This window comes from Nicotiana sylvestris, chromosome 4, assembly GCF_000393655.2.
Source record: "Nicotiana sylvestris chromosome 4, ASM39365v2, whole genome shotgun sequence".
NCBI classification, from domain to species: domain Eukaryota; kingdom Viridiplantae; phylum Streptophyta; class Magnoliopsida; order Solanales; family Solanaceae; genus Nicotiana; species Nicotiana sylvestris.
Genome location: NC_091060.1, coordinates 178,578,248 through 178,650,336, shown reverse-complemented (window position 1 = coordinate 178,650,336; position 72,089 = coordinate 178,578,248). Strand labels below are relative to the sequence as shown.

The 72,089-nt window shown below is 35.8% G+C and overlaps 5 protein-coding genes across 7 annotated transcripts; 3 read left to right on the top strand and 2 right to left on the bottom strand.

Annotated features, from left to right (window-relative positions):
• Window positions 1-20,241: 20,241 nt before the first annotated feature.
• Window positions 20,242-26,484, bottom strand: LOC104227526 (probable alpha-amylase 2). 3 transcript variants are annotated; one of them, XM_070172424.1, is made up of 13 exons: window positions 26,265-26,484; window positions 25,729-25,786; window positions 24,713-24,791; window positions 24,380-24,417; window positions 24,097-24,223; window positions 23,764-23,990; window positions 22,996-23,141; window positions 22,744-22,856; window positions 21,816-21,904; window positions 21,485-21,607; window positions 21,139-21,174; window positions 20,803-20,901; window positions 20,242-20,713 (listed from the first exon to the last, which is right to left on the bottom strand). In XM_070172424.1, the coding sequence occupies exons 3-13, from the start codon at window positions 24,744-24,746 to the stop codon at window positions 20,522-20,524; spliced, it is 1,224 nt and encodes a 407-aa protein (XP_070028525.1). In that variant the 5' UTR covers window positions 24,747-24,791; window positions 25,729-25,786; window positions 26,265-26,484; the 3' UTR covers window positions 20,242-20,521. The 3 variants fall into 3 exon arrangements, with proteins under 3 accessions (XP_070028525.1, XP_009778085.1, XP_009778086.1); XM_009779783.2 differs by lacking the exon at window positions 26,265-26,484 and having other exon boundaries at window positions 25,729-25,815; XM_009779784.2 differs by lacking the exon at window positions 26,265-26,484 and having other exon boundaries at window positions 24,713-24,788; window positions 25,729-25,789.
• A 6,352-nt stretch (window positions 26,485-32,836) lies between these two features.
• Window positions 32,837-35,139, top strand: LOC104227527 (uncharacterized). The gene is made up of 2 exons (XM_009779785.2): window positions 32,837-34,145; window positions 34,233-35,139. Exons 1-2 carry the CDS (start codon window positions 32,944-32,946, stop codon window positions 34,819-34,821), a joined length of 1,791 nt encoding a protein of 596 aa, XP_009778087.1. The 5' UTR covers window positions 32,837-32,943; the 3' UTR covers window positions 34,822-35,139.
• Window positions 35,140-36,146: 1,007 nt separating this feature from the next.
• Window positions 36,147-38,541, top strand: LOC104227528 (F-box protein SKIP23-like). The gene is made up of 2 exons (XM_009779786.2): window positions 36,147-37,395; window positions 38,209-38,541. The coding sequence occupies exon 1, from the start codon at window positions 36,207-36,209 to the stop codon at window positions 37,389-37,391; it is 1,185 nt and encodes a 394-aa protein (XP_009778088.1). The 5' UTR covers window positions 36,147-36,206; the 3' UTR covers window positions 37,392-37,395; window positions 38,209-38,541.
• Window positions 38,542-39,953: 1,412 nt separating this feature from the next.
• On the bottom strand, window positions 39,954-41,718 carry LOC104227529 (uncharacterized). The gene is made up of 3 exons (XM_009779788.2): window positions 41,487-41,718; window positions 40,470-40,734; window positions 39,954-40,359 (listed from the first exon to the last, which is right to left on the bottom strand). Exons 1-3 carry the CDS (start codon window positions 41,626-41,628, stop codon window positions 40,137-40,139), a joined length of 630 nt encoding a protein of 209 aa, XP_009778090.1. The 5' UTR covers window positions 41,629-41,718; the 3' UTR covers window positions 39,954-40,136.
• Window positions 41,719-63,886: 22,168 nt separating this feature from the next.
• Window positions 63,887-64,702, top strand: LOC138890594 (uncharacterized). Its single transcript, XM_070173991.1, has one exon. The coding sequence runs from the start codon at window positions 63,887-63,889 to the stop codon at window positions 64,700-64,702; it is 816 nt and encodes a 271-aa protein (XP_070030092.1).
• The last annotated feature ends 7,387 nt before the right edge of the window (window positions 64,703-72,089 follow it).

Genomic DNA, 72,089 nt, shown 5'->3' with positions numbered 1-72,089 from the left:
TTATGTCTTTATTATATATTAGTCTATAATTTTTTATAACTATTTTCCTAAATATTATTTTTTCACATTTACGAGATACAATACTTATTAATTTAATAGCTCAGTATTAGCTAGCGCAACTATTTACAAATAATTAGTTATCATGGTATAATATGGTGAATTATGTGTCACTCTATTAACTTAGTGAATTAAAAATAAATGATGCTAGATAATTATAATTAAATTGTGAATTATGTTTTTATATAAATTCTCTTCCAAATAGCAAGCATATTAAATAAGTGGAGTATTTTAAAAAAAATATCAAATTATAATATCGAAATTCTTTCAAGATTCATTACACATTAAAAAATACATATAAGATTTCGTATCGAATACATTACTTTTGATGTTTGAATTGTCACGACGTTACAACTAATTTACATATTATGATATATGTCATACTTTTTATATTATTCATAGTAGAATATATATATTAAATAGATTAGTTGCTATAATTTTGTGATTTTAACATAATTTTTAGAATTATTTTTTATTTTATATTATCTTAAAATTAGTAAATTTAAAGATTCATAATACTTACGCCCATATCTCAGGGCTTACGCCTCGCCTCGTCGGTGGTAAAACGTCTACCCCTCATTTAAAACATTGCATAGAATTAAGAAGGTTTACAGCTATGTGCATAGCAAAAAGTAGGTTCGATTCCTATTCCAAAATTAAATTCATATACAGAGAGTATTAATTCATTTGGTCCGCTTTAATAGGAGCGTAGGAAAAGGAACTTTTGCCATAATTTAATGGCAAAATGTCAGAAATCAATCATGAGCCTATTCTCTGCCCTTTACAATCTTCAATTTACCCTTCTTCTCGTGTATCCAGGATTTAAATTTAAAGAATTTATATCATAAAAGTTTTAACATAAAACTTATTGTACTATTAAAAATATGAGTTCAAACATAATATTGGTTGAAATTTAAATCTATACTAAAAATTATAAATTCAGTTAAACCTGTAGCCGAAATCCTATATCCGCCCCTTGTCAAGGGTTATCCAATAATCAAAAAAATTCAAGGCTAGTAATAATAATACAAGCAGAATCAGACCTGATGGGTTTAACATTTAAAATTCTTTGCACTGAACGCTGTAATATTGTAAGTTCAAAATTTAATACTATTAATTAAAATTTTATAATTTTTCATATATACATTTATAATTCTTGTTAAAAATACTGAATCTAGTTAAACTCCGTAGTGCAGAGGAAACTGTTAGTTCTTCACTAAAAGATCAGAAACCCTGGAAGGAATTCCAATGTCTCTTCATCCTTATCTATACTTAGTACTGTTTCTATACATATTTACACTAAGCAAATAAGTTTTCTATACTATTTACACAATAAAAAATATCTTTGCTGTCACGTCGGCATTACAAATTACCTGAATGAATAACAATAATCATAACTCCAAAACTGACACTTACTAGCTAGCAAGATATAACAACTACGATCTAGTAAAATTTTACAAGTTGGGTCTAGGAAGGATAGTGTGTACGTAGACCTTACCCCTACCTCGAATAAATAGGAAGACTGTTTCCGAAAGACCATCGGCTCAAGAAAACGAAAACACAAAGACACAATATCAATACCTCCAATAGCAAACATAGGAAAAATAACATCATGAAAATGAGAAAGTAGATGCAAAGGAAAAACGACAGTGTATAAACCAAGCGCTATGAAAAACGAAATAGTAGTAAATAGTAGTAAGACACAACATTGCCGACTAGAAAAACTACCAGACTAGCTAGCAAGATAATTAAACATTAGTTAAAGAGGAATGATTACAAAGATCGACGGACAAAAACATAAACAAACAAAATGATACAACAAAACAGTCATCCATTTGGAAACATAAATATAAATCTTTTCACTTGAATGTTTGATTCAAATGGTAATAAAATAAGCGAAAACATATAGTAGTACTTTGGTTTATAATTATAAATATTCTCAGAATCTATCCTACTTTCTAAGTTCTAACCACATGGAGTACCTCCTCTATCTTTCTGGATCCTTTTACCATGAAACTTTCTTTTCATGGGTAAGCAATAAGCATAGTCAAAACAAGAGCTAAAATTCATTTATTTATTTTTCAAAAATGAAATCTTACATAGGAAAGTGGAATTAGTATACCAAAAGTTCAAGGTATAGGGATTAATAACAAAGTAAGGGGTCGCTTAGTACGAGGTATAAGAAGGTATAGTATCGGTATACAAATGTAATACTACTTTAGTACTTCGTTTGGTTAGCAAACCACGTATAAGTTATCCCAGGATTAAAATTAATTAATACTGAGATAACTTATACCTTATAGAGGTAAGGTGGGGGTAATTAGCATCGGTATAACTTATACATTTTTCTTACAAATTATGCAATCGTCATATTTAATATGACATACCAAATAATGGATAAAAAACAATCCCAACATAACTTATACTAGTATAATTTATTCCAGCATAAGCCGTATTCAAACCAAACGACCCCTGAAGAAACCGGAGATGAAAATTAGGGTTTTTGAGTTCCAAGTTGCATTTGAGGAGTAAAATTGCATAAGATAGATGATACAATAACAAGAAATATTCTTCAATTTAGAATAAGTTGAGATCAACTACTCCTATAAATGCTCACTTCTCTATTTTAGCTCAATCTATGAACTGAAAACTGACCACAAAAATAGAAAAAGAAAAAGAAAAGAGAGCTAAAACTGAATCCAAATCCAAATAATGAAAATTTGTCTTTTTGTTACCTTTAGAATTCCAAAACCCTACTTATCATCAGCGCAAAATCTGGGGGAAAACAAAGCAACAACATGAAGAACGTGTTATATAGATAAATCACGAGGGTTTCACAAAGAGAAACCAACAGAAATCTGTTGGCAGTATGCCCACCTCCATAATTCTACACTTAACTCTTGTCGTTTCAAACTACGTCACATAAATTAAAACGAAGAAAATATATTTTTTCCTATAATTAATCTTTCTTTTTTTTCTTCCTAAAAGGAGATCGGGGAGGTGGACAGAATGCCAAAGAACTCTGTAAGGAACCCTTTGAAAAACCTCCATGAAAAATATGAAGATAATTACTTCATCATATCCTCTTTTCATTTACTAATTTGTAGTAGTAAGATGATATATGTATATACAGAAGCTGCTTACACAAAGTGGGATAGTTGTGAGAGTATTTTCAAAAAAAGAGGGCAGTTGAGCACTATTTAATATGGTGTTTGGCTGTAAAAATAATTAATAAGAGTACTGGTGGTGGAGACTTGAAACTGTAGAGAGAGAGTATATTTTCTAGAGAGAGAGATCATAAATCAGATTGGATGTTTCATTCTTCCCTTTCAGGAGATTCATCATACTTATAGCTAGTGGCGTACGCCGGATTTTACATAAGTGGTGTCACTATTTCTAATAAAAGATCGTAACAGTCAAAAAATATTTTGTGGAGCCAAGGTAGATTGAACCCAAGACCTCTCACATAATACTTGAAGCTAACAGAGGGAGAGATCATAAATATTTTGTGGAGATGTTTTGTTGCAAGTGGCGTCACTTTTAATAGTTTTATCTTGTATTTCTGTTTTACTTATTATTTTAATATATATAAATAGTAAAAAAATTCGACCAAGCGATGCCCTGTGACACCGCTTGCCACCATGTAAATACGCCCCTGCTTATAGCCCGTTTGGCTTAGCTGATTTATAGCCTGTTTGGCCAAGCTGGAGAAATCAACTTATTTTGGGAAGTGCTTTTGAAAAAAGTACTTTTGGAGAGAAGCAGTTTGTGTTTGGCTAATGAGTCTGAAAAGCACTTTTGAGAAATAATTTGTGTTTGGCCAAGTTTTTTAGAAAGTGTTTTTAAATGTCAAATTACGAATAAGGACATGAATAGATTTACTTAATAATTAACACTATAAGTAAATAAATAATATCAAAATTTTGTTAATACATGCAATAATTAAAAAAATATTTTATTTAAGTAAAATATGAAAATAAAATTAAAAAGTACTTAATTCTTTTAATATAAGTTAAATATATTAAAATTCCTTCAATAAATATAAAAGCATTCACCCCTAAAGTCACTATATATTAGAAAGTTTTCCTAAAAATAAGAAGAAATATTTATAAATTAATATCCTAAGTATTAGGTTTAAGGGTTATTTTGGTATATACTATATTTTGTTAAGGGTATTTTAGGTAAGAAGAAAAGTCAAAACTGCTTCTGCTTTTGGAAAGAAGCTACTTTTTTCTCCTTCTCTGAAACTGCTTCTGCTTCTTCCCAAAAGCACTTTTCCTAAATAAGCTTGGCCAAACACATCAAATTAGGGGGAAAAAGTGCTTTTGGGAAAAAATTGCTTTTGAAAAAAAAAACACTTTTGGGAGAAAAAGAAGCTTGGCCAAACAGACTATTAGAGTAGCTGATAAACATTAGGTGCTGAAAAAGCACTTTTAAGTGCTGAAGTTGATTTAAAAAATAAGCAGTTACGTGTTTGGATAAAAATGCTGAAATTAATAATAAGCAGATGAAGAACTGGGTATACGAAGAGTTTTGTTTTAAAAAGAAGAATTTTAGGGATAAAATAGTAAATATTTTGGTCAAATCTAAAGTGCTTATAAGCTGAAATTTGATAAGTTGGGAGAGACCAACTTATGGCTTTTGGCTTATTTTTGGCTTATAAGCACTTAAATTATAAGCACTTTTAATTTTATCAAACGCGTAAATAAGCCAAAAAATGCTTACAAGCCAATTTGAACAGCTTATAAGCTTAGCCAAACACCCTCTTATTCTTCTATCCCTCGTTTCTCCCGAACAATAGGGTCATTTGGTACAAGTGATAAGGATAATACTTTCAGGATAAAGTTTGAAATTATATTTATTTTTATAAGTAGTAGTTAATCTCGAAATAAAATTTTACACTAAAATATTGAAAATTAGCTATGCCATGAGATATTCTTATTTATCTCACCTTTATGTCGAACAACTCTTAAAGAGGACACAATCAAGTCACCCCACCTTTGAATTTTAGGCACGGATGGTATAAACATTATTTGATAACAATTAGATGATATAAAAATAACTATAATTGAAGGTAATGTTATTTAATTTCGTTTATTAATACATTATAATAAGTGGTAAATAGATATATTAGTTATAACAGATTAAATTATATTAATATAAAAAATAGTATATTTTATTATCGATGTATATAAATTTAAAAACATAGAGTACGTTTGGCATGAGGTATAAGAAAATGTCATTTTTGTATAAAGTTTTGTATTACTATTACATATTTAGTGGTTTTCAAGGTAAAATCTCGCATAACTATAATTTTTGTAACGTGCAATATTTAGTTTTTGACATTAAATTTTGCATAAGTTATACGAAGTTTAATGCGGAAACCAATTAGTTACATAATTTTATGATGAAAGTATCATACCATTTTATACTAGATAATATATGTCATAATAAGAAGATAATGTATAAGTAACATGTCGATAAGAGAGTATAAAGAATATTCTTAAATTAGAAAATTCCTAAATAACAACCCATGTATTATTATTCATGATATATAATAATCTTTGCATAATTAATACTCACTGCATAACAACTTGCACTGCATAATAATATTTATTAATTATTATTCACAATTCTTACATTATAATCTCTGCGTATTTAGACCGTAAACCAACGATCCCTAGTGTTTTCCTTTTCACCGATGATTTTTGACTTAGAGGGTGTTTGGCTAAGCTTATAAGCTGGTCAAACTGGTTTATAAGTATTTTTTGGCTTATTTACGCGTTTGGTAAATTAAAAGTGCTTATAAGATAAAAATAAGTCATAAGTTGGTCTCCCCCAACTTATCAAATTTCAGCTTATAAACATTTTAGGTTTGACCAAAATATTTACTATTCTATCCCTAAAATGCTTCTTTTTAAAGCAAAACTCTTCGTATGCCCAGTTCTTCAGCTGCTTATAATTAATTTTAGCACTTTTATCCAAATACGTAACTGCTTATTTTTTAAACCAGTTTCAGCACTTAAAATTGCTTTTCAGCACCTAATGTTTATCAGCTACTCTAAATCAGCTAAGTCAAACGGCTCTTACAAATAAAGAAAAATTTTAATTCTAAAACCCAAGAATTATAGTACAACTACAAGAACCTGAGTTTGTGTTTGAAGTGAAAAAAGCAGCTTTATATTATCAAAGAAAGTCTGGTTTTTCTCTGGCTCCATCTTTTATGCTTTTCCACTATCTTTCCTCTTTAATTATACACGTAGGAATTAATGCACCAAAAAAAAAAGGGTTAATATACCTAAATGTGGAAAAAGAAATGAAATAAGTGAGAGATGGGAAAATAAGTACTGAAAGAAGATCAACTCTCACTAATAGCCCGTGTAGCCAAGCCGGAGAAATTAGCTTATTTTGAGAAGTGCCTTTAAAAAAAGTACTTTTAAAGAAAAGCAGTTTGTGTTTCGCTAATCAATCTGAAGAATATTTTTGAGCAATAATTTGTGTTTGACCAAACTTTTCAGAAAGTGTTTTTGAGTATCAAATTACTAATAAGGACATGAATAAATTTACTTAATAGTTAATATTATAATCTCAAAAATTTGTTATTACAGGCAATAATTAAATCTTTTCATTTTATTTAAGTAAAATATGAAAATAAAATTAAAAAGTACTTAATTCTTTTAATATAAGTTAAATATATTAAAAAAAAATCAACAAATATAAAAGCATTCACCCCTAAAGTCATTATATATTAGAAAGTTATCTTAAAAATAAGAAGAAATACTTATATATTAATATCCCAAGTATTAGGTTTAACGGTTATTTTGGTACATATTCTATTTTGTTAAGGGTATTTTCGGTAAGAAGAAAAGTCAAAACTGCTTCTGCTTTTGGAAAGAAGTTATTTTTTTCTGCTTCTCAAAAACTGCTTCTGTTTCTTCCCAAAAGTACTTTTTCCCCAAAAAAAGCTTGGCCAAACACCTCAAGTTAGGAAAAAAAAAAGTGATTTTGGGAAAGAAAAAAAAAAACACTTTTGGCCTCTCGAGAAGCTTGGCCAAACAGGCTATAAGTCAAAGAAGAGCAACTCTTTTCTCTTTCACGCCGAGATGGATTCACGATTTTAAGCTATGATTTTAAAGTTATATCAGAATGTAATTTACTTGGTCCGAGATAAATAATTTATACATATTAAAAAAAATTAACACAAATATAAAATTTGAACTAAATTTATTTATTTTGCTGAACCCGTAACTTGTTTTGTAATTCTATAACCAACGACTCTTCTTGAAATATAGGACTAAAAAGGAGTCCGGTGTTAATGCTACAAAAAACATCAATGATTTAAGAGACGAAATTATCATAATCCAAAACTTATTAGTTACGAACCTAAATTTGCTCCCATAATGACCAGACATAATTAGAGATTATTGTGTCCCAAAATTTGCTATAATACCAAAAGCTCGATATATGACTCATCAAAGGATCTATGATCAAGTTTACAGCACGAGTTCTCATTTTGTTAATTGTATTAGAATAATTTATTTCAGCATAAAATACGAAAGTTAATTAATTGGTCGTATAAGAAAAAAATAATTTACATGGCTAATTCAATGTTTTTGACCGTAATGTATACGATAATTCACCTACTTAAATACAAAAAAAAAAAAAACTTAAAGTATATATTACCCTTAAACCCTTAGGTATATATTACTTTGATGTGTGAGAGAGGTAGAGTGTGTATACGGGGGATGTAGTACTTTAGTCACGGATTCGACTGAACTCATAATATTCGATGCGTGATATAAATTTATGTTTAAAAGTTCACTATTATTTAAATACTATTACTATATATGAATCCATAACTTTAAAAGTATAATGAATTTAATGTTAAAAACTTAAAAATTAAACAAATAAAATTAAGATAAAATAATGTGAAATGGTAGTTGTGGTGCTGGTCGTTGGCCTCCAGAGGTGGCATCCTAGGTACGTTACTTAAGGCAAATAGGTCATGGAATGGGAAGAAGCTTCAAAATCAAATGATAAAGTTTTGACCTACTTTCTTAACAAGGGTAAAAAGGGTGAAAATATATAAAGGTGAAAAGTTGAAAAGTTGGACAAAGAAGCAATTATTACACAAGTAGAATAGAAGCTGATGAGAGAACCACACAAGGATATAGTGCGGCAGATGAGACTGCTCTTCCCTTAACTAGAGGTTTCGAGTTCGAGCTTTGGGTATGAAAAAATTCTTGGTAGGAAACGTTTCCCCCTGAATGGGGCATTCGCACCATAGTGCAGCGGATGAGACTGTTCTTTTCTTAACTAGAGGTTTCGAGTTCGAGCCTTTGGTATGGAAAAATTCTTGGTAGGGAACGTTTTCCCCTGAATGGGGCATTCGCACCAAAGTGCAGCGGATGAGACTGCTCTTTCCTTAACTAGAGGTTTCGAGTTCGAGTCTTGGGTATGGAAAAATTCTTGGTAGGGAACGTTTCTCCCCTGAATGGGGCATTCGCACCATAGTGCAGCGGATGAAACTGTTCTTCCCTTAACTAGAGGTTTCGAGTTTGAGCCTTGGGTATGTAAAAATTCTTGGTAGGGAACACTTCCTCCTGAATGGGGCCCTACGCGGTGCGAATCCAAATATAGTCGAACTCCAATACAGATACCGGATACCGAATGGGACGATGAGAGAGAAACAAATATGGTCAATGGCTTCAATTATATTTCTTCACACCTCACATGCAGCAGTGTTCTCTCATGTCAAACCCTTTTCCAAGACCAAATTTTCTTACTATTAAATTACAAGCTCAGTGTAAATTTTTAAAAATTACGAGCAAAGAGTAAAATCCCTTTCCACCCTTTTGTCTAGTGATATGTCGCACTCATGATGCCCACAACCCACTACTATTCTCTCTGTGTGTAGTCTCCCCCCACCCCACCCCCACCCCCACCCCCACCCCAAAAATTAATTTTCCTTTTCTATTTTTAAGATATTGAGTGACTACTATACAGTTTAACAAGCACTTACCAAAAAGATTATGGCGGAGTGATACTTTATCCCTTATCTTAGAGGTTTCGGGCTCGAGGTCTAAATATAAAATCGTCTTTATTAGAAAATATTTTATTTTTATTGTGCAATTTTAATTTTTAATATAAAATTAAATCTAATTGGACTTCAATACCGATACCGAAATGAGTGAGAAACAAAATGACTAGCTAACATGACCATCAAACTTGCTGTTCAAATATCATGCATGTAAGGAATCTAATTAAATACAATGATAGTGTACATGTTGTTGCAAGTTATTTGCATTATTTTTAATTAAAATTAATAATTTCACTTAATTATGTGGCTACTTGTTGTATTATATTTTAGACTATTTGATAGTGTTAAAAAAATTAAACTAATTTTGAAACATATTCTATCCTTTCATTTTTACTTGTCTATTATACTAAAAATACGTTTTCTCATTTAGTTGACCACTATACTAAATTAAGAGAAAAAATAATTTTTTTTTCTTGTTTTACTTTGTCAATAATTATTTATTCTCCAAATAATTTTATAAGACTTTTGAAAATGCTATCATTATTAAAGTTGTAAAATACTTATTTTATTTATTTTTTTCTTAAAGAAAATTTAAAGTTCAAAGTGGACAACGTTTGGTACGAGGTATAAGAAGGTATAAGGGTGATATAAAAATTTAATACCACCTTAATATTCTGTTTGGTTAGCGAATCAGGTATAAGTTATCCTATTGTTAATTTTAACACTAGAATAACTTATACCTTATAGAATGTGGGATAATTAGCACCGGCATAACTTATACCTTTTTTTTTAGACATTATGCAATTGTCATTCTTAATACAACATATCAAACGACCTAGCATAACTTATCTTAATATAATTTATACCGACATAAATCGTATTCCAACTAAACGACCCCTAAAAGTGTACATAACTTTGGTCATTTTACCCCTTTGACCAACAGTGTAAACAGCTAGCCATCGCTATTTCAGCATATTTATTGCTTGAAAACTGCAGCCCACCAAACGCCATTTGGTTTGGGTGAAATATTTATTACAAAACATGAAAACAGAAAGAGGGAAAATCAGACTAGCAGTTGTAGGATAGTAGTAAGTATTATACTGTGATTGACATTTGTTCTTTCTCCTTCTCTTTTGTTTCTCTTTCTGTAATAACCCATTAATTAGTGTTTCTTGGAGGTATACACAGACCAGTTGGCATACCTCAGTTCTTGTCAGAGTGCCATGATTGAATCATTGGGACACTCATAAAATATCTCCTTTTTTTTGAGTAAATTTTACTAATACCACCACTTATTTGTATTGTTGTGTAGTTAGAGTCACTTTGCGTGCATCTTCACCATACAACAATAACAACAATAACCCAGTATAATCTCATTAGTGGGGTCTGGGGAGGGGTCTGGGGATGGTAGTGTGTACGCAGACCTTACCCCTGCCCTGGGATATAGAGACTGTTTCCAAATAGACCCTCGACATCCTTCCCTTCAAGAACTCTCCACCTTGCTCTTGGGGTGACTCGAACTCACAACCTCTTAGTTAGAAGTGGAGGTTGCTTACCATCAGAGCAGCCCCTCCATCTTCACCATATTATCGAGTATTTGTTATCTTTCATTGGTACAAGTATTAGATACTTTTGCATACCAAAACTGGACAAATAAGAAGAATCACCTAATATTTTTATTTTCGTCGGAACTTGAACATGAGACTATAATTTTTCTCGATACCATTGTATTGATCACTAAACCATTCCAAAAGGTAGAGGCAGACACACAATATAATCTTCGGCAAAATCTTAATATGTACTTGCAAATGTCTTCAAGAAATAATAGATATTAATATAGATCACCGTATCAATATTTTATGAGTATTGATAAATTTATATTAAATGTCATGGTGCTCCTCGATCGCCGAATCCTGAGTCAGCCCTGCTAGCGACTATTTTTTTTCCTTTCCGTTACTAGGATTAATAACTAATGGTGTCCGGCCTTTTAACAGTATATACGCAAGAGCTTCATAATCTAATATATTATGCTAGAACTTTCTGTATTCAACTAAAGTGGTTGATATTTTTCTATAATTTTACAAATGCTGGCTATTTTTTCGCAAACTGACTAGTTCATGCTATTTTCAATACATTGTAGTACTTTTAAACGCAAAATAAAAAATCCAAAAGGATGTACAACTGTCTTCTTTCTTTTTTTAACTTGCTTTCCTTTTGTAACCCTAGCTTAGGGACGTTTTGCCTTTAATATGCCAAACAATTGATCCCAAAAATATACAGATCTCAATTTACTGGTAAAATAATTAATTATCTTCAAATCCATTGTAAGATTGAAGTTCAACAACAACAACGATAACCCAGTGTAATCCCACAAGTGGGGTCTGGGGAAGGTAAGATTGAAGTTCAAGTTGTTAAATTGCGCTTTACTTTTTCCCGCAAGATTGATCAATGGACATTAGTTATTGTAAAATTTTCATTAGAAGTTCATTCGTAGTCCCTGATAATTAGAATTTTAGAAAAAATATTAACTTTTTTACGTTACTAATTTTGAGCCGAGGGACTTTCGGAAACAGCCTCTCTACTCTTTCGGCGTAGGGATAAGGTCTGCGTACACACTACTCTCCCCAGACCCCACTAGTGGGATTTCACTGAGTCGTCGTCGTCGTCATCGTCGTTGTTGTTATACGTCACTAATCTGTTGCTAATTTTACAAAAAAATAAATGGCGATTGATAAAAACCCATTGGTGATAATTATTTTTCTTGCAGTGTTGAGGCTATCCTAGCATCATGCTTAGCACAATTGGAAAAAGGAAAATGCTCAAAAAAATATATAAAAGGCATCCATTTGGAGAAAATAAATTGACCTTTTGGAAATAATCGAGTAGTTGTAATTTGGGCAGGCAATTTTGGTGACAAGAGAATTAAACTTTTCAACTTTTTAGACATGGTTTTTTTTCTTCCTAGTACTCCATAATTTATGGTTGTTGTCCATTAATTCTCCACTCTATGAAATTATGACTTTAGTGTAGCATACATTGCCTTTTGCCTGTCTTATAGCCATTAATATTAAAGATTTTTCACTGTTAATTGATGCTAATATAATGTGCTAGAGATGGTGATGCCAGTTCATCACATTGAGATTAAGGAGAATTTGAAATTTAATTGATGGGTTATTCGACCTTTAATGTTGTTAGCATTGAATTTTTTTTACATTTAAAATGTTACGTTGCGATTTAATATTTTTTGAAATATTTGTGGGTTTTATGCTGAAAATACTGGGTTAAGATGAATTTTTTGACGAATTTGCCCCTGACCTCTGGCCTTTAATTGTAGTGGTCGTTCGGACATAAGAATTGTAAAATGCCGAAAAAAGTGAAAAAAAAATTCAAGTGAAAATGGTATTCGAAAACTAGAGTTGTACTTGGATATGAATATAATTTTGGGTTGTCTTTGAAGTTTTATGAGTGATCTGAGTGAAAATTTTGAAAAAATAGCTTTTTGGAGTTTTTAAAATTTTCGAAAAATTCCAAAATTCATCTTCAAGTGAAAATTCAAAATTTTATGGTCAAACATTGATTTCGGGAAGAAAAAAAAAAGAGAGAAAAAATTTCAAAAAAAAAGTAAAAAAATTCTTATGTCCAAACGGGCTCGTAGTATTTGATATCAGAGTAACTTGGACATCAAAATTTCAAAGCACCAACATAACTTAATTCTTGTAATTCTTATGGTGAATTCGCATTATAATTTGCTCGTATATGATCTATTCCTTTCAACAATTCTTTTCATTTTAACCTTTTTCAGGTAATGATTTGTAAAGAAATTAAATGCCTCGACCCACTAATAAAAGACCCCTTTCCTTTTTTTCCTAGGTTTACTTGGCTCCAAATTTCTACTTTTGATATTCTTGTCGAAAGGTTAATTTAGTTTGAATAACTCTATAGTTTTGACTCAAATCCTATAAAAGCGTTAAAAACAAACGAGTTAATTTATATAAAAATCCACTATATAAATAAGTGCAAACAATATATTTTGAACTAAATATTTTAAATGGAGGGAACTAGACTGAGTTTTCTCGCATTACATCACATAAGATGCCACAAAGCTACCACCAAAGGATATGGTTCAGTGGATGGAACTGCTCCTCCCTTAAATAGAGTTCTCGAGTTCGAGCCCTGGGTATGGAAAAGTTCTTGGTAGGGAGCGCTTCCCCTCGAATAGGGTCCTACGAGGCACGAATCCCGATATAATCGAGCTCCAATAAAAGTATGAACATCGGGTGAGAAACAAAAAAAAAATGCCACAAAGCTTTTCATGATTATGAACTATCCCCACTCTACTGTCTACACTCTACTGGGGTTCCCAGCAGGTGCGTCTAATGCATCGAAAAGCTTGTAAGCAATTGCTTTTGCTTAATTTTCTTCCGGTCAATTTTAATTGATTTTTTTTTACTTTTTTTATAGTCCACGATATTTGATTTTTTTAAATATAAAAAATATTAACTTTTTTCTAAAGTTGTCCCCGAAGTAAAAGTCTAGGAGTATTTGTTATATTATCAATGAATAAATAAATGTTAATATAGTCAATTTTATTGTTAATTAATGTTAAAAAAATATTTATTTTAATATGTGTGGAAAAAAATTAAAAATAATTAAAGTGGACCGGGGAGAGTAAGGTACTTTCACTCAAGGTTCTACAAGTTAAAAATTAAAGTAATATTGTTTTTACATTATTATTACCCAGCGAAGGAAGATTTGAAGTAACGATAAGTTGTTCCACATATGATTTATAGGTCACAATTTCGAACCATAAAATCAATCTATGATACTTGTACTACGATATGTTGCTTATATCATACCCCTTAAAATTTGGTCCTTCCCAGATCTAATGCGAAATATTTGATGCATCGGGATGCCTTTTTATTATACTTACTAGCTAGTCAAGTGTCCTTGAAAAGATGAGCTACATTAGATTTGAATTTTAATTTGAGCCGCCGTGTATATTGAATTTACTTGTATTTTAGACTGTAGAGAGCTAATAATATTGCTTTAATAAAAAAGTCTTCTCAATTACTCTTATAGTTGTTTTTATTATTGATTAAAACAAGTCTTACATTCTAATTGCACCAGAATTTATCCCTTCACATCTTAATTAGTTTCATTAGTTTAATTAATGAAATTTTTACATACTTATACACTATTGGAAACTTATTTATCAAAATTATTCTAGTTTTGTATACTACCCACCCTAAACAAGGATTACTTTCAAATTATATACAATCTATTATTAGTGCCTTGAATTAGAGAATTTAGTTACATTATTTTCCTTTTTTCTCTCCACTCTTCTTTCGATAAGCATCTTCCCTTCCAAGTTTTGTTTTTTGAAAGTTATAACTTAATTGTACCCAATTTAAAAAATTTGAACACTTACTTTTTATTTGGCCACGTCAGATTAAATTATATGTTATGAAAAAAATTAATAGAAGACCTTAAGCTAAGTGCAGGATTCAAGTTTACGTACATCTTTTCCCAGAAACATTTACTCCATGATGGTAACAAAAAGTGAAAACCAAAAAATAAAAATAAAAAATCATACTTAAATTTGAATTTACTGGTATGGGTTTGGAATTAGGGATAACTCTCTGGGGCAAAGTGCACAAATAGCCTTTTTGGGATCCTATTTAAAAAATATCAAAATAAGGAATTATCGAAATTTATATAATATTTCGAGTTTAGTTACCTTAAAAATAACATTAGACTCGTGGGTCTAAATTTGAACTTTGGCTTTCAAAATTCAGACTCAAAAAGTTGAAGAATAAGAAGCAACATTAACGACATGTTTAGTCCAAAGTTAACTAAACTTGATTTCAAATATTTTTAAATAAATACTGATATACATCCAAGTTATCATGTAAATTCTGACCTTAATTTACTACAATTTCATAAGTATAATATATGTCATGTCATCATCGTCGTCTTCTTCTTCTTCTTCGAATTTCAAACTGAAATTCAGCCAAAATCAAGTCTAATCTTCACCAAAACACCCTCAAAATTGAGATATAAACTCCAAACCACATTTTCAATTGTTTGCAACAACACCCAATCCAAGCAAATAATGATTTTTGAAAACCCAAATTCGAATTCAAAGCTTCAAAACTTTTTAATGACCGTCAATGGTGGAATTGCTGCTCTCTTTTCCTTTGCTCTACATTTCTGGAATTAGGGATTGAGAGATAGAGAGAGACGTAGAGAGAGAGAGAGAGCGCATGAGGGAGAGAGAATAAGAATGAGAAATAATTGATTCCTAATATAAAGGGGTACTCATTTAATTTCTAAAGTGTGTATAATTTGTAAATTTGTATATAAGAGGTAACTAAATTGAAACTTGAGTAAAGAGGGTAATAAAATTTTCAATAGTCTATAAGTATGTAAAAATTCCTTAATTGTAATCGGTATATGCCTATGTGACATTGTTTTGTGTAGGGTTGTACATAGGTTGAGTTGGTTCGGATTTTACAATTACCAAACCAAACTAATTGTGTCGGATTATTAAATCTAAAGACCAAACCAAACCAATAAAACTCGGATTTTTCAATCTCGGTTTTTCTCGGATTTTCGGGTTATTCGGGTTTTTTTCCAGTAAAATTTTAGTAGAACAAAACATATAACTTGTGTGCTCAAATATTTCTTTAATCCTAGTAAGATACAACTATATAAAGTATTTTCCAAGAAAATAATACAAAATATGATATTTGTCATGACATTATTCTAAAATATTCAACAATAAAAACAATAAAATTATGTAATATAAATATTGTTAATTAAAAAGTTATAATAAAAATAACATAATCTAAAAGTACTAAGTCATGCTAAAATAAGTGGACTAATAAGGAAGTATTAATTACATGACTAAACGCTAAAGAAAAAATAAAAATATATAGGTTATGCATTTTTATCTAAATTATTGCAAAACAAAAAAATAGATATTCAATACATTCCGGTTCGTAGTATTGAATTGAATGTCTTTTATTAGCATTAATATTGATTTGATTTTGGTTTGGGCTTTTGTTAGCATTATTTAATTTCCTAATATTAATGGCTATAAAACTTATTGAAACATTCAAAAAGTTCTAAGTCCAACCTTGAAATAATACCTTAAAAGATAAAATTATGAAATTTTTTAAGAAATATTTATAAATTACATCACAAGAAGTATATTTATATATTAAATACATCTAAAATTTCTATATACGTGATGTCGAGTTGGTTTAGTTTCGGTTTGACTTTCTTTAGCTAAAACCAAACCAAACCAATTATGATAAGGTTCTTTTTCCAACACCAAACCAAATCATAATCGGATTTTTTCTCTTGGTTTTGACTCGAATTATTGGGTTAGTACAGTTTGTCGGTTTTTCTTCGTACACCCCTAATTTTTTGAATCCGAAAAAGGTTGTTGACCGACAAAGAGAATTAGGTTACCAGCTCTTACTTTTTTATTCGTTTACTCTATTTTTTCTCATAAATAAATTAAATAATATATGACAAAGAACTGGTACTTGAAATTATCCTCCCAATTTAGTGCAGATAATGATTAGGAGTTGCCCAAAAAGTGGTGCCATTAATTTAAAGAAGCCATGCATGCAGTGCAGATAAATTATATTTTAATATTCTACTTGAGTATAGATTTAGGAGCATCTTCAACTTCGAGATAAAACATGATGTAACTCTGCATGTAATTTTATTTCTTAAAAACAATTAAGAACAAGATTTGCTGGCTTCAGTAAAATGGATTTTATATTGATTCGAGATTTAAAGGCCGACAATGTTTCGCTTTGTTTATGCATGTGTGTGAGTACGTGATTTTTGCCCTATATGAGAATTACTCCCAAAAAATTCAAAATAAAACAATATAAATTACTAATTTACCATAAACAATAAGTTCTCACGTACATGAATTGTCATTATTTTTTTAATCTTTCCCTTAATATCGGCCTTTTTGATTATCAAAGATCTATGGCATTTGAGTTGTCTAAGTATCTAGGGCTTCCTGTATCGAAACTCATTAATTTGATTAATTTAGGTTTGTGCCGTATAGTCCTATTGAGGAATAAAAAATACTCCTTACCAAGAAATAATTCGTTTTCGAAATTTAAATTAAACTTTTGATTAAAGTTAGAGTGATCTCAAGCATTTATTTCGCTGCTGCACGCCTTAATGGTATAGCGCGAAGAGTTAAGCCACTAATGTCGTGACAAAAGTTATACCTCATAAAGTTAGCGAAACTAAAAAGACCTTCATTGAGTTAATTGTTGAAAAAACTTGAGTTATGTTACTTTTTGCTTTTGGAAAATATTGTGGATATTAAATTAAACGGAAAAGGTTTAAAATGCTCTTAAACTATTGGAAAAGGTTTAAAAAGACCCTACATTTACCTATTGGACTAAAAATACTCATCCATCCATCTTTTTAGTTCACTTATGCCCTTTGACCGTTAGGTCAATGCTGAATTAAAAATAATTACTTAAAAAAAAATTATAAAATATTTTTATTTTTTAAATAATGTAACAGTAGTCCACTAATTTAGTAAAGTCTTTTTTTTTTCCAGTTTTTACGAAAACATATTTTGTTTTCATTTTTTCAGTTTTTTTAAAGCATTTTTTGTAAAAACAGAAAAAAACTGTTTTTAACAAAAATATTTTCGTTTTTTAAAAACTGAAAAAAATATTTTCAACAAAATATTTTTGTTTAGAAAAATATTTTTTTTCATTTTTTAAAGATTTTTTTTTTTGTAAAAACTGGAAAAATAAATTTGTAAAAACTGAAAAAAAAAATCGTTTTTTAACAAAATATTTTTGTTTTTAAAAACTGTTTTTTAAAAAAAAATGAAAAAAAATATATTTCAAAAACGAAAATATTTTGTTGAAAATATTTTGCAAAATATTTTTTTTAAGTAATTATTTTTAATTCAGCATTGACCTAACGGTCAAAGAGCATAAGTGAACCAAAAAGGTGGATGGAGGGGTATTTTTAGCCCAATAAGTGGATAAAGGTTATTTTAAAACCTTTTCAATCATTTTGAACCCTTTTCCGTAAATTAAAATGTTTTTTTAAGATCAACAAGTTGTGTTTGATTTTTGGCAAAATGTTTGCAGTATTTTCCTTAACCAAAAGGGCACAAAATTTTCAACCCTATATGTTCCATATCTTGACATTTTACCCTAGGTAAATTATGATTAAGGAGAATAAACTTCTTTGATAGTGTACCGTGATAAAGTTGAGTTATAGACAGGGGCGGATTTAGGGGGCGCAAAGGGTTACCCGAACCCCCTTCGCCGAAAAAATACACTGTATATATAAGGCAAAATCTGTTTTTTACCTCTATATATTAAATTTTGAACCCCTTAACACAATTCAAAAGTGTAATTTAGTGGTCAAGGAGGTTTAAAATCTACATAAGGTCATGAGTTCAATTCCCACTAGATACAATTTTTTTTTTGAACCCCCTTCGTGGAGATCCTGCCTCCGCCACTGGTTATAGACTATAGATATATGATAAGGTAAAAATGACGTTGGGAATAGAAACTAGGGGAGAAATAATCAAATGACTAAAATAGACTACTTTACTCAAATGATCATGGATAATAGTATTTCAAATAGTGTGCATCACGTGATAGAGAGACGGTGAGAAATGGAAAATAATTACTATAATTATGCTGTTTTGGGTCTGTTGTTTGGTAAAAAGAGAAGAAAAGGCAAAAAAAAAAAAAAAAAAAAAGAGAGAAGTTTGGTACGGTGAGAAGAAAAAGGTCGCTCTCAAAATAATAGCCGTAAAAATATATAATTTTTATGTATTTTTTTTGTGTATATATATATATATATATTATATGTTATATACAAAGTTTATATAAATTTTATACTCTATTTTTTCGGCTACCAAATACAAATATTTTTTGGCTCAGGCTAAAAGTGATAATACCCAAAAAGAATGCGAGGTGATTTCTATGTTTTGGTAATAGTACTTAAGTTTTGATAGATTATTTGTTGTTTGCGACGTTGGTAAAAAGTAGTAACAGATACAACAACACAACAGCATAGTCAGTATAATCTTATAAGTGGGGTCTGGGAAAGGTATAGTGTGCGCATACCTTATCCTTGCCTGTAAAAAGACAGAGAGACATTTTCCGATAGACTCTCGACTTAGAAAGGGGAGAGGGAAAGGGCAATAACAAGTAAACCTATCTGACGACCGAAGCAAAAAATACAAAAGCTGTCGTAGGTTTTAAAAAAAAAATAGTAACAAATATTTAATAGAATAATAAAATCACGAGTTAACTCAAACACAACTGTTATATTAAAAATTAAAAGTAATAAAAAGTGAGAAGGAGGAGTATTGCAAATGGAGATGGAGATGTTGATGGGGTCTTTGAGTTTCAAGACATAAATCATGAGAAGTATGACTATTGCTATGATAGTGATGTGAGGAATCTCTATCTTTTTTGACACAACGCCATGTGATCCCTTCTCGTCCACTTTTTGGATAATTTTACTTCATTTCAGTTAATCACTGTCATTAAAAATTCTAAATATTTTTGTTGGAGATAGGAATAACGAAAGATTTTCTATTAGGAATAGTACAATATGGAAAACTTCAATTATTTAAAGCCTTATAACTTACAATTATAGAAGACAGTAGATTCATATCTAACCCAAAAGCAGAGAAATTCACTTCTTATGAATCTCATCTGCAACAAAGTAATGAGTACAGAGCTTGTAGAATGTCACAATTTTTTGCTTTCAAAGATCCAAACCATGTAACTTTTGATTATTAAATGTGTTCTTTTATCGTAAAAGGCAGTTCGGTGTACTAAGCTCTCGCTACGTGCGGAGTTTGGAGAAGAATTGGACCACATTGAATCTTATCTATGCGGTCTTTGTATTTCTGCAAGAGGTTGTTCGTGACTTGAACCATGAGCTTCTGATCACATGGCGGCGACTTTTATCGTCTCGCCAAGGTTGGCTTTCAAAAGAGCAACCCGGTGCATAAAGCATCTCGTGTTCATACAGGATCCAAGCAGCACGTGTATTTTATCTTGTGATACGAGAAAAAATACAACTATAATTTCTTATTATCCTAACATAAAAGCAGAGAGCCAAAAAAAACCCTTTAATATCGTTACATGAAATGAGACTATTCCCTCGTACAAAACAATAATTGAATTGATAAACTCCCTTATTCCATTGTATTCAAGAACTCTTATTAGTAATGCTACATCCCATGCTAAAATTTCTAATGAATGGGAAAAACACTCTTATCTCTCCATCCTAGCCCTTAGAGGCGGATCTAGTATTAGCAGTAGGTGACGGGTTCGAGACATGTATATTTAGTCTAATATTTTTGAGAAAGGGAATAGCTCCATGCTCTACTTATTACTTCTGCCAGACTGCATAGCGATAGCCACTGGTTGCAAGCTTCCACTCCTTGCCTGCAGGACACCATGATCCGTCCCCGATCTTCATGCTAACCTTTTCTCCAATGGTTGCAGCGTATAAGTTTGGTTGTGACTCAAGAATCTGTACAGATGAACGGCTGTGTATGCCTTGATGCCTTCGGATATCAATCTACAGGGTACATTTCAAGCATTAGAATCAACCAGCTTCGACTGTTTACTGACTTCGTGTCTATATAGTTATAATTAGATTTGACATACCAGCTTAACAATTTGGTCATGCGTGGAATTACCCCAATCGTAGAAATGGTCATAGAAAACTGATGGTATCCCTGGATGTGTTAGAATGTACGTATATCCCTGGAATGAGGCGCAGTGATGAGACCAAATGCCACAATAGATGATCAGGAAAATAAGATCTAAACACTTGTATAGTACTGCTGAAGACGATATTGATGGCAAAAAATATAGTAGCTTACAGCCTAGAAAGAGGAGTAAATATCTAAACTATAACAAGTGAAGGAAATACAACCAATGGAAAAGAAATAAAGCTCGCAAGTCAAGCATTTAAAGGTAATGAATTAGATGTCGAAATACCTCCATAATGTGATTTGAAGGGAAAGGCCAGTGTGCCTGCAAGTTGAGATCATTAAGTTAGTCAAGTAATGAGGGAACATAAGTTCAGTTTCCGTGATTAGAAAAACATCAAAGACAGTAAATGATCCAAGATGATAACTTTAACACAGATCAAAAGAGTGAATCATTTCATAATCTAGCATATGGTATTCCTACCAGCAGAGAGAAGCATCAATGGTAAATTCATTAACCTATGTTACTGCAATAATGAAATTATACAGTAGAATAGTCGTGTAGCATAGGAAGTCAAGCGTCCAAAACCAAAGCAACACTAATAATCAGCTATAGATCAGAAAACATCAAGAACCTGAGTGGATCCAGTGTCGTGATTATCAATAAAAGTCACAGCCCTTGAAGGCCACCATCCTAGAACTCCTGGTGGCTTCCCCTTAGAGTCACGCAAACGCCAGAGTTCTCCTTTGACTGCTTCCTGCAAATGCATATACATAATATAATGGTTAGCACTAATTTATGGTATATACTCGTTGAATCACAGACAAATCTTTGAATAAGTTCCTTTAACAAGAAATATAAACATGTCATTAATAATTCATTTGGATTTACTTATACATGTTGTCTTAGATACTAAATATGGGGAGAAGAGGGGCCACTGTTTGTTTTAGGATCTTAAGGGATACCTGAAGGATTGCTTTGGTTGTAAAATCAAATGCAGATGAAAGTTGCCCCGTTTGATCAATCCAATTGATGATTCTTTGCCTGTGACTATCTGCACGTAACAAAGATAGCTATCTTAGTACATAGACAAAACAAAGACACCCTAGAACAGGAGAAGCAAGGTACGTATATGCTCTGCCTCCACACATGCTTCATGTTACTGGATAAATGGCACTTGGCAACCAAAATTCAAGAAAAGACATAGCAGTAAAGGTAAAAAATTAAGCCCAATTTTCTAATTAGCCATCACTTATGCACTATGGCAAAACAAGTGCAGCCTCCATTACCACATAAATTCAACAATGATGATTTAAGAAAATTGTGAAACATGGATCATGATACCACTTAAACTCAACAGTGATGATTTAAGAAGATTGTGAAACATGTATCACGATATTAGCTTTCTGTCAGTAAAGTGACTTTGTTGAGGCACTTCATAAGCATTGTCTATAACGTTTTATAGTCCTTTTCTTTATTGCCCTTTTCACTTCTCCTTTTCTCTTTTTTTTTTTTCTTTTCTTGTGGTGGAGCTTAACAGGTTTTAAGAGTTTGAGACCTTTAATTATGACACTGCATGAACCCAGTTTCATATAATTAAGTTCTCTTGCTGCCGTGGTTAAAAGCTTGTTGTCTTTCCTTGCCAAAAGAAATTGCACATCAGTGTAGCCAAATGTTAGAAAGATGAATATATTTCATTTCACTGTGAGTTGAACTAATCAAACATTTACTCCTATATACTTTGGGTCTATGTAAACTGAGTTAATGCCAATCTCCCTCGCCAGAGAGCAAACAAGGTACGGGAACGACTACAGGTACCAGCTAAATGGAGAGATATCTTTATAAGTTGCAGGGGAAAGTCGGTTGTAAAAATTCACTAGAGAAGCATAATACCTTGGTTGCAATCCAAATAGCTGCCCTTGTAGTTGCAAGTGTCCCAATATTCCCCAACTGAAAATATTGGCTTAGCTCCCTCGATATATTCCTTTACATACTTCGGAGAATAACTAAAGTTGAGAGAAGGAAAATTCAGCTGTTGTTACAAATGGATAGACGGTACTCGGAAAAAAAAAATGAAAATCCAGCCATTTTGGGGGGGGGGTGTGTGTTTGCATGGAGAACTTCAGAAAGAAAGTGCAAATTTACCCTTTAGCAAAATCAAAACGAAAATCTTGGAAGCCAACAGAGGATCTTAGCCACCGCATCCAGTCAGTGAGATCTCTTCGGACAAAGGATTGTGTATGATCTATATTTGGAACTCCATTAAAGTTGTCTCCAGTGCTTTTGTTACCCTGGAATACATCCTTAAAAGTTATGAGTACACCCTGATGGTTGAGAAACCTCTGGTCGCAGAGAGCCTTATAGATAAAGTTTCACCTTAAATGACTATTTGGAAGGCAAGCATGTCATTTGAGCAATAACACTGACTCTCTAACGGTTAGAGATATGAAGAGTCAATAACAATATATAATGGAATTAAAGAGGAGTTTTAAGTTTTAGTTGAGGATCTCAAACTATCTTTATTTCGTCATTGAGAAATGATTATATAGCAAAGCTACTCAAAGGTTCAGCTAATTCAGCAAGTTCGGTTCCTATAATTTATAAATTACTGATGAAATGCTGATTTTAGTAAGGCTAATGCATAAATGAACATGAATCAAGCTTAATATGTTTATATACAGTTCATGCTTTTGATAATGTAGACATCACAGCTTCAAGATCCTTCCCAGGAAAGGGGTCTGTCCATGCCACTCTAGCTAAAATCAAAGAGTTCATGAAAAACCTATACATCCTATACTAGAGAAAAATAAATAAATTAATTAATTTTTTGATCAAGTTGAGGCAGACGAAAGGATAAATAAAAGTCTAAAGCTGCATATCCTAGAAACAAGATTTTGGTTACAGTATCCTTACCCGTCCACCAGTGCAAGATGTAACAGCATGTTCATCCCAAGACAAAGGAATTCCATCATAGCGGTTGTACATTCCACCGTGCCCTTGGGTAGTCCCAACACGATGGTTAATGACTATGTCCGCCATTGCTCTAACTTTGTACTGCTTCATCTTATTAAGTAAAGCTTTTAAGAGATGCTCAGAACCATATGAAGAATTGAGAGAATAAAGGTTCTGTGGAAGGTAACCTATCATGAAAGAACACAAAGAGAAAGAATTAATGACTATCAAAAGAGGAGCTGAAAGAGAGGAGAGACATTAATTCAAATGACTAAAATTATATCACTTCCAAACCTTCAGGAGACAACGACTGACTTGCTGGAGGCAACCATGCTGTTGTGAAGCCAGATTTTGCAATATCAGGAACTTTTCTATCTAAATTTCTCCACCAGTCATGTTTATGAGATTCCCAGTTGAAGGCCTGCAGAGGAAATGATTGGACCATTTCATTAGGTTTGAGATGATCTTTTCTAGGAAGAAATGCATCAGCATTCCGATTTCAACAAATCGTTATATATGAACTACAAACTCTTTAAAATTTCTTCCTAGCCAACTGGTAAAGGGAAAATAATATCACCTGCAATATGATTTCTTTTCCATTGCGTATCACAACCACTACAAGCACATGAAAACAATAAATCAGTTAGCATTCATCAGTATAATCTCATTTCAAAAAGCTAAGTCTTATAAAATACTGTGATTGCTAGAACTCCTGATAAGAACGAAACTATCAACAAAACTAATTTGACAGAAAATAAGGCATGCAAATTCCACTTATTTACTCTCATAACTGCTAAAATTAAAATGAAAATAAGAAATGATTTAGCTAAAATATCCACAGTTCTTCAATTTAAATCTCCGTCTTTCTTTTTTAGTTTGAAGTATATATATAAAGGAAAGAGAGTCTTACGTGGATCAGTCTGCTGACTTTCATCAAATCCCATTATGAATCGAAGCTAAGATTACAAAGTAAGCCCCAAGAGGTCCTGCTGAAAAAAATAAAGGTAAACAAAAAGGAGATTTGAGTCGACAACAATCTGAAGCCATTCAGGTATAACACTATATCTGCATAATTGAGTCATATGTGCAGTTCATTAAAGAATCTAGATGCAGTAATTATCCAGTTTTTTCAACCCAAAGCAATCATTAGCTGATCATAAGTGATCACGTCCTGTGTCGACCTGATATCATTTACGTACTAGCAGAAATGTAGCGGATAATTATATCACACAAAGCAGAGTTCAAGAAAAACTATAGCTGATTATCAGAAAAATAAACTAAGATTCAAAATAGAATAAAAATGAATATTACCATTCACAATGATCACAAAGACAATATGACTACCACTTTATGTTACATATGCTGGTTCACATGTATCTATCCATTACGGTGTGTAAATAACCTATTCGGCTGGTGTAGTTTTTCGACAAATCTTCATATCAAAATCATTTAGCACGGATACTTCGACAAATCTTCATATCAAACTCATTTAACACGGATACTAGAAGCGGTGGCGGAGGCAGGATCTCCACGAAGGGGGTTCAAAAAAAAAATTGTAGCTAGTGGGAATTGAACACATGACGTTATGTAGATTTTGAACCCCTTGACCACTAAACTACACTTTTGGATTGTGTTAAGCGGATTCAAAACTTAATATATAGAGGTAAAAAATAAATTTTACCTTTTTCGGCGAAAATCCGCCCAGACTAGAAGGATCCATAAAACACAGCTGCCACTAATAGTTCAAAGAATGACATGCATGTGTATACGGCATATCGGATCATGTACTTATACAATAAAATGAAAATAAAAATAAAAACTACAAACTTGCATGCCTAATAGTAGAATTTCATATTCAACTTAAATCATAATGATCAAGAATTTAACCAGCTAAGAAACTGAGTAGTAAAAGACAGAGAAACAAACCTCGTTTACTTGCTTAGAAAAAGAGTCGATCTCAGCTTGATAATCTCATCAACTTATTCTGGTATTTATACAGAGACGAAATGGGCAAAAGCGGAAAATTAGTCAAAATTATATTGATTCTTCGATATGGAATATGAATTCTCAACCGTGAAATTGCAAAAAAAGAGAATATCAATTGAAGAAAGTGCGCCAGCAAAAAAAGATGTAAAATTCGATAACCACATAAACCAGGAATAAAATAAAAGAACAAATCCTTTTTTGCGAAATGGAGTACGAACTGGAGGATTTTATAAAAGGTAGTCCATTTTTTCGGATTCGATTCGCTCCGAAATCATTCTGTCATAGGAGGAAACAGCGAGCGACACGTGGCGCTTCGTGATTGGGAATTTGGTAATTGACGGCTGCAAATGGCGGATGTGACGAGAATGGTAAGGTGGCGGTAATGGTGGTGTTCGTCCATTGAAAACAACAACGACAACAACCCAGTATAATTCTACTTAGTGGGTCTGGGAGGGTAATGTGTACGCATAACTTACCCTGACCCAGGGTAGAGAGACTGTTTCCAAATAGAACCCGGCATGCTTGCCTCCAAGAACTTCCCACCTTGCTCTTGGGGAGACTCGAACTCACAACGTCTAGGTTGTTCGTCCATTGACGTAGTGACATTTCATGCGAATTGCAGACGAAGCGACGGAGCAAAGACGGAAGTGCGTGTGTGAAGTGTGAACACTGGAAAATAACGACAATTTGAGATCATAACAAATGATCAATTAAACAACCAATTATCTACGTTGATAATTTCATTTCAGTGCTAAATAAACAAATTGAGGTGATAATGATAAAAAAATACATTGCCTCTCCCTTACCCCCTAAAATTTAAGCAGGCGTTTGGACATAAATTTTTTAATTTTTGAAAAAAAAATAGTATTTGGAGTTAGTTGAAAAATAATATTTAGAATTTAAATTTGTGTTTGGATATGCATTTTACTTCAGAGAATGTTGTAGTTTTGTGAGCGGAGAAAACAAAAATTCTGAAAGTTTTGAAGAAGTGATCAAAATCACTTTTTGATTTTTGAAAAAAAAATTAATTTTTTTTAAAAACTTACAAAATTTCATAAATAAACACATTTAAAAAAAAAAAACAGAAAAAGAATTTTGTTGTAATGGACCCTTATAAATTAGCTCTAGGGGTGTTAATAGATATTTAAAAATCGACTAAACCGACCGAACCATACTATACCGAACCGATTTTTAGGTTTCTTTTAATAAAACTGTAGGTTTTTATATAAATATATAACTGAACCGATAATTAGGGTAAAAATACCGAACCGAACCGAATAAATTTACAATGTGAAAAATATATTTATATATTATGTTTAAAAATGATAAAGCATAAAAAAATTTCGAGACCTTGGAATTATGAAATAGTTACTAGCCAACAAGTAATTAAACTTAAAATCCTAATTCCCAAATCTATTATGCTACTCTTATTGAAATCAGCGGCGGATCCGGGATTTGAGGCTTATGAGTTCCTACCGTAATTTCAAATTAATATGCAATAATAACCAGGTTCATAGTTAGATATTTATAATTATTTAGTAAACTTTTTAATATAATACAGGGTTTACGCAAGAGTTACTGGGTTCCTGGGAACCCGTATTCCATGCTCTAGGTCCGCCCCTGATTGAAACTAAATTATTTCCAGCATGTTCACTAGCAAAACACAAGGTATTGTAGCGATTATGAGTAAAAAAACTACAATGTATTGAATATGTTTCCTTTAGTATGATTTAGATTTATCTTTTTGAATATTTAATCTTCTATAGACTTTATTCTTGAGACCTAGCTTGGTTAATATCTTTCCACTCGCGTAATTTATATTTTTTTGTATTTGCTTAGTTTCTTTTACACTGATGTAGAATAGTTGATGAATCTATACTCTAGCCATCTTTGATATTTTCTTAATTTATCACCTTTTAAACTGTAAAAATATCTAGAGAGTTTTGCTAAGTCCTATTAAAGTACGTATGTTATTGCATTCTACTTCTAGCAGTGATTTTTGCATGACATTTAAAAAAATTACCGAATATTTACCGAACCGAACCGATACCGAAGAGAAACCGACATGATTGGAACGGTTTCGAAAAGTCTAATTTTGGTTATACATAATAGAATAACCGAAAAATTAGTATGATAAAAAATTTATAAAATAACTGGCCGAACCGAACCATTAAGACCCCTAATTAGCTCAACACCTTCCTGCAACAATTGTTAACAGAAAGTAAATTTAATTTCTTTTGAACTCAAATAAAATCTTTATGTCATTTTTAAAAAGTTTATACGCATTAATAGGAAAATACCTGGCTTTGCGCTTCAACCTTTATTGAAGCTATTTTTTCTACCGTGAGAACACTCTATAGCAGCATCTCTATATAACAGTCATTCATTATAAAAGTTTAGTTTTTCCCAGAACTGATTTTTTATGTTATATTTTGCCTCTCTATAATAGCATTTTGCCTATAATAGCAACAATCATCCTTATGACAGTACGCTCTTTGAAAAATTACCCCTCTATAACAGCCACGCAAATTTTCTAAGATAATTACTAAGGATAATTCTAAATATTTAAGCAAATATTTTATAACTTTAATGTACAATTTATAACTAAAGATCTACAAATTACATATCTTGCATTAGAAAAATGTGAAAAAATACTTAAAAGATCCATTTATACTTTTTGAAGATATGCACATCATTTTTTTTTATTTGAAGATGTACACATGATATATCTTATATTGGACAGTTATCAATAGTATGTAAATGCAATCTATTCATATTTTTTAATTGTGTGCCTTAGAGATTAAATTTTGGTGCGTTTAGTTAAGAATTTTTTTAATGATGTATTAGATTTCTTTAGCATTTAATTCGTGAAATATTTATATCTTTTGAGATTTTGAATTTAAATATTTTATTAATCTTTTATATATAATATTAAAAAAATAGTTTTTGGTTAATTTTTGTCTATAACAACCAAAATATATTTAAATATTAAATGTTGTTATAGATGTATAACAACCATTCACTATAAAAGCCAAAAAAATTTGGAAACGATGTTGTTATAGAGAGGTATGACTGTATAATTTTTCCGTGCTTTTTTCCACGCTTGCGTTTGATGCGACACACACGTCTAACATATGTACATTAAAAATAGGCGTAATGGCTTTCTGGCCACTTAAACTTGTACCGATTTGTAAAGCCGATACGTGAACTTATATTTTTCCCATTTGAACACTTCACCTTGACGAAATGAATATTAATAAACACATTTGACCATTGACCAAGACTATGTGGAAGTGGCACAACTAACATAGCTAAATTGTGCGCAAATCACGCTGTCAAGGCGCGTGAATAGTTTTATTTTTATTAAAAAGATATTAGAAATAAAATAAAATATAAATAAGAAAGAAAAAAGCAAAAGAAAAAAAGACCTTTCTCTTTTCCCCTCCCCTCCCACCTCTCTCATCTTCCCAAGCGAACTCCCATCTAATTTTTTTTCATTTTCTATCCTATCTTCCCTCCCCTTTCCCATTTCTTTTCCCCCTTTCTCTTCCCCATTCAATAATTTTTTCTTTTATTTGCTAGTCTCTACCCACCTTTCTCGTCCCAACCTCCCTCAATTCCTTTTTACCAGTACCTCTATTCATTATTCGTTGCCATCAACCCCCCCCCCCTTCTCTTCTTCTTTCTTTTCCATTTCTATTCTTTCTTCTATAGTACACCTAGTTAGTAGATTGCAGCTGATAGATGAATTGAGAAGAAATTAGGTTGCTTTAATACCAAAGGCATTTATGTGAAATACTTTGAAATAAATGTTTGTTGACTTTTTGGATGATTTAGGTTGGTGGAACAACAATAGATTTTACTGGAAAAAGGTGGGTGAAGGGGGGGGGTGATTCAGTGGTAGGTGATTATGAAGCTTTCATATAGGAGGAAAAAGATGATGGTGGTTGAAAATGGTTGAGGGTTGGAGTTGTTGGTGGACTATTGGTCGTGTATGGTGGAGAAAAAAGAGAAAGAAAAAAATTATAAAATTTTAAAGATTAATTTTTTTTTAATAATATAGACCCACAAATCCATATGTCATGTAATAAAGATCAAACATGTGACATGGCATTCATGTCACAGCGATTGGCGATCACGCTAAACAGAAAGTGTTTATTAGTATTCATTCTGTCAAGTTGAAGTGTTCAATTGGAAAAAATATAAGTTCAGGAATCGACTTTACAAATCGGTACAAGCTTAAGTGACCAGGAAGATATTACGTCTTAAAAATCTATATATGTATATAAAGCGAGGCACAAAAGAAGTGACGTGGCACCCTCCTTTGGCCAGCTTTACCATTTATCTTTTTTCTCAATTATTTGAGATTTTTCTCACATTTTCGGCCAAATGTAACCTATTTATCACTCATTGTTATTGCTATCCCATTATTCCTTCCGTTATTACTGTGCCATTTCTTCTTCGTAACTTCTCCTCACATCTCTCTAATTTTACGTTTTGTTTTTTCATAACGGAATTGTAATTAGGAATTCGGGGCTGCATATTCGATGGTGAATTTGCTGACAAAAAGAAAGAAAAAAAGATGGAAAGCGTAGAAAAATGAGTTGGGATATTTATTTTCACCGTCATGCAAAGGGCAACAAATAAGTATACTAAATTAGAAACTAAATATTATTAGGCACCGTGATGATATCCAGTAATTCACATTATTATCTTTCGTCAATTCGGGTCATTTGCATCTATACCCACTTTTTGAGTCACGTTTTAACTTGTGCTCGCTTTGCAAAAAAAAATTGCAAACGTACCCACTTTTTCGCGTAACTTCAGCATACGGGGCTGAAGTAGCAAAGGTAATTACGCAAAACTTCAGCATTATAGTAGACGGGCCTGAACTAGCAAGTGTGCTGAAATTTTTGTTTGTAATTGCTGAACTTAAGCACAGTAGCTGAAGTTTTGTTCTCTATTTGCTGAAATTTTTGTTCGTAATTGCACTAAATAAGATGAAGTTTTTTTGTCCTGGATTATTAGTTTTGTCATTGAGTTTTTTCAAAAACTTCAGCAGAAGATGCTGAAGTTATTTAGTTCATTTATAAAAACTTCAGCACTAAATAAACTTAAGTTTTTTTTGTCCTGGATAAGCTTTTTCAAAAACTTCAGCTTTAGTTCATTTGTAAAAACTTAAGCACTAAAAGCTGAAGTTTTTTTTTTGTCCCGGATTCATTAGTTTTGTCATAAAGCCTTTTCAAAAACTTTAGCAGAAGATGTTGAAGTTATTTAGTTCAATTGTAAAAAATTCAGCACTACATAAGCTGAAGTTTTTGAAAAAACTTTCTAACATAGTAGATACATAATCAGATTGCCAACAGTATCTAAATCATAAATTTGGAAATGAAAAGAACAGAATTATCATTATCTACTAACTTACGTACGTGGAAATATTCACAAATTATTGTCTACTAACTTACGTAATTATTTATAATTTATTTTTAAATAATCTGATAAACATACTTATGACAATCGTCCCATGAATTGAAGTTTCATAACAACACCAACAACAGAAGAAGAAGAAGAAGAAGAAGAAGAAGAAGAAGAAGAAGAAGAAGAAGAAGAAGAAGAAGAAGAAAACGAAGGAGGAGAAGGGGGAGGAGAAAGGGGACTGAAGTTGTTTAAAAAGTGGGTACAAATTAAAACTTTTTAAAAAAATAGGTATAAGTTAAATGAAGACGACCAAATAAGACGCCCGTGCAATTTTTACAATTCTTTATCTTTTGTTTTTCAAATTCGGATATCCTTATTTAAATGGGTTATTCCTCTTTTGGTTTTCTAATTCAGATATGCTTATTCAAATGGGTTATTCCATTTAAACTGAATGTTTCACAAATCCTTTTAGCCAAAGAACTTGATATAAGATGTTTGGTTAGTGTTTTCTTTTGTTGAAAATATGATACTAATTACTTAGCTATAAACAATGTATCTCTATGTCTTTATTTATAGGCTGTTTTTTTTTTTTTTTTTTGGCCAAAATCACTTTTGGATAAAAATTGAGGTGTTTGGCTAAGCTTCTGGAAGGAAAAAAAGTGCTTTTGAGGAGAAGTAGAAACAGTTTGGAGAAGCAGAAAAAAGTAGTTTCTCTCCAAAAGCACTTTTTTGAGAAACACTTTTGAGAAAAATACACTTAGAAACAGTTGTTTAAAGCTTGACCAAACACTAATTACTGCTCAGAAATGTTTTTTAAACTAATTAGCTAAACACAAACTGCTTCTCACCAAAAGTACTTTTGAAAAAAACACTTTTCAAAATAAGCTAATTTTTGCAGCTTGGCCAAACGAACTATAAGTCTTGCCTGGTTGATTAAATGGAATCTTGGGAGGAAAAATGGATAGGAAGAAACAGAAAAGGGGAAAAAGATAATAAAAGTTCAGCCTACCAATATAAATATTTAACCTGAAATAGTTTTGCACATATTCTTTACGTCATAGAATTTTATATAAAATGTTAAAAAAATCATAATAAAATCTTGAAAAAATGCTTGATATTAGTACATACTAATCTTCTTTATATAAATTATATATTAATATTTAATTATATTTTTAAGACTGCGCGAAGCACGGTAAGCACACTAGTAATCAAGTAAAATTCAAACTCATAATACTACTTGATGAAAGTGTGACTTCTTGACTACTAATACTAAAAAGTGACAAACTAAGTAATTAAATGGAGTTCTTGGAGGGAAGTTCTTGGAGTTGTGAGTTCGAGTCTCCCCAAGAGTAAGGTGAGAAGTTCTTGGAGGGAAGAATGCCGGGGGTCTATTTGGAAACAGCCTCTCTACCTCAGGGTAGGGGTAAGGTCTGCGTACACACTACCCTCCCCAGACCCCACTAAGTGGGATTATACTGAGTTGTTGTTGTTGTATTACATTATTCGCAACTTTTTTTTTTGGTTACCAAAGCCTCCGAGGTACTATGACTCATTCACATGGTACAAGTAGGAGCAGCATAGCATTTCCATCCCTTGCCAGCGTGGCGCCGGGGCAGTTGATCCTAGGGTTTTATCAGGGTTTGATACAAGTTCCCATTTTCGATCAACAAACCGCTCTGTAATGGCCACCTCTATCATTCTCATAATTCACAATTCCCCCCAAAATTGACGTCAAACATGGAGAACAAAACCGCCCCTTTATCAACTATCGAAGAACCAGAACCCAAAAAGCAAAAAATGTCCACCACCACCTCCGACGACGAAGAAGCTGCAACCGCTGCCGTCGCCGGAGATGGTCCAGCACCTGAGAGGAAACCGAGATACAAGCGTCGAAAAATCGCAATATTCTTCGCGTACTGCGGCGTAGGTTATCAGGGTATGCAGAAGAATCCTGGAGCTAAAACAATCGAAGGCGATTTAGAAGAAGCACTATATCAAGCAGGTGGTGTGCCTGAGCATGACAAGTGTCAACCCCGAAGGTATGATTGGGCTCGTTCTGCTCGTACTGATAAGGGTGTCAGCGCCGTGGGTCAGGTCGTTTCGGGTCGGTTTTACGTCGACCCGCCTGGTTTTATTGATCGGCTTAACTCGATCCTCTCTCCTCAAATCCGGATCTTTGGGTTTAAACGGGTAACAAATGCGTTTAATGCTAAGAAGTTCTGTGACCGGCGTAGGTATGTGTATTTTGTTCCTGTTTTTGCTCTTGACCCATCCTCACATCGTGACAGAGAGACTGTATTAGCTAGTGTAGGATCTGGGAAAGAGCTTGTTAAGTGTTTGGAGTGTTCGGAAAGGGGTCGTAAAGTATTTGGAGTAATGGGTAAGCGCGTTTACGATCCGATAACTAAGTCAGTAATTGTTGTTGCTGAACCAGGCAATATGCCGAACAATGGAGATGCACAAGTAACTTTGCAAAATATAGAGAGTAATGTGAATGTTAATGCAAATGATGTGATCACTGAGTCAAATATGGTAATTGAAAATGGAGCTTCTTTAAGTGAGAAGGGTGAAGAAACGAAGGAGGAAGTTGAGAAAGGCGACGAAAATGCTAAAGCAATAGAAGAACAAGTAGAAGAGAGTGTGTTTTCCTATGGAGAGAAAGAGAAAGAAAGATTTAACAGAATTTTGAAGTACTACGAGGGAACTCACAATTTTCACAATTTCACAACGAGAACAAAAGCTGATGATCCTGCTGCCAAGCGATATATCATTTCATTTACTGCAAACACTATAGTGAACGTCGAAGGCATTGAATTTGTGAAGTGCGAGGTTGTGGGTCAGAGCTTTATGCTTCATCAAATCCGTAAAATGATTGGTCTTGCTGTTGCGATCATGAGAAACTGTGCTCCTGAATCCTTAATTCAAACTGCCTTCCGAAGGTACATGTTACTCTTAGTTAGTTATTCTCTTTTAAGTTGTGAATAGGTAAGCATGTTTTAATCTGGTACCATTTTGGATCAAATCAGGGATGTCAACATCAATGTTCCTATGGCGCCTGAGGTTGGATTGTATTTGGATGAATGCTTTTTCACCTCATATAACAGTAAGTGGAAGGACACTCATGAAGAAGTGTCTCTGAAAGCTTATACAGAGGCGGCAGAAGAATTTAAAATGAAGTATATCTATAGTCATATTGCATCGACGGAACACAAGGATGGAACAATGGCTCTATGGCTGCATTCCCTTAACTATCGTAATTACCCTGATTTGCGTGGTGTGGATAATGATAATTCTGCTGGTGCTAGTGATGGTTCAAAAGCCATTGAAGCTGTTGTTGAGGCTGGTATAGGTGCTGTCAAGAATGGTGAGAGCACCGATAATGTTAATTCTGCTGGTGCTGTTGATGATTCAAAAGCTGGTGAAGCTGTTGTTGAGGCTGGTTTAGGTGCTGTCAACGATGGTGAGAGCACCGATAATGTTAATATTGCTGGTGCTGGTGATGGTTCAGAAGTTGAAACTGTTATTGAGGTTGGTTTAAGTGCTGTCGACAATGGTGAGAGTGCCGATGCCAAAGATGCTGACTCAGGGGGTGATGCTGATTTAGTCACCTCATAGGCTATGCTCTGTCGAACAACTCTCGGTATCTATTGGCATGAATATCATGTAAACTTTTCCCTCTGTATTTCTATAATTTATGGTGTTCTATTCTTTGAAGGGAACTCCATATAGCAAAGACAGAGAAAGCTCTTGATCCTATTTATATGACATGTCAAATTTAGTCTTGAAACTTTGTTAATTTTGTTGAAGCGCTTCAAATGATGTTGAAGTGAAGCAGATGGTTTAACTGTTGTTGAAGTGAACAAACTGTAATTTGATAAATTACATGTTTTATTTAATTCTTACCAATCTAATAGTTTATAGTTAGTTCTTCTCTGTGCTAGTTTTATGGAGGCTTTGACCTACTCTCTATGCTGTATCAGCTAAGCATTTAAAGCTAAATTTTTACTGGTTATGGAAATATATTGAAGCCGCAAAGGTGGTGATTCCTAACAAGCCAATTTGCTAAGGCATCACTAGTAACACAACAACCGCCCAGTATAATCCCACAAGTGGGGTCTGGGGAGGGTAGTGTGTACGCAAACCTTACCCATACCTTAGGGGTAGAGAGGCTGTTTCCGATAAGGCATTACTAGTGATAGGAGTAAAGATTCTTTGGCTGCCAACTCGAAGTGACTCTGAATGCAAACTCTAGTATGTCGCACAACAAAAGTTAAGATTTGTGGTTGATGAGATTCAGTTGATTTGGTCTTGGCAAAATGCAGCTCTTAAATTTTTTCCATAGTTAAGCATATTTTTTTCACCAATTAGCTTATTTCACTTATAAATGATTAAAGTGTGATGCAATTTTCTTTGTAATGGATAAAACAAAGTCTTCTCTTTGACATTCTATGCGCACCAAAGGCAAATGGTTTGCTTATATCATTTCTCTTCCTTTTTTTTTTCTTCCCTTTTTTGTCCTTATCAAATAGGAGTAGTACTGTCTCCGGTCCAAAATAAGTGATTTTTTTGGATGTTTTCACACAGATTAAGAAATTTACCTTTTAGCATTAATTAGCAATGGAATTGACCATATTAACTTTTACTATCTCACATAAATACTCCTAACACATATTCCAACACTATTTACTCCAAGGACAATATAGGAAAAAATAATTAATTCATTCTTGAAATCTGGAAAAATCATTTATTTTGGACCATAAGAAAAAGGCCAAAAAATCACTTTTTTGGACCGGAGGAATAGTATTTAGATAATAATTCTCTGATTAAGTTGACATGGATTGCCGGCATTTTCGGGATTAGAATTAATAAGTCTTAAATCAGAATTGAGCTTACTTTTTTTTTTTTTTTTTCCCGGCATTTACTATCAAGTCTATAAGTGGGAAATTTGTATGGTCGCGGGAAAGAGCAGCTAAAATATCCTAGAGGCCATTCTCTGAGCCATGTCGGTTGACCATGACTGGTCGGAACTTCCACCGGAGCTTCTCGATACGATTGTGAATAAGCTAATTAACCTCCGCGATTACCTCAGTTTCCGAGCCGTTTGCTCCAACTGGCGATCCTCAACGCCGGCGACTCCCAAAAACTTACCTTGTCAATTCCCATGGTTAATGCTCCCAAAAAACCGGTCGAACCGGCGCGGTTTTTTCAACCTCCTTGATAACAAGCTCCACTTCCTCAACCTGCCCGAGGCTTCGAATCGCCGCCGACGTTGTGGCTCTTCTCATGGCTGGCTCATCATCGTCGACGAATCGCCGTCAATTTTCATAATTAATCCGCTTACGAAAGTAACTTTTAATCTTCCGCCGCTGTCTCAGCTTCCTAATGTGGTAAATTTCGATTTTTACAGCGTAGGTCGAGAATTTACCATCCAATCTCCCGACGGCGAGGTTTACACTCGTAATTTAAAAGAAATACGTGACTTGTTTATTAAAAAAGTTGTCCTTTCGCATAGTCCTTCACGTGATCCGAATTTTATTGCGGTAATGATCCTTAATGAAACAGGCGAGCTTGCTTACTGCAAAAATGGAGAAAATTCGTGGAAATTGATTGATGAAGCGCGGTTTTTTGCTGAGGATGTTATATATTTTGATGGATTATTTTATGCTGTTCATAAACTTGGATCGATTGCAGTTTGTGATGTTAGTGGTGATTTGCCTAAGGTTTCGTTTATTGAAACGCCTAGGCAAATTGGCGGTGATATACAGTATTTGGTTAAAACGGATGATGAACTTTTACTGGTAACTAGGTCTTTGGAGCTTGATACTGATGCTGCGTATCATCAGCTTGATGTTGTGTATAAGACGGTTGAATTTCGTGTGTTTAGGTTGGTTTTAGAAGGGCCGAGGTGGGAGAAGGTGGATAGTTTGGGTGAGAAGATGTTGTTTTTAGGAGAGAATTCTTCATTGGCGCTGTTGGCTTCTGATTATCCTGGATGTGAAGGAAATAGGATTTACTTTACGGATGATTATTGTGAGGCTAATTATGATGGTGTCAATGGGAATCATGATCTAGGGTATTACAATTTAGAGGACGGTAGGATTAAAGCATTATCATGCTATCCTCGCAATTCACATTCTATGCTTCGTTGGCCTCCTCCAATTTGGTTCACTCCGAATCCATGTTGATAATGTAAGTCTGCCTCTCTTTTACATTTTCTTGTGTACAAATTAGCTTAGATCTTTGGTTTCATGTAATATAAGTGTTGATAGGATTGTACTGTCCAACTTGAATTTCACCAAAAGCTAGTCTGATGCTATTGTAAGATATTTATAGTTATAGATGAAGCACAACTCAACCATTACAGTGGAAGTAGAGATTGTTCACTGCCGACTCTCTAAAACTTAGTTTGAGGTAATTATACCTGTAATACAACGGAAGTGCGATCCTATAGTGCCAATATAGGATTGTAGTCAGGAGAGATTTTAGGGTCTTGACATTGGGGAGCATTAATTATTTTCCTATGAAACCCCCCATTCTGACTATTTCGGGGCAATGAAATTGCTTCCTCTCGCCTAGATTATAAGCTTGTGTTGATGTTGTAAATATGCAACATATAAGGACTCTTCTGTTAAGATGAAGTAATGCCAAATGTAGTAGTCCTGTATTTACTCATCTATCTGAATGAAGTTAATTTCCACATGAAATGGACGGAGATTTGAGTTTCTCCACCATCTCCTGATGCTTCCTATGATAGATTCTTTTTGAATAGGCAATTCAAGTGCTTTCCAAAAATTTCTTCCACCAATTACTGGGTTAACTTAATGGGAAATTATGGTTTTTAGCTCTGCCATGACCATGTAATTTTGAGATTTGCATAAATGTATATGATTATTGTTTATTGCTAGTGAGAAAGGTTCTTTATGCATCTGTTCATCTGTCCCTATTTTGATTTCTCCTTGCAGTGTATACTACCTCTTGATTCATGCTATTATCTTGTTGCAGTGTATTTGGTAAATCCCCGGTAAGGGTTTGTGAATATGTCTCTGGCCAGAGTTCACTTTGATGGAATTACTTTGTATATGAGTTGCAAATAATCAAATTGTGGTGTGCTGTAAGTAAACCTGTACCTATATTATCTTGATGCAATCTGTGTGACCGCAACATTCCTCGTAATCAAATATCTCTGTACTGTAAATAAATCTGTACCAACATATTTATGCCAGCAGCTTTCCCATGTAATTGCCATCTTTCTGCATCTGTTATGTCTCTATGAATACCTTCACTTTTATTCTGAACAACTAATTAGCTGGACTGAAATATTTTGCACTTTTGGAATTATGGATCTGAATTAATATTTGTCGAAATTTTAGTAATTTTTACATAAATAAATATACTTTGTGTTGAGAATACTCTGTTGGTTGAACTCGTCACAAACATGCTACATCCGTCTCTAACTATCTCACCCTCCAATTCTATCCCTCATGTCTCATGGCATCCAAGCGAATGATGCCTTTTAGTGGGAGCTCTCTAACCTAACTTGCTAAGTTTCCAATGTTCAGTTTATGCGTAATCACTTCTGTCAAGTTCATATTTACAGAAATTTTTGTCAGACGTGCTGCTATTTGAAGAAAACACGGTACAACATATATGGGCAGCACAAGAGTCGCTAGAGGGAAAAATCGTCCGACTTTATTTGAAAACAACAACAACAACAACAACAACAACAACAACAACAACAACGATCCAGTATAATCCCACAAGTGGGGTCTGGGGAGGATAATATGTACGCAGACCTTACCCCTACCCCGAAGGGTAGAGAGGCTGTTTCCAGGAGACCCTCGGCTCAAAAAAGCAACAGGAGCCGATATATTAGTACCATAAAAATGCATAATAAAATAACAGCAATATAAGAGATATGAAATACAGAATACGAAATACGAAATAGATGGCTGGTATAGTAAAACTAGCAGGTAAAGCCCTGCATCAATAGACGACCAATGACATTCTTAGTCTAACTCCTAACTGGCTAGTCTCACTCTATTGTGCTGTAGAAATATTCACAACTTTCCCTAACCTACAACCTTAATGCTCGACCTCCATAATTCCCTGTCAAGGGCCATGTCCTCAGTAATCCTAAGTCGCGCCATGTCCTGTCTGATCACCTCTCCCCAATACTTCTTAGGTCGCCCTCTACCTCTCCGCGTGCCCACTACAGCCAGTCGCTCACACCTCCTCACCGGTGCATCAGTGCTCCTCCTCTGAATGTGCCCGAACCATCTGAGTCTTACTTCCCGCATCTTGTCCTCCATGGGGGCCACGCCCACCTTCTCTCGAATATCTTCATTCCTAATCTTATCCATCCTTGTATGCCCGCACATCCACCTCAACATCCTCATCTCTGCTACTTTCATCTTCTGGATGTGTGAGTTCTTTACCGGCCAACATTCAGTTCCATATAACATGGCAGGCCTAACCACTGCTCTATAAAACTTACCTTTTAGTAACGGTGGCACTTTCTTGTCACACAAGACTCCCGCTGAGTTGGTGGCACTTTATTGCTGTTCCTAGAGAAGAAATGAGGAAACAAAACTTCGTCCGTTTGGTAAGTGATGCGAAGAGTTGCTGAGTTGGTTGCGGATTGGAATATTAAATCTCTTGCTGTTATTAGCGATGAGAAAAATCTAATGCTGCTCATTTGGTCTTTAGTTTTACAGTCTAAACAAAACTAAAATTTGTAATGCCACAGATAATCACTAAGCAGCATTTTGAAATTAAATTTGGAACGCCACAGATACCAACTAAGCATTTTGCAGACATTCTATAAGTAATAACACTTGAAGATAAAACAAAGTGACCTAAGAGGCCGGCACACATATCAGTTCAGCCCATCTAAGACCACCTAAAACAGTTTTTCCCCTCTTTCTTTTTTACTAAGCAATACACCTCATTGAGTACATTGAAACTGCAGGTTCAGCAGTAGAATCAATATAAACCCTTGGATGATCTCCCTCCATTCCATAATCCGTCATCGGACGGTAGTCATCCAGCTCTTCTTCAAATTCATACACAAACTCTGGCATTTCTATCTCCTTTCTCTTTACGTGTTCCCACAGGAACTCTAACCTAGTTACATAATTCAGCTTCCAATAAATCCTGCAATCAAATTCCACCATAGAGTAAATTACATCCTGTACTATAATCTTTTAAAATACCAAAAAAAAGTACTTATTTGAAAGTTAAGTGTCGTAGGAAAAGTTAATTACCCTCCTGTGAAGATGAGACGGCCAAAAATGGCAAGAAAGAGTCGAGACTGTAGGCTTGGGTGAAGGAAATAAACAGCTTTCAGATGATCTTTCACGTTTTCCGGCATAGCATCACAGATTGATCGGAGAGCTGCTATTCCTGGGAAATTTTCACTTCTGTTAACTCCTGTATGTACGTACACTATTGAGAATTGTCTCTGCTCTAAACTTGGATAAATCTTCTCTTGTACATACTTGTTTACTGCCTCCACACTTACAATCCTTGCTGAAAATCATTGAATCAACCAGTAAAACAAAATATCATAATTAGGATACAGAAACAGGGAGAAGAAAAAAGTTGAACAACAAAAAAGTCCTAAACCTTAAAGGACAAGTCGATGCATGAAGCATCCGCATTCACGCAAGATCCGGAAAAGGGCCGCAGCCAAGGGGTGTGATGTATACAGCCTACCCTAATGCAAGGGTCAGTAGTTGGTTGATTCTACTGTTTGAACTTGTGACCTATAGGTTATATGGGAGATAATTTACCGTAACTCCAAGGCTCCCTCTCAAAAGAGGGAAACTTTGACACTGTAAAATTAATGTGTTGGCTTAGGCTTTAATTAAAAGGAGCCTTGTGACTTTTAAAATTAATATCTAGGCGTGGAGTTAGGGTTTTTCACTAAAAGGACTCAAAACAACACTTGAGAGCTCTTGAGTTGGGTCAAGGAGATTCAATATCTATTATATATTTTTAAAATATAATTTTGCTTTGTATATACAACATAACTTTTTGACGAAAAAGACTTAGATGAACCACTTATTCTTACGCCGCTATCTCCGCCCCAGTCTAGTCTAGACTAACAAGAAAAAAGATTAAAAAAACTGTAGCAATCTGTTCAAATATACTGATTTCTACTCTTCCTCTTATATAACTAAGACAACAAACTTAGTGAGAGATTGTTTCCGAAAGACCCTCAACTCGATCTTATATAACTAACGGAAGTAGAATTAAACTTGAAGAAAGAAAGAACTAACCAGGGAAAAGCTTGCCGATGATGCGAAGGATGGTGCAGCCACGTTTATCTTTACCTTGAATCTTGAAGATTTGGAGTTTGTCTATGAGTTTTTCTTGTTCTGGTTGGGAGATTGTCATCATCAAAGAAGATGGAGAATTCATGGTGTTCTTTTGCAGACCAGAGCTAAAGAGAGTTGATAATAAACTGTTTTTGTACTACGAGTTCCTTTTTAAAAAGAGAGTATGGGGCCTATGTAACATAATTGTGGTTTAAAGAAAAGACTTTGGGTAGTTGAAAATAGATTTCATTCGGGTTTGGGTCTTTTCTTACAAGTTTATACTGGAACAGGTAGAATTGGTAAATGTTTCGATTGAATCAAATAACGAGTCACAACTTTAATCAACAACAACAACAACCCAGTATAATCCCACAAGTGGGGTCTGGGGAGGGTAATATGTACGCAGACCTTACCCCTACCCCGAAGGGTAGAGAGGCTGTTTCCAGGAGACCCTCGGCTCAAAAAGCAACAGAAGCCGCTATATTAGTACCATATAAATGCATAATAAAATAACAGCAATACGATAGATATGAAATACAGAATACAAAATACGAAAAAGATGGCTGGTATAGTAAAACTAGCAAGTAAAGCCCTGCATCAATAGACAACCAATGACATTCTTAGTCTAACTCCTAACTGGCGAGTCACAACTTTAATCAGTCTAACATAATTCAATCTCCCTTCTCCTTTTTTTTTTTTAAATGTGGGATTATACTGGATGATTGTTGTAATATATTTTTTTAAAGAAGTTATTAGGTTAAACTTTTTCAAATTTAAATAATTCACAATTTTCAAATCTGATTTTGTGCATTTGAGTTCAGATTGCATTTTGACAGTTAAGTTATACCGTGTGATTCTTTCTAACCCCATTACCCCATAATTTGATGAGTCATTTTGAATTTCAATTCGTTGACTCAAGTCAATAAATAAGTTATAATTCAAATCATTTGAAAATAAACAAGCCAGTTACTATGCTATCTCATAAAATTAATCGAGATAATACACGCTGGACACGACAGTTATCAAAAGAGGTGAATTACTAAGAATTGAGTTGATTTTTGGGCAAAATATAAAATTGACTTGTCAGCAAAACTAATAGTCAAAAATATATATAAAATATACTCCCTCCGTTCCAATTTATGTGAACATGTTTGACTGGGCACGGAGTTTAAGAAAAAAATGAAGACTTTAGGAATTTGTGGTCCTAAACAAGTTCATTAAGGGTAAAATTGTAACTTTAAACTAAATTGTTACCAAATTTAGAAAGGGTTCATTCTTTTTGGAACGAACCAAAAAGAAAATAGATTCACATAAACTGGAACAGAGGGAGTATATATTATCGACTACTCCTATTATTTTTTGAAACAGTTAAAAATATACATTTTTCTTGATTTTGTCACAATTAGAAACAAGGGCAGGGAACGAGGGGGTGGTTGGTCTAATAATATGAGTGCATGGGGCCTTATCTGTTTTTGTGGTAGAGCCAAACAGATTGATGAGAGACTGAAGGTATATTCTAAGGCATCTTCCTTTTTCTGGGACTGAGGGAAGGGCAATATAGGTGAGTCTCCCTTAAATGGCTCACTATAATTGCCACGTTTCTCTCTGGATTTTGGATGATCTAAGAATAGATTAGTTGGATTTTTCCTATAATATTATGAATAGTATAATGATAGGAGCTGAAAAGATCCTGTGTTTCTGAATTCTGTCTCTTTGCCCATTCCTCTATAGCTTTGTAAATTTTAAGCATTGAATTTAAGTCGTAGACCGAAATAATCAGGTGTCATATGGAAACTAGTAAAATAAATTTTGAGCGACGATAAATTATACAACAAAGGAGAAATATATCAAAAGAGACATAAATATTTAACGTGGTTCGGTCAACTGACCTACGTTCACCGCGGAGATGAGCAATCCACTATATAAAAAGGGAGTACAAAATATCGAGAGAACAACCTCACGAAAAGACAAACACAAGTGACACACTAACACTTGTCCTGTAAAGTTCTCCCCCTAAATACGACTCTCAACCCCCATGTGGCTACATTGTGGTTGCTGGAGAAGGAATAATCCTCAATTTATAGAAGTCCAAACCTTTTCCTACAAGAAAAAATACTAGCCAAGTATAGGAGAATTATATTTCCTTCTACAAAAAGGAAAATCCAATTAAGGTAATTATATTGTCATTTCTTTCAACAAATAGAAAAATCAAATATGATAAGAAAATTATGGCAAAAATCTAACAAGTTTTTCTACAAATTTTAGCAAGTGGTTATGTATAATACTTGTTAGTTATCGGGCTGTGTTAGGTGTGTACCAAATTAAGCATGAGATACAAAAATAATATAAATAAATAAATAAATGGTTAAGTAACAAAAAGATCATATACGTGACATATATCATACATTCAGTGATTTTGCCACAAAGACCAATAGACTCACAAGTCGAATTATGATAATAGGCCGTCATGGGTAATTTTTTTCAAGAAGTAACCTTAGTAGCCGCTCTTTTCAATCGCTTAAGTGAAAACTAGCCATAAGGCGTATAATATATGTACAATTCATATATAAGATGTGTATAAATAGATATAGTCAGCGTATAATCAATGTATATCGATTAGAAAAAGAATAAATAGGAAATCCAACGGCTATTTGCGTAAACATCTCATAAAAGGGCCATATTCATCCGATATCTGGCACTTACTAGCCCAACTAATTCAAATTTCGGCTACGTAACGTTTATTAATAGGAAAGCACTTACTATTAGAAATTTCTCTATTACTAAAGTTCCTACCCGACATCTCTGATTAAGGATAGAGAGATTATATTTATCCCATCGACAGTGATATTACCGGTTCTGCTTAAAGGGAAAAGGGGGATTTGCATCTATGCCCGCTTTTTGGATCACGTTTTAACTTATACCCTCTTTGCAAAAAAAACTGCAAGCGTACCCACTTTTCGCGTAAACTTCAGGCATACGGGCCTGAAGTAGCAAAGACAATCACGCAAACTTCAGCATTCTAGTAGACGGGCCTGAAGTTGTTTGTAATTGCTGAACTTTAGCATGTTTTAGGTGAAGTTTTTGCCTGAAGTAGCAAAAATTACTAAACCAAGTGTTGGCTGAAGTTTTTGTTTGTAATTGCTGAACTTAAACATTCTACAAATTGAAGTTTTGTTCTCTATTTGCTGAATTTCAGCATGTTAGCTGAAGTTTTTGTTTGTAATTACTGAACTTAAGCATTCTACTAGCTGGAGTTTTGTTCTCTATTTGCTGAACTTCAGCATGTTTTAGCTGAAGTTTATTCTATATTTGCTTAACTTCAACATGTTTAACTCTTATCTAAACCTAAAGATCTCCCCAAATTTTCAGTGCTTGCAGATTGTTTGTCATGACCCGGGTTTCCCACCCTCGGGGGTCGTGATAGCGCATACTCGTAGAAGCTAGGCAAGCCGCGAAACATGGAAATTACTAACTCTTTCATTTTAATCCTTTTTAACATTCTGTATTAATAGGTAATCAACATTTAGATATTAACGATAAATGAAATCAAGCTGAAGACTTAATCTAATATAATAACCAAAACCACTACGACAATGACAACACACGTCTCTACCCGGGACCCGGTGTCACAATATCATGGACGGACTAAGATTACAACAACAAATGTCTGAAAGAAATACACTCTGTCTCGAAATCAAATGAAAACAGAGTACGTAATAAAGTAGAAGAGAACGCCGGGCCTGCGGACGCCTGCAGGACTACCCCGGGATCTCTGGCTGGACTAAAGGCAGGCTCCCCAAGTGCTACTGACCAAATGCTGCTCCGGAATCTGCACATAGTGCAGAGTGTAGCATCAGCACAACCGACCCCATGTGCTGGTAAGTGTCTAGCCAAACCTTGGCGAAGTAGTGACGAGGCTAGGACCAGACTACCAAATAAACCCGTGCAGTTCAAATATATACAACGGGAAAGAAATACAGAAATAAACAAGTAAAGACGGGAGGGGGAAACATGCCTTGGGGGAATAATAGGTAAAAACAGAATATTAAGATAATTATAAAGGAATCAAAATCCATACACTAACAAGAATAAAGAAAACAAAGCAGATTTCACTTTCTTTTCACATCTTGTGCAGGCGTGCAACCCGATTCCATTTCCTGTATCTCGTGGCAGCGTGCCACTCGCTCCCATTTCACTTGTCTTGTGGTAGGCGTACCACCCGCTCCCATTTTATTATATCTTGTGGTAGGCATACCACCCGCTCTCATTTTATTATATCTTGTGGTAGGCGTACCACCGGCTCCCATTTCATTATATTTTGTGGTAGGCGTACCACCCGCTCCCATTTACCAACCAACAACAATCACAAGGAGTCCCGGCAGGGGAAAAAGATCAACATAATAACTTTCCGGCAAGGGAACAATAATATTTCAACAACAACCTGACAAAGGAACAATGATATCTCAACAATATCTCGACAAGGGAACAATAATATCAAACAAACATCCCGGCAAAGGAACAATGATAATAATAACATGTGAGACATAATAAACCACAACAGAGTCATAAAAAAATATAACACAAGACTCACGGGCATGCTTGACACCAATGTATAGATACTCGTCACCATGACTATACGTCGTACTCCACAATTAACACGTAGCAAATAGACACAACTCCTAATCCCTCAAGCTAAGGGTAGACCAAACACTTATCTCGAACTTCCACGGCCAACTCAAGCCTCAAACACCGCTTTTCCTTTTGAATTCGGCTCCAAATCAATTGTATCTAGACATAATCGACTTAATAACATCAATAAATTCTAAACAATCCAATTCCAATGCTTAATTATAGCTTTCTCATCATTCTTCCCAAAAAGTAAAAAATTGACCTCGGGCCCGCTTGGTCAAAACACGAGGTTCAGACCAAAATCCGATCACCCATTCACCCACGAGTCCGAATATATGATTTGTTTTAAAATCCGACCCCAAAACGAGGTCAAATTCCCAAATAATAAAAAAGCTCTAACTCTACCCAAATCCCTAATTTTCTACCCTTAATATCATATTTTAGACCTAGAAATCTAGTGGGTGTTAATAAAAATGGAAGAAAACGAGCTTAGGATTATATACCTATGAAGCTATGGTGAAGTTTCTCTTCAACAATCGCCCAAGAGGTGTGGAGAAGATGAAGTTTATGAAAAATGGAGGAATTCCCGTAATACATTCTGTTTTTTGAACTTAAAAATAACTGGGCGAATTTGGTCTATGCGTTCACGATAGGCTCATCGCGTTCGCGATGATCTAGGCCAGAGAGACCTTTGCGTTCCCGGAAATGGGCTCGCGTTTGGGGAGCACTAACTCCTCAAGCCTTCGCGTAGGGTATAATACCCCTCTCCCTGCCCAGGCTCATAAGCCATCGCGTTCGCGATATCATGTCCGCGTTCGCGAAGGGAAGACCCCCAAAGCTTCGCGTTCGCGACCTGGGTCTCGCGTTCGCGTAGAAGGAAATTTCCTTTAGCATGAATAACCCATCGCGTTCGCAAGAGTCCTCCCGCGAACGCGAAGAAGAAAATACCAGAACACGAGAACTGAAAAACATGCAACTTTTTATGAGTTCAAAACCTTTCGAAACACATCCTAAACTCACCCGAGCCCTCGGGGCTCCAAACCAAACATACGTACTAACTCAAAAACACTATATGAACTTATCCGTACGATAAAATCGCCAAAATAACATCATAAGCGTCGAATTAAACATCAAGATCAATGAAATTTTTCAAAACTTCTTTAAACATCAAATTTGCAGTTAAGGTCCGAATCACGTCAAACGAATTCCGTTTCTTACCAAACTTCACAGAATTATCTTAAATCACATATAAGACCTGTACCGGGCACCGGAACCAAAATACGGGCCCGATACTAACATGTTCTAATCAAAATTCATTTCCAAATCCTTTAAACATTTTCAGAAAACAATTTTCTTTAAAAATTCATTTCTCGGGCTTGGGACTTCGGAATTCGATTTCGGGCATACGCCCAAGTCCCATATTTTCCTACGGATCCTCCGGGACCGTCAAATCACGGGTCCGGGTCCATTCACCCAAAACATTGATCGAAGTCAAATTAATTCATTTTATAGTCAAAATTTATCATTTTCACAGATTTTCGCATATAAGCTTTTCGGCTACGCGCCTGGACTGCGCACACAAATCGAGGTGATGCTAAAAGAGGTTTTTTTAAAGCCTCGGAATGCAAAATTTCATTTTAAAACAAGTGATGACCTAAAATGTCATCACATCCTCCACCTGTAAAACAACCGTTCGTCCTCGAACCGGCAGAAGAAGGAAGTATCTGAGTCGAGGAAAAGATGGGGATAACGGCTCCGCATATCGGACTCGGACTCCCAGGTCGATGCCTCAGGAGGCTGACCTCTCCACTGAACACAAACAGAAGAAAAACTCTTCAATCTCAATTGACGAACCTTCCGGTCTAGAATAGCTACTAGCTCCTCCTCATAAGACAAGTCCTTATCCAACTGGACAGTGCTGAAATCTAACACGTGGGATGGATCACCGTGATACTTTTGAAGTATGGACACATGAAACACTAGATGCACGACTGATAAGCTCGGAGGCAATGCAAGTCCATAAACCACCTCTCCCACTCGATCAAGAATCTCTAACGGGCCAATGAATCTAGGGCTAAGCTTGCCCTTTTACCCAAATCTCATCACGCCCTTCATAGGCGACACTCGAAGCAATACCCGCTCACCGATCATGAATGCCAAATCACGAACCTTGCAGTCGGCATAACTCTTTTGCCTGGACCGAGCTGTACGAAGCCTATCCTGAATAATCCTGACCTTGTCCAAGGCCTCCTAAACCAAATTTGTACCCAACAACCGAGCCTCTCCGGCCTCAAACCATCCAACCGACGACCGACACCGCCTACCATACGAAGCCTCATATGGAGCCATCTGAATACTCGACTAGTAGCTGTTGTTGTAGGCAAACTCTGCTAAAGGCAAAAACTGATCCCACGAGCCTCCAAAGTTAATGACACAAGCTCGGAGCATATCCTCCAAAATCTGAATGGTCCTCTCCGACTGCCCATCCATCTGAGGATGAAACGATATGCTCAAATCAACTCGCGTGACCAATTCTCGCTGAACTGCTCTCCAAAAATGTGAGGTAAACTACATACCTCGGTTCGAAATGATAGACTCGGGCACACCATGAAAGTGAACTATCTCCCGGATATAGATCTCAGCTAACCTCTCAGAAGAATAGGAGACTGCCACAGGAATGAAATGCACTAATCTGGTCAGCCTATCAACAATGACCCATACTGCATCGAACTTCCTCTGAGTCCGTGGGAGTCCAACAACGAAGTCCATAGTGATACGCTCCCACGTCCACTCAGGAATCTCGTACTTAACCTGCTAATAATTCAAACACCGAGCCACGTTCTCTGCCATCAATAATGCTGCCACAAATCCTGATACATCTTTGCGGCGCCCGGATGAATAGAGTACCGGGAGCTATAGGCCTCTTCTAAAATCAACTCTCGAATCCCATCCACATTAGGCACACAAACTCGACCCTGCAATCTAAAAACTCCATCATCACCTAAGGTAACCTGCTTGACACCTCCGTGCAGCACCGTGTCTCTAAGGACACGCAAATAAGGATCATCATACTACCGATCTCGGATACGCTCCAATAATGAGGAACAAGTGACTATGCAAGCTAACACACGGTTGGGCTTAGAAATATCCAACTTCACGAACTGATTGGCCAAAGCCTGAATATCCAAAGCAAGTGGTCTCTCATCGACCGGAATATAAGCAAGACTGCCCATACTGGCTGACTTCCTACTCAAAGCATCGGCCACCACATTGGCCTTTCCCGGATGATATAGGATAGTGATATCATAATCTTTCAACAACTCTAACCACCTTCTCTGCCTCAAATTCAACTCCTTTTGCTTGAAAAAATACAGAAGACTCTTGTGATCCGTGAACACCTCACATGCCACACCATATAGATAGTGCCTCCAAATCTTCAACGCGTGAACAATAGCTGCCAACTCCAAATCATGAACCGAATAGTTCTTCTCATGAATCTTCAACTGCCACGCAGCATAGGCAATGACCTTGCCATCCTGTATCAACACTGCACCAAGTCCAATACGAGACGCATCACAATAAACTATATAGGGCCCTGAACCTGTGGGCAAAACCAACACCGGTGCCATAGTTAGAGCTGTCTTGAGCTTCTGAAAGCTCGCCTCACACTCATCCGACCATCTGAACTGGGAACCCTTCTGGGTCAATCTGGTCATCGGGGCTGCGATAGATGAGAACCCCTCCACGAACCGACGATAGTAGCCTGCCAATCCCTAGAAACTCCGAATCTCTGTAGCTGATGTTGGTCTAGGTCGGTTCTTGACTACCTCAATCTTCTTTGGATCAACCTGAATACCCTCTGTTGATACATCATGACCCAGAAATGCAACTGAACTTAACCAGAACTCACACTTCGGAAACTTAGCATATAACTGACTATCCCTCAAGGTCTGAAGAACCACTCTAAGATGCTACTCGTTCTCCTCCCGACTGCGGGAATATATCAAAATATCATCAATGAAGACTATCACGAACGAATCCAAATAAGGCCTGAACACTCGGTTCATCAAATCCATAAAAGCTGCTGGGGAATTTGTCAACCCGAATGACATCTCCAAGAACTCATAATGCCCGTACCGAGTGCGAAAAGCTGTCTTAGGGACATCGGATGCCCTAATCCTCAACTGATGGTAGCCAGATCTCAAGTCAATCTTTGTAAATACCTTGGCACCCTGAAGCTGATCAAACAAATCATCAATCCTCGGCAATGAATACTTATTCTTATTGTAACCTTATTCAACTACCGATAATCAATACACATTCTCATCGACCCTTCCTTCTTCTTAACAAACAACACCGGCGCACCCCAAGACGAAACATTGGGTCTAATGAAACCCTTCTCAAGCAAGTTTTGCAACTATTCCTTCTACTCTTTCAACTCAGACGGGTCCATACGATATGGCAGAATAGAAATGGACTGAGTGCCCGGAGCCAAATCAATGCAAAACTCAATATCCCTGTCAGGTGGCATACCCGGCAGGTCTGAAGGGAAAACCTCAGGAAACTCACGAACAACGGGCACAAAATCGATAGAAGTAACCTCAACACCAGAATCACGAACATATGTCAAATAGGCCAAACACCCATTCTCGACCATACGCCGAGCCTTCATATAAGAGATAACACTATGGGTAGAATGACTAGGAGTCCCTCTCCACTCTAAATGAGGTAAACCCGGTAAGGCTAAGGTCACAGTCTTGGCATGAAAGTCCAAGATAGCGTGGTAAGGTGATAACCAGTCCATCCCTAATATGACATCAAAATTGACCATGTCCAGAAGCAAAAAACCTACACGAGTCTCAAGACCCCCAATCACGACTATACAAGAGCGATGGACTCGATATACCACAATAGAATCACCCACCGGTGTAGACACATAAACAGGATCACTCAAAGAATCACTAGGCATAACCAGATACATTGCAAAATAGGATGACGCATACGAGTACATAGACCCTGGATCAAATAACACTGAAGCATCTCTATCACAAACCAGAACCGTACCTGTGATAACTGCATCAGAAGCCTCAACCTCAGCTTGGGGTCTAGCTGGAAGAGCATAACATCGGGGCTGGGCCCCACCACCCTGAACTACATCTCTGAGATGGCCTGCTGCTGGCTGGCCTCCACCTCTAATACCTCTACCTCCACCTCTAGTACCTATACCCCCACTCATAGCTGGCTGGGCGGGCTGTGGAACACTTGGTGCCTGAACCATGGCACAGGAACCCTGATGCTAAGAGCTACTCGGTGCTCGAGGGCAATACCTAGCATTGTGCCTCATGTCGCCACAATTAAAGTAAACCCTCGACTGCTGGGGCTGACGACCCTAGAAGCTCTAAAGAGGCAGTGCACTAATAGGAACTGGTGATGCACTGTAGGACTTCTGATCAGAATACTGCATCTGAGAACCATGGCCACTTGAAGCACCGTGAGAAACCTGAAGTGCTGACTGAAAGGGCCTGGGGGGATAGCCTCTACCATATGAATCCCTACCTCCAGACTAGGTACCACTGAATCTTCCTAAATGACGAAGCCTCTTGTCCGACCCATAAACACCTCCATGTGACAGAACCATCTCCACTCTCTTGGCCACATTGGTCGCCTCCTGGAAAGATATCTCACTCCCAGTCTCCCTAGCTATCTGAAGATGAATCGGCTGAATAAGTCTATCAATGAACCTCCTCACCCTCTCTCTCTCGATGGGGAGTATGACAAGAGCATGACGAGCCAAGTCGATGAATCCGGTCTCATATTAGGTAACAGTCATGGAACCCTGCTGGAGACACTCAAACTGCCTCTGATAGGCCACTCTCTGAGTGATGGGGAGAAACTTCTCCATAAATAGCCGAGTAAAATGCTCCTAAGTCAAAGCTGGTGATCCGGCTAGTTTAGCCAAACAGAAATCCCTCCACCAAATCTTGGCGGATCCAGACAAGCGAAAAGTAGCGAAATCGACCCCATTGGTCTCAACTATCCCCATGTTCCAGAGAACCTCATAATAACTGTCTAGATAATCCTGGGAATCCTCAGTAGATGCACCGCTGAAAGTAGTAGTAAAGAGCTTGGTGAATCTATCCAGCCTCCACAAAGCATCGGTAGACATAGCTGCTCCATCACCGATTTGAGCTACCATACCCAGCTGGACTACTCCAACTGGCTGAACCGCAAGAGTCTAAAACTGGGGAGCTACCTACTCCGGAGTGCGAGTAGCAGGAGTCTGGGTTCCTCTTCCAGCCTGAGAGACGGCTGGTGCTACAAGAAGCAAACCTGCCAGGGTGACACTCTCCATAAGGCCCACTAGACGGACTAGAGCATCCTGGAGAACTGGGGTAGCAATAAACCCCTCTGAGACCTAAGCTGGGCCCACCAGAACTGCTGGGGCCGGAACCTCATCATCCAAATCAACTTGAGGCTTCGCTGCTGGTGCTGCTGCTCAAGGCTGAGTTCTACCCCTACCTCGGCCTCTAGCACGGCCTTGGCCTCGCCCTCTACCCTTCGTGGGAGCTGCTGCTGGGGGCTCGGGTTGCTGGTCAGTGGATGAGAAAGTGCGTGTTCTCACTATCTGCGAAAGAATAGAGTAGAATTTCAATTAGCATTGAGAAACCAATCTACACGACAAGAAAGAATAAATGTGAAGTTTTTTTCTAACTCTGTAGCCTCTGTCGGATAAATACAGATGTCTCCGAATCGATCCCTCAGACTCTACTAAGCTTGTCTGTGAATTGTAAGAACTATGTAACCTAGAGATCTGATACCAACTTGTTACGACCGGGGTTTCCCACCATCGGGGGTTGTGAAAGTGCCTACTCGTAGAAGTTAGGCAAGCCGCGAAACATGGAAATTACTAACTCTTTCATTTTTAATCCTTTTTAACATTCTGTATTAACATGTAATCAACATTTAGATATTAACGATAAATAAAATCAAGCGAAAAACTTAATCTAATATAATAACCAAAATCAGTATGACAATGACAACACACGTCTCTACCCGGGACCCGGTGTCACAATATCACGGACGGACAAAGATTACAACAACAAATGTTTAAAAGAAATACAATTTGTCTCGAAATCAAATGAAAACAGAGTACGTAATAAAGTAGAAGAGAACGCCGGGCCTGCGGACGCCTGTAGGACTAGCTCAAGATCTCTGGCTAGACTGAAGGTAGGCTTCCCAAGTGCTACTGACCAAATGCTGTTCCGGAATCTGCACATAGTGCAGAGTGTAGCATCAGCACAACCGACCCCATGTGCTGGTAAGTGTCTAGCCTAACCTCGGCGAAGTAGTGATGAGGCTAGGACCAGACTACCAAATAAACCTTTGTAGTTCAAATATATACAGCGGAAAAAAAATACAAAAATAAACAAGTAAAGACGGGAGGGGAAACATGCCTTGGGGGAATAATAGGTAAAAACAGAATATTAAGAGAATTATAAAGGAATCAAAATCCATACACTAACAAGAATAAAGAAAACAAAGGCAGATTTCACTTTCTTTTCACATCTTGTTGCAGGCGTGCAACCCGATCCCATTTCCTGTATCTCGTGGAAGGCGTGCCACCCGCTCCCATTTCACTTGTCTTGTGGTAGGCGTACCACCCACTCCTATTTCATTATATCTTGTGGTAGGCGTACCACCCGCTCCCATTTTATTATATCTTGTGGTTGGCGTACCACCCACTCCCATTTCATTATATCTTGTGGTAGGCGTACCACCCGCTCCCATTTACCAACCAACAACAATCATAAGGAGTCCCGGCAGGGGAACAAGATCAACATAATAACTTCTCGGCAAGGGAACAATAATATTTCAACAACATCTTGGCAAGGGAACAATGATATCTCAACAATATCCCGACAAGGGAGCAATAATATCAAACAAACATCCCGACAAAGGAACAATGATAATAATAACATGTGAGACATAATAAACTACATAAACTACAACAGAGTCATATCAAATTATAACACAAGACTCACGGGCATGCTTGACACCGACATATAGATACTCGTCACCATGCCTATACGTCATACTCCACAATTAATACGTAGCAAATAGACACAACTCCTAATCCTTCAAGCTAAGGTTAGACCAAACACTTATCTCGAACTTCCACGGCCAACTCAAGCCTCAAACACTGCTTTTCCTTTTGAATTCGGCTCCAAATCAATTGTATCTAGACATAATCGACTTAATAACATCAATAAACGCTAAACAATCCAATTCTAATGCTTAATTATAGCATTCCCATCATTCTTCCCAAAAAGTCAAAAATTGACCCCAGGGCCGCTTGGTCAAAACACGAGGTTCGGAACAAAACCCGATCACCCATTTACCCACGAGCCCGAATATATAATTTGTTTTGAAATCCGACCCCAAAACAAGGTCAAATTCCCAAATAATCAAAAAGCCCTAACTCTACCCAAATCCCTAATTTTCTACCCTTAATATCATGTTTTAGGCCTAGAAATCTATTGGGTGTTGATAAAAATGGAAGAAAACGAGCTTAGGATTACATATCTATGAAGCTATGGTGAAGTTTCTCTTCAAAAATCGCCCAAGAGGTGTGGAGAAGATGAAGTTTATGAAAAATGGAGGAATTCCCGTAATGCATTCTGTTTTTTGAACTTACAAATAACTGGGCGAATTTGGTCTATGCGTTCACGATAGGCTCATCGCGTTAGCGATGAGCTAGGCCTGAGAGACCTTCGCATTCGCGGAAATGGGCTCGCGTTCGCGGAGCACTAACTCCTCAAGCCTTCGCGTTCGCGTCCAGGTGGTCGCATTCGCGTAGGGTATAATACCCCTCCCCCTGCCCAGGTTCATAAGCCTTTGCGTTCGCGATTCCAGGCCCGCGTTCGCGAAGGGATGACCCCCCAAAGCTTCGCATTCGTGACCTGGTCTCGCATTCGCGTAGAAGGAAATTTCCTTCAGCATGAATAACTCATCGCGTTCGCGAGGGTCCTCCCGCGAACGCGAAGAAGAAAATACCAGAACACTAAAACTGAAAAACCTACAACTTCTTATGAGTTCAAAACCTTCTGAAACACATCTGAAACTCACCCGAGCCCTCGGGGCTCCAACCAAACATACACACTAATCAAAAACACCATATGAACTTATCAGTGCGATCAAATCGCCAAAATAACATCATAAGCGTCGAATTAAACCTCAAGATCAATGAAATTTCTCAAAACTTCTTTAAACATCAAATTTGCATTTAAGGTCCAAATCACGTCAAACGGATTCCGTTTCTTACCAAACTTCATAGAATTATCTTAAATCACATATAAGACCTGTATCGGGCGCCGAAACCAAAATATGGGCCCGATACCAACATGTTCTAATCAAAATTCATTTTCAAATCCTTTAAACAATTTCAGAAAATAATTTTCTTTAAAAATTAATTTCTCGCGCTTGGGACCTCGGAATTCGATTCCGGGCATACGCCCAAGTCCCATATTTTCCTACGGACCCTCCGGGACCGTCAAATCATGGGTCCGGGTCCGTTTATCCAAAACATTGACCGAAGTCAGATTAATTCATTTTATAGTCAAAATTTATCATTTTTCACAGATTTTCACATATAAGCTTTCCGGCTACGCGCCCGGACTGCGCACGCAAATCGATGTGATGCTAAAAGAGATTTTTTTAAGGCTCGGAATGCAGAATTATCTTTTGGGTCATCACATTGTTGTGGGCTACTAGAAGCTAAAAGTTGTTCAAAAAATGGCGAATCAGGGCAGTAGTCATGCTTCATCTGCAAGAAAAGCCTCAATCACTCACGTAATCTTTGACATGGATGGCCTTCTTCTAGGTATATACGTACGTGTATATATCATTCTGTATAAGATCTTTCTTACGTGATTAACTATATATATAGGTCCATTCTATTTTGCAAATCTGGTATGACTTGACAATGCAATGCATGCCCACTGTTTCTTGACCCAATTGCCCATTTTGCCAATAACTGGTAATGTGCTTGTGGGAATTTCCTATAAGTAGTTTTTCAAGGGTTGGTATACCTTTGGTATGCAATCATTTGCTTAAATTATTTGACAGAGTCTCATGTGTTTGACAGTTTGAGAGAGAAAAGAAGAAGAGGAAAAGAAAGGAGGAAGAAAGGAGCGCACAGGTAGCAGGAAGAAGGAGGAGTTTGATGTTGTAAAAATTAGGGTATAGGTTAAATAATTTATAAAATATAGATACAAATTAAATAGGGGCGACCAAATAAGGCGTCCCATGCAATTTTTACAAGAGAAAAGCAAGGAATTAAGGCCCATGGGGTTTGATTGCTATGGCTCTTTTCATAATAGTTTGAGAGAGACATAATGCTTATCAAGAAGTATCATTATTTCATATCACCGTAAGATGATAGAAAGAGACGGGAAAAGAAAACAAAACGCCATGGTTAGTTGATCTACTGACGTTTGAAGGGGCATTTCATCTTTCTTCTATTTTTATTTTATTTATGAGACGAATGGACCTGTGGGCAACATTTAAACTAAACTTTTCTAGCAAGAGAATCATATGCAGAGGCGGATCGAAGATTTGAGGCTTATGGATTCCTACCGTAATTTTAAATTAATATGCAATAATAACTGGGTTCACAGTTAGATATTTACAAATATTTAGTAAAATTTTTAATATAAATATAGGGTTTACACAAAAATAGATCAAACTACGTTGAACGTGTACATTAGTTCTTTCTTAAACCATGAAATAAGCACTATAGTAACATATTTTTTTTCCTTTAAATTTGTCTCGCATAATCTTGGGAAATAATTCAAATTTGGGGAAGATATTTGTAATCTGATTGCATATTCATTGAATATGGCTTATCAATGTCGATCTATTATCACAACTTGACTTGTAAGCTAATTTGAATTTGAATTTAATTGATTTTAAGGCTGAGAAGTACTGCTTCATACTAGTGTTGTAATTTTTTTTTTTTTTTTGGTAAAGTTATTTTATTACCAAGTAAAACATTGTGTACAAGTAGGGGTGTACAAACCGAACCGGAAAATCGCACCAAACCAAAAAGTCAAATCAAACCGATTAAAAAATCCGATTAAGTTTGGTATTGAGTAAAAAAAATCCGAACCAAACCGACATATAAATATATAATTTTTATATATATTTGTAAGACTTTTTATACAATTTTCTTTAAAAAAACATCTAGAAATATTTGTGATTCTCTTATGGGATGTAATATTTAATTAAATATGAAGAGTTCCATATTTATTAACTTTAAATAATAGATTCTGTGATCACTTTCTTATCAAGTGTTAGTGAAATGTGTCAATCTCTTTGTTCTTCCATATTCATATGTCAAGATCTATTAAATTCTTATATTTTTTAGAATTTGAAATGGTATTTTGATAATTTAAAATTAAATAAAACATATCATTATATTGGTTCATATTTATTTTTATATTTTATTATTAAATTCGGTTAACCTTGAAAGTGTACATCAATGTAAGATTATCGTAAGACGACTAAAAAATAACTATCATGTGTTACTAAGTAAATTGTTCCATAACAATATTTTAATAGATCATATAATTGTCATTTTTTTTCAATTTTTACTAAACATATATTCACTTATCAAAAATTTAATAAAGTAAGATTGAAATAATATTCATATAACAAAAAAAAAACGAAAAATCTAAAAAATCCGACAAAATCGAACCAATCCAAACCGATATTGTTGATTTGGTTTGATTTCGGTAAAAACCGAACCAACTCGATCCATGTACACCCCTATGTACAAGTAAAAAGAAAACAAAAAAACTGACCGCAAAACTGGACATCTTCCCAGTTGCATGATATATATATTATTATTATAAAAGCATGAATACAATATTGGTGGACGAAAATAGCCTAAAATAACCCTTCAAATATATATTCTATATTGGACAACAATGTAATTTTAATATGCTTTTTTTTCGATACCTACAAGGATTCAAAGACAAAAATTCGAACTTAAATATAGCAGGAGAGGTCTTCTGGTGTGGTAAGTATTCCTCTTTTAAGCAACTAAAAGTAAATATTAACAAATAAAAAAATAGAGAATGTAGTCAATGTCACATATTATATGCTTAATGAGTATAACTCTAATTTACAAGTTTAAGTGCAAAAGACAAATATGTCCCTTTTATTTTTTATATTTTTCCTTTTTGATTAGTATCTTGGTTTGAAAATCTTAAATTGCAACTGGGTAAGTCATTATTACGTTTATTATTTTAGTAAATCAGTGTAGCATCTAAAAAAAAAGGAAAAAGGAATTTTCAATAAGGAAGCAATTTTTCTTTTAATACTAAAAACTAAATTAAATGAATGAAACAAGTACCCATTATTACAACAACAACAACAACAACAACGATCCAATATAATCCCACAAGCGGGGTCTGGGGAGGGTAATATGTACCCAGACCTTACCCCTACCCCGAAGGGTAGAGAGGCTGTTTCCAGGAGACCCTCGGCTCAAAAAGAAAAGCAACAGGAGCCGATATATTAGTACCATAAAAAGACATAATAAAATAACAACAATATAAGAGATATGAAATACAGAATACGAAATACGAAATAGATGGCTGGTATGGTAAAACAAGCAGGTAAAGCCCTGCATCAATAGACGACCAATGACATTCTTAGTCTAACTCCTAACTGACCAGTCTCACTCTATTGTGCTGTAGAAATATTCACAAGTTTCCCTAACCTACAACCTTAATGCTCGACCTCCATAATTCCCTGTCAAGGGCCATTATTAAGGAATAAAATTCTGCAATCGATAAAAGAAAATAGCTTTTCAAGAAGTATTCTCTACTTAAGAATAAATAAGTTATTCTACCAATAAAGCAAAAATCTATAGGTATTCTTTTTTCTAGAAAAAGTAATTATGCTATTAATAAGAACTAAAGACATTCTGATATTTTGATCCAAAATAAGGACGTGAGGTTTAAAGATACATCACTGAATTTTCTGACCTATATATTTAATAAATAATTATTACTTGTATATTATAAAAATTGTGGACGGACTTATCAAGATTAGGTGCAAGATCCAATAAAAGCAAACATCATATAGTTGTGTGTTGATTAGTTAGAAAAATCATGCTATTAATAATAGTGCTAAAGCCTTTATTGCGCGAGATTCTTGCGATACTAAGATGTTATTGTTTCAAGTGCAATATTACACTCTTTTATTTTATCTTTGCAGATTTTAGGGAGTTTTAACTTTTCAATTCTAATTATAGTTATGCTATACTTTTATTTTCTATTTTACATGTAAACAGAGTTAACTTTATGACATGAAAAGAAAATTAAAAATGTTAAACATGCCGTCTAGAGTTTAGAGAGAATGAACGAGCCATGCTCACTAATTATTTATTTACTGTGCTTTTATGTAACGTCCATTCAAGATTAAATGAATATAATACCGATCTATATTACTTCTTTGTCTTTTCATAATTTCAATTTTGATTAATGTTAAATTGTTTAAATTTATTAAAGGATTTTTTGTTTAATGAAATTATAATGTTAACCCCTTTCTTCTTTTTTTGATGAAAAAGTATATTATAGCTTTTAGGTGAAAATTAAGTGGTATAAACAAATTACTGAACGTAAATGTCCATAACAAAGAAAATAAATCAATATGAATATGCTTACAACATAAGAGAATAGGATGAGAAAGAATAGAAATAGCCATCATAAAGTTAAATAATTATATTTTGCAAGTAAATAAATATGTAATCTATGTAAAAAGAAAATAAAATTGTTGAAATTCTTCCTAATACATATGAAATTTCATTGCAAAACACTACCCTGAAGTGAGAAAAAACTTATGGAGATGGGAAAACTATATATTTTTTCAAATATTGTAGCTTACTCTTTGTGATCACTTTAATTTACTAAATTTATTTCTAATTATGTTATAACTTTTGGAGAAGTCATTTAGAAAGAAAAATAATTTTTATTTTTGTCATATTCTATTTCTTCAGTGAACTAGGAAAATTGTGAAGTCTCACCCTTTGATGAGTGAAATTTCTTATCTCCTATAATTTGTGTAAACATCAATGAAATAACGTGCAAAACGATTGATATCCTTCTAATAATTTTATAGTTACAATTAATAACAATAACACAACATACGATCGCGGCCTTAATTCCTAATTCAATTATTTTAGTCATAACCTATTTTTTCCCACAAGGGTAGCAGCAACAAAGGGAATGTATATTTAGAACGTTTTTTTTAAATTAAGAAGTATTAAGAGGATAGGAACCTAATAACTTTTTCATACCTCATAAAAGAGATATAATATAATTAAAAATAACATTAATTAGCTTTTTAATATGATTGACGGTGAATATCGTACAACGCACGTTTATAGAGACTAATATATATATATATATATATATATATATAGCTATCTTAAAAATATTTAAAAACCATATAGAAAGTAATTTACATCGTAAAATTTCAAATTAAAATAGCTAGTAATTCATTTCAATGCAAATAATTATAATTCACTTAATTTGAAATATTAAAAAATAAAAAAAAGTGTCCAAAGGAAGTAAATAATAACACAGGGCACAAGGTTTTTGGTTTGATTGGCTAAGTGGGTCCACCGACCTTGTATCTTATCTTATCTTGTTCTGAAAATTAAAAATATGGGTTTAATCCATTTTTATTTTTAAAGTTTAAGTCAACTTGATTCTGGAATAAACGCCAACACCTATTATGTAAAGGTTAGTGTCATGGTCAAGAAAATAAGGTAATAGTTTATCTTGGAAAAGAATTACTATATGTTTATGATGGCCTATGTGATAAGTGACGCACTACATTTGACAAATTTTAGAGTGTCATTTTTTTAAACTTAAAAGCTACTTTTCCTAGTTGACTTAAACGCAACATTTTAGGGCTGCACCATCTAAGAACAACCCAATGGACAAAGTATTTGCGAGTTTCGCGGAAGGATTGCACCCCAAGAGGTGTAATGTAGACAACTTACGTTACTGCAAGCATTAGTGACTGCTTCCACAGCTTAAATTCGTGACATATAGGTTATACGAAGACAAACTTTACTATTGCTCCAAGTCACCATTTAGGACTGCACCATAAGTTGGCATAAAGAGATATACCTCCGGACATGGCCAAATTTTAAAGAGTTAATCCCCCTAAACTATCAATTTTTTGTCAGTTTCCTACTTAAACTATTCGGTGTCCCAAAACCCCCTGAACTATATTGCTTTTCATATTAAAACCCCCTCATTGCATTCTTAGAGGTGCGTCTAGTATACACTTCTAATTGTAAAAAAACGTGCCATGTAGCACAACATGTGGCTATTTAACTCAGCCTAAAACCCACCTAAACTATCACTTTTTTGTCAGTTACCTACTTAAATTATCTGGTGTCCCCAAAACCTCCTGAACTATATTCCCCCTATATATTTAAACCCCATGTTGGACTTTAAAGGTACTTCTGTCTAACTATATTAACTTATGGTTTGTACAAATTTTTTTATATAGTTTACTCATGATGTATTACTCTCGAATGATTGATTAATTCTAGGAGTTTTGGCCAAAATAATATCTAATGTACTGTGTTAATTTTAGGTTTAATTGTGATTGTACTTTATATTATACTCCAATTGACAAGTCCTTATTTATATTCACTTTGTAGCACAGTTAAAAATATAAATAAAGGCATATAGTGTTGCATTCCTTAAACATAATCTTATATTACATAAAAAAGATTACACAAAATAAAATTTTGCAAATAAAAATTTAATTGCTTGGCAATTACATTCTTTAATTCCAGATTACATAAAGAAGGTTCAAGAGATTCAACTATATTCTTTACAAGGTATTGAGTTTAACACGAATATTTAAATTGGTATTCTTTTAACAATATGTGTAAGACATGAAAGAAGACTAAAACAAAAAAGAGAATAAATAATTTCAGAGGAAACAAAAGAGGGAGAAATTTTTCCAGGAAAACCATATGGAGAACTGAAGAAAAAGGTTTAAAAATGAAGAAGATGGTGAAAAACAAAGAAGAAATGTAAAAATAAGGAAGAATGGTGAAAAATGAGGAAGAAAGTGGATATAACTGAAATAAGGAGAATATTTATTAAAAAATAAATTTAAAAGAGGGTTAGGCTAATTAGCCATTATTTTTTGTTAGGTGAGCCATTTTGATAGTTTTTTCCAGCTACCACGCGCTTCCAAGCGAGTATCTACACACGTTATGCCAGGTCAGAGCCGCAAGAGTTTTAATACGAATGACAATGTAGTTCAAGAGGGTTTTGGGGACACCGAATAGTTTAAGTAGGAAATTGATAAAAATGTGATAGTTTAAGGAGGTTTTAGGGTATTAACTCAATTTTAAATAACCTCTCTTTATCCTCAAGAGTGTTTACTTTTGCTCTCAAAGAAAAAAATAAACGAATTGGCTATTAAAAGTGGTAAACTCGATTACTCATATGTTTCAAAAAGAATGGTACTATTTCTTTATTAGTTTGTTTCAAAAAAATTCACACCTTTCAATATTTCCTTATAAGAAGTATTTCTAGCCACACAATTATGACAAGTTTCAGACCACAAGTTTCAAAAGTTTTACAATCACACAAATGTTGTGACTTATTTAAGACCACATATCTCAAACTAAGACAATATTTTTGAAACGGAGACGGTATATATGTATACGATCAAAATAGAAGAGTATGATTTTGAAGGCTTAAAATGGGCTATAAGCCCGAGTCTGAGGAGACTTGAGGTGGGTGTCGAACATCTATCTCGGGGAAGCTGATCGAGTGTGTGGCATAGACCGCATCGAGGGCAGCATTATCTCGAGGTCAATCAAGAAAGAGCGGGATTTTCTTAAGGACATGTGAACCTAGGCATTAATTATAGGATAAGGGTCGTACAAGATGTGACAGATCCGTACTAGGCCGTAAAACACCTGTACCAATAGAATCCTCTGCTTTTATGAGGAATGTACTATATTGGGGTTTTCCCCTCCTATATAAAAGGGACCCGAATCACTTTGTAAAGGAGAGATCATTCATTGCAATAGAACATTCTTATTCTTCTCTTGTTTAAACGTGCTCCCTAACTGCTCTTCAGCTTTATTGCCTTTACTTTATTGTTCGTACTTTATTACTCTCAGCTGACCTCGAGGTCCTTGGGTAAATCAAGCTCGAGGCCCCCTACTGCCTCAACCACGCTGACTTGGTTCTTTATTTCTTCTTACTTAAGCTCAATATTACTTAAAAATAATCACTAGTATTAGAATATATCACGTATCTTTAAAACCACAAAAAATATATCACCCAAGCAGGTTCGCTACCATGCCCTTGAGGGACACAGACCGGGAATCAAGATTCAACAAGGAAAGATGTCAACCATATATCGAAGACAAAATGAATATTTCAAGGCGGAATAAACCCTGGAATGATCGAAGGGTGGATCGAGGCCAAAGCTCCCGGGGATTCATGAGCAAAATCGGGCTTGACAGGCGCTCGAGGCCAGTGGAGGCTCCCAAATTATCATAATTCAACTTGAGCATTGACGCCTCAAGTATCGTCTCGGACATTGGCAAAATTAAAGATACTAGATGGCCCAAAACCATACAGTCGGATCCTTCTCAGAGAAACCCCAACGTAATGTGTAAGTACTACGGTACTCACGGGCATAAGACCGAAGATTGTAGACAGCTCAAGGAGGAGGTAGCTCGGTTATTTAATGAGGGTCACCTTCGTGAATTTCTCAACGACCGGGCCAAAAACCATTTTCGAGAAAGAGATGGAAACAGGAAGAGTGAACCTGAAGAAACCCAACATGTTATTCACATGATCATCGGCGAAGTCGACGTCCCACAGGGACCAATATTCAAACGCACCAAAATATCCATCACGAGGGAAAATCGGACTCGATATTACTTGCCCGAGGACGCCCTTACATTCAGCGAGGAAGACATCGAGGCCTTATCTCAACCTGACAATGATGCACTGGTAATTTCTATCCTTTTGAATAAGGTTCAAGTTAAACGTGTTCTTGTGGATCTAGGTAGCTTGGCAAATATAATCAGGTCCAGGGTCGTGAAGCAACTCGGGTTGCTCGATCGAATCATACCAGTATCTCGGGTTTTGAATGGCTTTAACATGGCAAGCAAAAGGACGAAAGGAGAAATCATCCTCCCAGTCAACGTGGCTGGAACCATACAAGACACCAAATTCCATGTCATTGAAGGTGACATGAGATATAATGCTTCGCTCGGAAGGCTGTGGATCCATAGCATGAGGGCGGTGCCATCAACCCTCCACCAAATGATGAAGTTCCCAACAAAGGAAGGAGTGAAAACGGTCCACGGAGAACAGCATGTTGCAAAAGAGATGTTCGCAATCAAGGAAGTGGTGCCGACTCCAAAACCTTTGACATCGAAGACATCAACCTCCAAAGGTAAGCAGGTGGCTAAGTAGTAGTAACAACTCCGAGCATCAACAGAAGCGGAACAACATGTAACCAAAGGAGAAGAAAGAAACCCTCGTTGTCTGACGCTACTAAGCCAATCGCTGAAAAGAAAGGTACACCTGATAATGGGATTAGTTCCCGCTCTTAGGAAAAAACTTATTTAGTTTCTTGTCGATGATATAGATGGCATTGCTTCGATATGACAGGGATTCCGCTCAAGGGATAAACAGGTAAAATAATTGAAACTTATGTTGATATTATGACCGGTTAAGTCCTTGCTCGCAGAGGACCACTTTAACTCATTTGCAGGAAGTAGTCAACATTTTGGGGAAATACGGCACCAAGATCACTCCAGAAAAGTGTTCCCTCGTAGTTGGAACGACTGAGCTTCTCGGCCTTCGGCGTAAAATCAGGACACCGAAACCATCCCCGGCCAGGCCAAGGTCCTCAGAGATATCATGGCCATGGACAACAAGACCCCAGAGTCATTGATAAAGGAACTTGAAGGCTCGGCACAATGGAAGCTCTCAAAGGCTCGCGCTCTCGAGAACACCCCCTCCTACACGAAGGTCGTAGGTTATGGAGCATGCATTGCACTCTTTTTCCCTTAGCTTGGATTTTGTCCCAAATGGGTTTTACCGGCAAGGTTTTTAACAAGGCAACACCTATATGTTACCCGAAGAATGACCAACAAGTATTCAAGGCTTCTTTGCAATCAACCTCGAATACTGGGGGGCATCACCCTCGGAGGTCACGTTTTTGGGAAAAAATGTTTCACGCCTAAATGGGTCTCCATAGGAAAACTTTGTAATGGGACAAACGGTCAAACAAGCTGTGTCCATATAGAATAGTCGAACCCTAGTAGCTAAATATGTACGTATGTATCGACTATTCGAAGAAACATTCAGGTTATATCAAAAATACTTTGTGTCTCATACAAGCTCTACACTTACAGTCCTACGGGAAACGACTTAAAATCCAAAACATAGAAGCACCCCGAATACTTGGGATTGCCATCGAAATTCAAACTAATAAGACCTTGAAGAGGCACTCGAAATTCGAATTAACAAAACCTCAAAGAGGAACCCCTTCGAAACAAAGGCCAAGGCTAATATTCTCGGGGTTTTAACTTCTCGAACAAGTTCGGGATGTTATCGGGGAACAAGTCCAAGTGACATGCCCAAAGGCTATGGTCATATAAAGGCTACAGAGAAAAAATGCAGCTCGGAGACGTCCGGCTTCCGCTATAAATTAAAATGCCTTCAAATACTTTATAAAAACCGGTTGAATCAGGCTACTCTCGGCAAAAGCTAAATTCAAAGGGCTTCAATAAATTCAGCCCTCAAAAATTCCAAGGGCGTCAATAACATTGACCTTTGGAAACACCTCAAGAGGTGTTCAATTATGTTTACACAAACAAATCATTAATAAGGTCTTGATACGTTAGACCTTTGAAAAACCTACGGGTGCAAAAAACACATGCTAAGGCATAATTAAATTTTCACCAAGTCTTTTAAGCCGAAATGAGGGAAAAATTATATAGCCATATTAAGAGGCCGAATCGGCCCAACTTAAAGATCCTAAGGGCCGAGATATAAAATCCTAAGGGCCAATCTTAAAAGAGCCTAAGGGCCGAGATATAAGAGCCAAGGGCCAATCTTAAAAGATCCTAAGGACCGATGCATAAGAGCCCAAGGGCCAACTTCAAAAAAAGAAAAAATAAAAAAACTTGAGAGCTAAAAAAAACTTACAGCTCGAGAGTCCGATCCGAACTTAATGATTCATAATATCCCGATTTACTTCGGACCGATCTAAAAACTTAGCTCGAAGATCATTATATCTATCGATAAAATCTAAGGGTTTATGACACCCCGAGCCCTAAAACCAACCCTCGGATTGGTCATTCAAATGAAGTCGTCCATAAATAATGACAAAGGTAAATCCAGCTCAAACCAAAGACAAGACAATAAATTACCCTTGTATTTCCAAAAGATGATTATAGGGAATATTTACATAAGGGAGGTCTACAAGAAAACAAAATGGAGTAACCTAAAAACTACTTCGAGGTCACAACCTTAGCAGTTGCGTCTTCAAGACTCACATCTCGGGGAGTCTCATCCTCGGCGGCTTCATCCCCTTCTCCTTCGCCCTCGGTGGCTTCATCCCTCTCTCTTTCACCCTCGGAGGTACTGGTCGAGTCATCCTCATTGAAAAGTAAAGCGGTCGCCTCTTCCTCCAAAACTTTCTCTGCTTTAATATCGGATGAAAGATCGAAGCCACGAGCATGTATCTCCTCGAGAGTCATCCTCCGGGATTGCCGCCTGGTGTGGTCCAGGGCATTGTTAACTTGGCCTCTACTGTAGAAGAAATCTCCCTTTCCTGGCATTGGCAGCTTCTACATCAGCTCGATACGAGTCCAGAACGGTCGCAACATCAGATTTGGCCTTGGCCAACTCAGCAGCAGATCTGGTTTTAAGCTCCCCGATTTCAAGGCCCCGAGCTAGGTTCTCCTCCTTTGTGCGTCGAAGCTGGCGTTCGAGCGAAGCTAACTGTCCCCTCAGAGTTTCCCTATCGGAGACAAAGATGTCCATACCTTGCCGAAGCTGCGCCTTCACTTCGGCTTTCTGACTGAACTGCAAAGTTTAGCAATGTCAGCCACTAAAACGAAACAAATGCGTGGCAAACTCTCGAGAACTATCTCACCTTCTCGACATACTCGGCTCGATCTTGGCACACCCGCATCAACTCAGCTCGAAGATCGTGAATCTCCAACTCTTTTTAGCATATAAGGATTTGACGACATCCCTCTCCTCCAAAGTATTCTTAAGCTCAGCCTCGCATCGAGCAAGATCGTCTCGGGACTTGGAAAATGCCCTTTTATGGAGCACCGCAACCTACATAAAGAGGGAGTAAAGAACATTCAGAACAACTAAAACAACGGCGCAACCGTAAAAAATAGAAAACTTACTTGTTAAAAAATGAAGAACGTATCTGGGTCGGGGCCATCTTCAAGCCCTGCGAGGCATTCTTGAAAGATATCATGCCCTTCATGGCTCACTTGCGCTCCAGAAAATCTCATATTCACAGCCTCTTGGATTTTCCCCTCGGAGAACTCGGGGCCAAGGGGAGAATCATCCACGTTGATCACCCCGAGTGATCTGCTCGGGACATTTTCTTTTATCTTGAGAGGCTCGGGGTTAGGACGATCGGCCTCACCCACGGAATGATCCCCTAAGCGAGGCACCTTCTTTCTGGACAATGGTTGGGGGACTTTGTTCGAACTCCCTTCGGAAATCTCTTTGGCTCTAGAGTGGGCCTCATCGACCGCCACCGGCTCAATAGGCTTCGAAGCATCGGCATTCTTTCCTTTACGGTTTACCAACATGCAATCATCATCTTCTTCTTCCTCCCATTCTCGAAAGCATTGGGCCGCTTCCGGAGATAAGGCCGCTGCGTCAGCCTTGGGCTTTCGAGCCACATTCTTCTTTGGCTTCGGGGGATTTTTAGATGTGTCACACCTCCTTTTTACCCACGCCCGCAGGGGCGCAGAGGGAGTTTTTCCAATTAAAGGACAATCGAAACGGGATTTGTTTATTTATTTCAGAGTCGCCACTTGGGAGATTTATGGTGTCCCAAGTCACCAATTTAATCCCGAATCGAGGAAAAAGAATGACTCTGTATTACAGTCCGCGAACCAGAAATCCGGATAAGAAATTCTGTTAACCCGGGAGAAGGTGTTAGGCATTCTCAAGTTCCGTGGTTCTAGCACGGTCGCTCAACTGTCACATCCGGCTTATTTATCTGATTTTAACAATTATCAGCTTATATGTAAGTTTTAACTCTTTACCGATTTTATTATTATTATTATTATTATTATTATTATTATTTTAACAGAGAATTGCAACGTTGTGAGAACATATCTCGAACCACGTCACATCAATGTACCCGTGGTTATCGACACATTTCGACTCCGTTGAGATTTGGATTTGGGTCACATAAATGTGCACCCGAGTTTAAGAAAGTAAATTATTAAAGGCACGCCTAAAGCGACTAGCGTATCATTATTTTGGGTAAGGCCGTGAAATTTTGCTAAACGGCTCATCCGAAGTCTAAGTAATTTTACCAACATGTGAGGGCCCCGCAATCTGTGCGTTTTATTTGGCTAGGCTCATCTCGTTTATTTTAAAAGGACGATCCTAAAGTGACTACATTTTTTCTATTAAGTTCGTCTCTAAACACAAAATGAAGGTCCCAACCAATTGTTACTTAACTCTATTGTATGATTTTTAAGGATGGTCTTGTGATCGAGCCCGTTTCCTACGATGAGATTTCATGCGTTATTCGGGCCGAGTTCAGCGTTCGACTCACAGAAGCGGATTCGAGTCTGATTAGCATACACAGGCTATTGCCAATTGCTTTACATGATGAAGCCAAACCCAATATTTCAACTTTTTGAGCAAATGGGCTGCCAACAATCATTATCTACCTACTGTTGACAATATTAAAACCTTCATAGCTAGTGAAACTAACAAGTTTAAACAGGCAGGTTCAATAGAACAAACTCATGCTATCTTCATCTTATTCCACTTATTTAACTAAACAGTTTGACAATAATGGGCATGCTTAACTATTCGGGAAAAGCACGGTTAACTTGGAAGTTTGATTTTTAATTCTATGCTACTAAAGTTGGTATTAAACTACTAAATTTACAACTAAGAAAGGCAAATTAATGGTCCAATACAGTCCTTATCAGATACAAAATCCACAGTCCACATTCTTCATTGAGTTATAAAGATAGACTATACAACTTATCATTTATCTACTAAATTACAGATGCACTAAGTACTCCACTACTCGAGCATTTTCTTTTCACTTTTACATCTCACAGCTACATCACAGTGTGATTAGAAAGTGTACCTGGTAATAGACAATAGAAGAAAAAGAGGAAGATCAGTAGAGCAATAGCAAACAACAACATCAATAACCAGCAACACAGTAACAACAACCCAGTAACAGATTTTAAAAAAAAAACCAGCAGAATTCCAGCAACACCCAATGAAATAGTAGCAAATAACCAATAGCAAACTCAGGAAAAACCAATTGAAACCCCAGAAATACCAACCAGCAACACCAATGAAATAGTAACAGTACTAGTTCTGATATTCAGCAGTAAAAGAAAAGACCTCACTTTTCAGTTTCTTAGCTCTCAAACACTGAATCTTTTAGGATTAAAAACTAGCCTGTTTTTTTGCTCTCAAATTACTGAACTCTTAAATGTTAAAAATCCAGCCTAGACTCTCTGAAAAAAAACTGAAAGAAAACTGATTTCTCTTCTCCAAACCCCCCTTAACTCTATCCAGACCCCTATTTTATACCAAACACTGACCTTGCCCCCTCTCAAAAGCACTCAGGCAGAATCCTCCCACTAATTCTGCCCATGATCTTCTTTTAATTCCACTAGAGTATGTCTTTTCCTTATTTAATGTTCAAACAGGCATGGACCACATATTTTAATCAATCCCTTTTAAGCCTTCCCCTACCATTATGTTTTGTTCCCCATTAGCACTAAACAAATGCATTAGTTTAATGTTAATTAAGTGCTTTACTGACAGCCCACTTAGCAAGACCATTTTACCAACTTTTAAATCCCAAAACTACCCCTGAGACCCCTGTGTATTACTGCCCTGCCCTAAGCTTCATTGATATGTTATTAAAACTCTATAAGTTGTAACCCTAACAACTAATTTCTAATTGATCACTAAATTACTACAGCTATAAACCAATTCCCACTATCAAATTCACATAGTGATTCAAAGCAGAAGACCAGATCATTTCAAACATGGCATCAATAAAAGGGAATGAGTTGATCATATTGGGAACCAATCCTGATCAACTCAGACCCAATGATTGAGCAAGGATTCAATAATACAAGCCAAAATTGAAGCAGTATGAATCAAGGAAGGAGGTTCATGCGAACAACTATAAAGAACAGGAGGTCAAACTAAATACAGGGAACGAGCAAACATAACTCTAATTCAAGTATATACAAGATGCATGATGGTAAACATACTGGAATGAACCAAAGGTTGAACTATTATCATGTTAACATAACATTCAAGCCTAAAAGACTAATCGACGACGCTTATTCAATTGATTACACATGCTATAACATTTAGCAGTTAACAATAAACAATCAGAATAAACAGACCAACAAGTGATTTGAGTGGTATTGACAAAAATAGGGAACTTATAAACTAACAAATTACATGGATAATAACATATATTCGACCATGAACAGAAGCAGACTCGACCAAATAAAAAGGTCTGATTGGAGAAGAAGAAGAAGCAATGAACAAAAACTAGATTATAACTAAACTAAACACAATTAACCGTAACAAAAATAGAACAAGAAAGAAAGGAGAAAAAAATACCTTAACAAAACAGAAACTAGACGAACCCAGGTCGAACTCTTGACTCGAACCTTTTGAGGTCGAACGAACCTTAATCGAGTGTTCTCAATGGAGAACACTTCGACTAAGGTCGATTATACGCCCAAATTCCTTTAATTTCGAACAAAATCCAAGTTTGGTCTTTATAGGGGTCTTGGTTCCATTTGGGGTTCGAATGGTTCTAGCAAGATTCGAACCAGATCAAAGGTATTTTGGGCACGAGGGAGGTCAGGGGGTGCCGTTGTGTGAGTTTGGGACTGGTTGGGGTAGGTTTAGGTTTTGCTCGAATCTTCGATTGAAGATTCGAGAAGCTAGAGGTTGATTCGAGGCTAACGGTTAACGGATTCGTAACGAGGGTGGTCAGATGGCTTAGGGGTGTTAATTTGGTGACCGACGGCGTCGTTGCCGCCAGGTTTCAGGAGAAGGTGTAACAATGGTGGCTAGGGTTTGGTCTGGTTCGTCTCTGAGCTTGAGAGAGAGACGATGGGGTGAGGGGGGGGTTTGGTTTGGGGGCGTGGGGTAAGGGATTAGGGTTATATACGGGAGGGGGCGTTTGATCTTGGCCGTTGGATCAATCACGATCAACGGCCTGGATCATTTTACTAATAGGAAACGACATCGTTTGGCCATGTTACGAGACTGGGTCGACCCGGAGTGAAATAGACCGGGTTATGGGGTAAGCCTGGGACCGCTAGATCAAAAAGAACGGATGGTTCAGATTTAATCACCTGAAACGTTGTCGTTTGAACCAATGTTGGGGCTGAACTGGACCGTTTGATCTATTTGATCAACGGTTCAGATTTGAGATGCCTAAACGGCGTCGTTTGAGTCATATGAGAGATCAGGCATATTGGACCGGGTAAATGGGGTGTTTTGGGCCTGATTTTGGGTCCAAAAAAAATGGCCCAGTTGCGAATGTGTTTCTTATTTCACTTGTTTTTCTTTT

Coding starts and splice junctions, on each gene's coding strand:
- LOC104227526 (XM_070172424.1), bottom strand. CDS start 24,746: ATGGGATTTGATGAAAGTCAGCAGACTGATCCAC. Junction 23,991..24,096: donor TCAGTCGTTGTCTCCTGAAG/GTTTGGAAGTGA, acceptor CTTTCATGATAG/GTTACCTTCCACAGAACCTT. Junction 21,905..22,743: donor CTATTTGGATTGCAACCAAG/GTATTATGCTTC, acceptor TGTTACGTGCAG/ATAGTCACAGGCAAAGAATC.
- LOC104227527 (XM_009779785.2), top strand. CDS start 32,944: ATGGAGAACAAAACCGCCCCTTTATCAACTATCGAAGAACCAGAACCC. Junction 34,146..34,232: donor ATTCAAACTGCCTTCCGAAG/GTACATGTTACT, acceptor GGATCAAATCAG/GGATGTCAACATCAATGTTC.
- LOC104227528 (XM_009779786.2), top strand. CDS start 36,207: ATGTCGGTTGACCATGACTGGTCGGAACTTCCACCGGAGCTTCTCGAT.
- LOC104227529 (XM_009779788.2), bottom strand. CDS start 41,628: ATGAATTCTCCATCTTCTTTGATGATGACAATCTCCCAACCAGAACAA. Junction 40,735..41,486: donor CATCGGCAAGCTTTTCCCTG/GTTAGTTCTTTC, acceptor AATGATTTTCAG/CAAGGATTGTAAGTGTGGAG. Junction 40,360..40,469: donor CGTCTCATCTTCACAGGAGG/GTAATTAACTTT, acceptor ATTTGATTGCAG/GATTTATTGGAAGCTGAATT.
- LOC138890594 (XM_070173991.1), top strand. CDS start 63,887: ATGTGTAAGTACTACGGTACTCACGGGCATAAGACCGAAGATTGTAGA.